Raw genomic sequence first — 72089 nt, forward strand, 5'->3', positions numbered from 1 at the left:
TTGCCTGGTCCAGACTCGATTATTTACAAGCACCGTAATATAGCTGAAATATTGCTGAGTGCAATACAACAAACAAACAACAAACAAACATAGTGTGTGCATCAGATTTTACTGGTGTAACTCCATAAACGCAAAATCATATTGAAGTCAATTCTTAATAACTATGTCAACAATAAGAACTTTACAGAGAGCTTACTTAATCATAAACCAATATTCTACCATGAATTTGTAAAATACTCGATTTTGATTGGTCAGTCAGAGGTTATCACAATAAACCAACTCTAATCTAAACAGCCGATTTGACGGCCGCGGAAACTATTATTTTTAGAAGATAACTTCGTTTATCATGTAATGGGTAGGTTTCTTGGCAGGATAAAGCCAAAGGATAAAAACGATATCCGTTGGGGTCATGTGCGGATAGAGATGCAAATATCAAAGGTCAAGTAGGGACTTCTTTCAGTGTTTATAAACAAACATGTCGTCGCCCTTGTCATTCGGCGATCGAGTCAGAATTAACCATCGGGAATCTGGATAAACTAAAGGGATAATTGCTATCATTATCAAAAGAACAGTCTAATATATTTAAATCAGTGTCTAGCTGTGACGTAGCTAAGGCATTTTATAAGTTTTGGCAACTTTGGAGATATAAATTTCGAAACAATTTTGCGAGGGCACTAGGCCTAGCCAAGCGGGATCAGTAGCCATATCTGTGCTTGAAATCTTTTCCATATTTTAATAATTATATGAACAATTATAGACTAAAAATTGCAAAGTTGCGGTTACTACAATATTCAAAGAATGTGTGGCAGAAAACACGATAGAAATCTACAAGGAGAATGTATTTCAAGTTTAGAGGACAACAGAGAGCTTGCTATTAGGCGCTTTTCTATATGCGACTTTGACATATCACAATGTGCGATGAGACGTCAGAATAGTGGCGCGTGGTGACGAATGAAACCTTTGCATGGATTGCTTTGTTTTCTTTGGGGCGCCCGCCTCATGTTAGCTACGAAGTTGCCTTGCTACATGCTTTAAATAAGTGCCTGCCATAAGTTCGAGTTAAATGTAAACAAACTGTTTATGCATATAGAGCGCCATATTTTGTTTAAAGGCTGTCGGTGATTTCGTTGGAACACTATATGGCAGCCTTTCCGACGTTTGTATTGACAACCTCCCGTGTTAGAGGGAAGCTATATAATTTCCGAGACGGGGTATAGAGCAAAATGAATAACAACACGCATAAGATCAATTGTACAATCGTATCAATTGTATCAATTGGGGGAGGGATTCTTATTTAGGATGACCCAGAGTGGAGAAATAGAATATAAACGCATAATTGAATTCAATAGAAAAACACTGCAGCATGCTTGCTGAAACAGAATAGTGTATATAAATGTTCTTAAATATAGGTGGCGAGAGGGGCTGGTGGTGGGGAAATTAAAGGAAAAATAATTCAGGAGCTCTTAACTGTTTGGAGAATATTTTTAAAAGAGTTCAATTTAACTATAAACACCCACAGTATAGACTTTCTTGGTCCAACTCCTCTGGTATTTATACTTTCGAAACAAAAATATTATATGAATGAACAGGGTGATATATTCTACCTAGTATGCACTAGACAAATAATGTAACATGTGAATAAGTATAATATATGTGAACAAGTAAAATAATAAGACAAAAAAAATTGTCAATGCTTTGGGAAAAGCCTGTGTAAGCCTATGTCTCCTGACCCCCGGTTCTATCAGATAAGGGACAGTCTCGCCACAACACAGCTGTTGCTGAAAGGGGATATATACAATAACAGTGATGTTGGTCAGCTCACTGACACTTTTTACTGGCACATGTGCCGATCAGTGGCATGAGCCTTCCCCATATGGAATGGCATGCTACAACTGATGTTGCCATTGTTGATTTCGCAAGCTTCCCGCAACAGGTCACGTGAGCTTAGTTATGTCACGTGACTTGAGGCCAGCCGCTGAGAAGTGAGACGCCATCAGAGAGCTCCCCGTTGTAAGATCGGTATGTTGAACGTTGCATCCAGACATTAGCATGTAGACTTTACAGTATGTACCAGCATATATCATGGAAGGAAATAGGTTTCACTGTCACACAAAAAGCAGACTTGATGCATTGATTTATCCTACATGAGTCAAACATGCTTACATCTGTATGTGTGTATATATAGTCTATGTGTTTGTGTGTGTGTGTGTGTGTGTGTAATGTCAGATAGCAGCTGAATCTTCATTGATGATAAAAAGGTACAAAGTCTTGAATATTACTGTTACTAGCTAACTGGACAGATTTTCGCCTGCCTTTATCCGTGGTTCTCAAGTCACAGTAACAAGGAAGTCGAAACGAGCTCAACAGTAAGCGACTGGTGTCCGGGATTGCCTAAAAGTCGGATCGGGCGGGGCCTGTTGGTTCTAAAAATGGAATGCAGAATATTAAAACGAAAAATGTGTATCTGGGATAATATGTCCCCACTGTTCACAAATGTTTAGTTTTGCTCAAACAATTGAGTATTTAACTCAACAAATGTATATTTAACTTTAAAAAGTGATAACTATGACTACATATCGAGCGTCCAAGTAGAGGAGTCAGTGTCTTAGCTTATGATGCGCTGGGCAGGAAGTGTTTTGACCACTTTCCTTTCATTGATTAACGTGTTAGGCCTCCCTAAATAATACAAGAAAACATTGATGCAGAGCATCAAAGTTCCCTACCATATGTGATGCCTCACAAACGCATAATTATGATGTTACTGAAAGGCATGATGGAGCATAATTATATTAACCACAAATAACACAACGCTGTTGTGGAATTTAAAAAAAAAATATTTTGAGTATTGGGCAATACAGTTGATACATTTGCATAGGGTAGGTCTATTTAAAAAAAGTTTCTGGTTTAACGCCGCACTCAGCAGTATTCCAGCCATATGAGGGGCGGTCGGGTAGCCTAGTGGTTAAAGCGTTCGCTCGTCACGCCGAAGACCCGGGTTCGATTCCCGACATGGGTACAATATGTGAAGCCCATTTCTGGTGTCCCCCGCCGTGATATTGCTGGAATATTGCTAAAAGCGGCGTAAAACCATACTCACTCACTCACTCCAGCCATATGACGGCGGTCTGTAAATAATCCAGTCTGAACCAGATCATCCAGTGATTGACACCAAGAGCATCGAACTACGCAATTGGAATATGATGTTATGCATCGACCAAATCGGCGAGCCTGACTACCCAATTATGTTCGTCGCCTCGAATTACGGCAAGCATAGGTTGCTGAAGACCTATTCTAACCTGGGTCTTTATTTAAAAAGTAGATGGAAGGAAATGGAAGCAATGTCTGGCACAAATGTAAACATGTGGAAATAGTATCAAAACTGCCAACAACATTGGCAGATGCACATACTCAAATAATAGATCACATTCTTTTTACACTTGGCATTTGGTTATAATAATGTAAATGGAAATACTAAGGGCTCCATATGGCAAAAAAGTCATACTAGATAAGGTCTATTGGTCACAACTCAAAATATTATCACGTAGTTGGAAAACATTTCAATACCGGGACTAATCAATAACGGAGATTCCTCGTCTCTTGTTTTACGTTTTTTGGTCAGTTTCTTTTTTGTATTGCTTTCTTTCAAAGAATAGTAATTGTGATCATGATGAGTTGAGTTACTTGGTTTTTTTCTATGTACTGTTTTTTATCCAGTGTCAGTAACTGTTGTGGAATGTGGTTTACTTGTAACAATGACTGGTTTGAGTTCATATGATGATGATTGATTGGTTTGTCGGTTAACGCCGCACTCAGCAATATCCCAGCTATATGACGGCGTTCTGTAAATAATCGAGTCTGGACCAGACAATCCAGTGCCTAATATCATGAGCATCGATCCACGCAATTGGGATCGATGCCATGCATCAACCAAAGCCTGGCCATCCGATCCCGTTTGTCGCCTCTTACGACAAGCATGCATAGTCGCCTGATATACTGTTAAGATGTAACATAACAATTCATCCATACTACTAAACAGAAGTAAACCCGCTTGTTCATTCGGATCAATCTGACCCAAACCATTCCGCTGATGAGAGTCTAATAATGCATACGAATCAAAATCCGTAAAAATTGCAATGGAGACATCATTAAAAGTTACCAAAAGTGACGGGGATATCAATATTGCTTTTTGAAATGATTCTATGAAATTGTTTTCCCTGCTTCAATATTTGGAGCACCTGTGACGGAGCCATATAACTGATCTGTTATGTAGACAATATCGTTTGGGGGAGTGGCTGCTGGGAACTGATTATGACCTAAATACCCCTCATCGCCTTCGGTGTTAACTATGTGAGCTGTGCCTTCATCCAACAGATTATCGAGGTCAGTGGAACACGGTACAGACGCAAATAGATTTGAGCCATGGGACACAAAATATATGAGTAACCAGAGCTACGGCTGTACATTGAATTCCATTAAACGGTTGAAAAATACTACAGCCTTTATGCAAATTCGCCGACACACTACTCCGATTTTGCTTTGACTTTCCTACCAAACGTTTCACATGTGGCTATGTGCGTGGACTGATTAAAAAAAACACGGGGGACTGGGTTAATTCAAAATACGGAACATAACTATTCCAAATATTTCCAGTGAACATGAGCATCCAAACAATCAAAATTGTGGTATGTAGAATGTGGAATTCAGCCATATTACATTTAAATTGAGATGTCGTCGTTGTTCACGAATAAGAATATTCAGAACATAATTTTTATTATGCTCTTATTTACGATCTCCGGAGCACAGTTCTTCTTTTTCTATACACCGTGAAAATTAGTCCTTGAGGAAAAAAGGACATCGGATAACACATGAATGGTTTAATAATGTCAGCTAATGACCAGAAACGGCCAGATGCATCAATTAACTACATAAAGACGATTTTGAAATATCTCTTATTGCTGGAAAAGCAATAGCATCAACATTCCACGCACATGATTTGTATGTTTTGTTTCCGTAAATGCGTGGCTTGAAATTTCAAATAAACCAACATGTCGACATACATGCTACAAAATTAACGTTTCCCGTATACTTCCCCGCCTTAACACAGGATATTTTTTGGGGGAAATGGATTTTCGCGACTGACACCACACGTGTTTAACTGTTAAAGCACTTCCAACACTGTTAAAGTTACTGAAAATACAGTTTAAATGGCAGCTGCGTTCCTAGAAATGTCAATATCGATAACATGTTCTCCACCATAAAACTAAAGACTCTTCATGTTCAAATTCAAGCGACCCGTGAAGAGCCGGGGTAGGATAGGTCTTCAGCTACACATCCATTCCGTAAAAGTCGACTATGCTTGTCGTAAGAGACGACTAACGGGATCGGGTGGTCAGGCTCGCTGACTTGGTTGATGCATGTCATCGTATCCCAATTGTGTAGATCGATGCTCATGGTGTCAGTCAATGGATTGTCTGGCCTAGTCTGTCTTACAGACCCTGATACATTTATATCAACTACAACCCATGCAAGTCTATACTGTTTGGCAAGTCTAGATTACTGCAGTAAATGAAGAGAATCACTGGGCTCCCTTTTTATTAGATTTTTATTAAGATAACTGAACAACTGTTTTTTTCTGTACGATATGTTCATTTCAGAGACTATATGTTAGTCTATGTCTGGCCTAAACTCGATTATTTACAGACCGCCGTCATATAGCTGGAATATTGCCGAGGGTGGCGTTAATCAACAAACAAACAAACTTTACTTGGGAGGGTGCGCTATGAAAGCTTTCAACTGGGTTTCCCACGTGTTCACTCACCGTCTTGACCTGATAAAGTCACATGACAAAGTTGCAGGGGGGCAAGCAACAAGGAAGTAAACGTATCGAAGTACGTGCCCATGAGGTAGGTGCGATGGGTGTCTCAAACTTGATTTTCACTACACGAAGCTGAAACATCACAGTATGTTTATGGAAATGGGTCCATGGCGTAATTAACTGTTGTTCATGTTTCGGTTTGAAATCAGTTCATTATCAGAAATTTATTGTTCAATTGTTTATTTTCTATCTCCACGTTTTACAACTAAGTTTAGTGTTTAAAACTAATTTCACTGTCCATGTACAATAATCCAGCGTCCTTTGTTTTCAAAACGTGGTCATTTCATCCAGTCACTCCACTTCACGAGGCGTATGTGTTCATTGCTCAGGGAAGATATGAAACTGAACTAGCAAGAGTTACCCCCCTTTACCCACAGTGGCACAAGCTTCTTCCCAGCGCGACACCTGTTACACTCTCGGTAACATCACTGCCACCAGTGTGGGCGCGGCAATTACAAGAATCTTGAAATTTGCACTCTAACCCCAAATGTTGTAACGTTTTGTCCTTTGGAAAAGACATCACAGTTAATTTTCAAAAGGTTTACGACTGACCATTTTAACGGACGTATTTACCTTTTTTGTTTGCTCGATCGGATTGGTTCGAGATTGCAGACAAACGGAAAATCAACCATCTTCGTCCCTTACATTGTTACTAGACCAGTTGCATAATAGTTGTAATGAAACAGAAATTAAAATTGACAAACAAAGAAAATAATTTAGCAGGGGTAAATAGAGAGTATTCGGCGTCACGGCAGTCATCATTTGTTTGTAAACATATAACGGTCAGTCAGTTGCGAGTTCAACTCCAAGCATGGTTGTAGCCACCTATCACAGTAGGGAGCTTTGACTGGTTGCCGCGATAGTGTAGAGAGCTGCGCGAACGGGATATCGGTGATAGTTCAGTTATGCCCATCGCTCCTCCCGAAGCATAGGCCGTCGACAACAGTCCGCCAGAGTCCTCGGTCCTGGGCTGCCCTCTCTAGTTGTTTCCAGGTGTGTCCCATCTTCTTGCTGTCTGCCTCGAGGTCCCTTCGCCAGGTGTTTCTTTGCCGTCCTCTTTTTCGTTTCCCCTGGGGGTTCCATGACAGCGCCTGTCTGGTGATGTTACTGACTGGCTTCCTCAGGGTATGCCCAATCCATCCCAAACTTCTGCGCCGGGTCTCATCTTTGGTTGGTAGCTGCCACAGGTCTGAGTTGCTGATGGTGTTGGGCCAGTGGATCTGGAGGATTCTTCTCAGGCAGCTGTTGATGAAAGTCTGCACTCTCCTGGTGATAGTGGCACCACCGCAAAATGTAACGCGGCCAAACAACATGCAGTTGCACGTCTTGTTGTCACTTATGTCGGGGTTTATGTGTAGATTCTTACTATAACATGTACAGATATATTTCATAAAGCAATCTGTTTTGCTTCAGATGGCGACCGCTAAGAAGCTGACAGAAAACCACCTCTCCTGTGCCATCTGTACAGAGGTATTCACAGACCCAGCCACACTTCAGTGTAATCATACATTCTGCAAGTCCTGTCTGCTGAAATACATCAACACACAGCCGGAAGCAGTACAAGGCAAGTCCATCCGATGTCCCTCCTGTAGACAACAGACGAAAGTGTCCAACCCTGACAGTCCAGTTGAGGAGTGGGTCAGTCAGCTGAAACCAAGCCACGTCATACAGGGGCTGTTGGACGACTTTGGACCAGGCACAAAGGGTAATCTATTTATCATAGTACTGTCTGAAAAACAATCCAGTGACTGACATCATGAGGCTCGATCTACGCAATCGGGATATGATGACATGCATCAACCAAGTCAGCGAGCCTGACCACCCGACCCCGTTTTTTGCCTCTTACGACAAGCATAGTTGCCTGTTTCGACAAGCATGTGTTAATCAAATAAATTCTAACCCGGAATCTTCACGGGACCATTCGCCTAAAGAATGGGCGTGGCCGTGTATGACAACACCAATGTGTTACATGCTATTGTTTCTTTAGATATTGTGTGACTCTCATCCTGTTGCATGAAATTAAAGCTCACTTATCTCTTTTAGCTGTGGAGGAACATGTGTGCAGTGAATGTACAAAACAAGGAAAGACAACTCCTGCCACTTCTAGGTGCTCTATCTGCGATGTTGTGTACTGTGATGGATGTCTGAAGGGGCACAACATGGTGCCAGGGTTGTGTGACCATGAAGTAGCTCACTTGTCTGATCACACCAAGACAAAGGTCAAGCGTCGCTTCATGTGTCAAGTCCACAGAGACAAACCGATAGAGTTGTTCTGTAAGGACTGCAAGAAGGCAATATGCACGCTATGCTGCAGTATAAAACACAGGAGATGTAAGGATGTTGATACAATTGAGAGTATGACCTCTCTTATGACAGAACAACTGACAAACAAACTTGAGCAACTCAGAATCAAAATGACAACTACGAATAATATCATAACCCGGAGAACATCTAAAATTCAAGATGTGAAGAGTAATTCACAAACCCTCAAAGATCAAGTCACAAAGACACAGGAGACAGTGATGCGTGCTATTTTAAGAAAAGAGAAGCAACTCCTTTGGCAGATCGACAAATCTACTGATGAACAATTACATGAGTTACAGGCAGATATACAATCCCATGAGATCGATCTACAGATGTACCAGCAGCAGTATGATGTCACAGCCAATGCTATGACGTCTAACTGTGAGATGGACATGTACGACGTTTATGAGTCGATGAGTGAGACGTCTCCAGGCAACAGAGACACGGGCTACAGACCAGCAGCAGGAAGGGTTGTATTCACACACGACCTGGACAAGCTGAGTAAAGCAGTTGATGAGCTACAGCTTGGGAAGGTTGAAGTCATCCATGATGTGAGTGATCCCGAGTCTTTTCCTATTCTACATCACACCATTGATTGCAAGGAAGCTGGGGACAGAAAGAAGCCTGATTTGTTTGACGTCACAGTGTTGACTGTTGATGACATCAAAGTGACAGTAGTGGCAGATTATGATAACACCAGTCTCAAAACATATTACACATCAAACCTCCAATCCTTTCATAAGCAGCTTCTACTTTCTAATGGTCCTTGGCAAATAGCAAAGTTAAGTGAGAGTCAGATATTTGTCAGTGTTCCAAACAGTAAGGAAATAGTTAAAGTGAAAGTTACCCCCAATCCTGTATTAGTGTCAATTATCAAAACAAGCAAAGTGTATTGCGCTCTTGCCTGTCTGAATCCTTCACAGCTGGTGGTAAGTATATATGAACATCCCCACTTGGTGGATATACTGGACATGACAGGGAAGATACTGAGATCTATCACCAAAGGAGTAGGTAATCCTGACTACATCCATGTCTCCAGTAGCAACAACTTGATAGTCAGTGAAAGAGCAGTGAAATCCCTTGTATGTGTGACCAGTGAAGGAGGCGCTGTTTTCACCTACACTCCCACAGGAGTCAGAGCTCTATCACATCCTTGGGGTATCACAACAAGCAGCTCAGGAGATATTATGCTTGTGGACTATGACTCCCACAAAGTGATTCAGCTGACAGAGTCGGGGCATTTTTATAGGGACGTTGTCACCCAACGGGATGGTCTGGAGTACCCTCGTTGTGTCTGTCTTGATGGTGACGGCCTCATGCATGTTATTTCTGATAGATATATAAAAGTCTTCAAATTCTGGCGACATAGGATGAAAATATGGCAGCTTTGATCTTCATACACAGTTGAATATTTCAACAGATTTAATAGTGAGCATGCTGAATGTTCTTGTGGTTGTTTCATGAAAGTGCTTTATATAGACACTGAGATTAGATCTGAAAGCTATTATCATTTTAATGGATATGACCGTCCACCCGTCCTGTCAGCAAAAAGAAACACTTCTTAATAACATTGATCCTGTATATTATGTCTTCACTATGAGCAAACGATTTGTTTGTTTGATTGTTTGTTGTTTAACGCCGAACTCAGCAATATTCCAGCTATATAACGGCGGTCTGAATAATCGATTCTGGACCAGACAATCCAGTGATTGGCATCATGAACATCGATCCACGCAATTGGGATACGATGACATTCATCAACCAAGTCAACGAGCCTGACAACCAGACCCCGTTAGTCGCCTCTTACGACAAGCATAGTCGCCTCTTACGGCAAGCTTGGGTTGCTGAAGACCACTTCTAACCCGGAATCGGGACCATTCGCCTAAAGAATGGGCATGGCCGTTTATGACAACACCAATGTTTTACATGTTATTGGACCCGTGAAGAATAGGTCTTCAGCAACCCATGCTTGCCGTAAAAGGTGACTGTGCTTGTCGTAAAAGGCGTGGATCGATGCTCATGATGTCAATCACTTGATTGCCTGGTCCAGACTCGATTATGTACAGACCGCCGTCATATAGATGGAATATTGCTTAGTGCGGCGTTAAAAAACAAACTAACAAACAAAAAACAAACAAAACATGTTATTGTTTCTTTAGGTTAGCAAGCATGGGTTGAAGACCTATTCTACCCCGGATCTTCACGGGTTCCCAAACGATTTGCATATACTCCTATATATACTCACCACCTAAAGAAACGCGAATACCATACATGTTGGTTAATATATGAAGACTTACTTATATCTAGGAGAAAGTAGATAGGTTCGATCAACAAACGAACATACTGATATGTTGTGTGAAACGATGTTCATAAACGCATAAGATGTGACGTCATAGATCCATGACTCGAGATGCACCATTTGTCTCGTGCAGGATTAACCTGTAATGTTTGGAAATCACGGAAATCGTGATAGGAATAAGACACTCTGTAGATTACATTAATTGGTACACATTGGAAACATCTCTTCTTAACGTACACACTTGTCTATATGTTTCTATGGTTCGCGTTTCTTTTAGCGGTGAGTATATATATATATATATATTTCACCAGCAACTGTTTACCTTTGATGTACATGTACCTCATGTGACATAATATCAAGTTTATACTATACTGTATATCATATATACTACTGCCGCTTGTTCGAACTTTGATGGGAATAGATATTTATATAGGTGAGTGAGTGAAAATTTAAGTGAGTTAAAATTTTACGTCACATCGGCAATATTTCAGCCATATTGTGACGAGATATTTATAAAGGTGTTAACTGTTTATCAATCACTGTACCAATTCGAAATAAATATTGTTTAAAAAACAACATTTTAAAAAAATGACTGGTTCAGGTCCAAATCATATGTGGGCCATTCCTTACAAATGTAATTAACCACGTCATCGCCATTTGGCGTCCAGAGCGGCGGTGATAATGACGTCTTGTGTTTGTTGATATCGGGACCACAATCTGCTGATGAAAAGATTTGAGAAACAAGCAGCGTTTGGGCAACAATATTCTGACGTGCCCACCTGCAACATGCCTCTGTCGACGCGTGAAGATCCGGTGTAGAAGAGGTCTTCAGCAACCCATGCTTGCCGTAAAAGGCGACTTTGCTTGTCGTAAGAGGCGACTAACGGGATCTGGTGGTCAGACTGGCTAACTTGGTTGATGCATGTCATCGATCCCAATTGCGTGGATCCATGCTCATGGTATTAATCACTGGGTTGTCTGGGTCAGACTTGATTATTTACAGACCGCCGTCATATAGCTGGAATATTGTTCGGCGTTAAACAACAAACCAACCAACCAACATGCCTTTGCTACGTAAACGTTCAACGCGTTGCAAACGGCGCATGATCAATACAGGTGTTCTTTCCTGTAGTTTCCTGTAGTTTCATCTAATTACAAAATATCCCCTATTCGTTTTGCATAATATATTGAGATCCTTGCATAAATATTCAGTGACAAAAGTACTCCACAAGAGGGATGACTTTAATAGTCAAATTTCCTTCTTGTCGAATAATATCCTTTGGTGTCAACATTACACTGAGGTACAATCGGGCTTGGTCTTTCAACCAAGGTTTTAAACAGCGTCATACGACTCTTGTTCAGAAGTTGTTTGATCAAGGTTACAACTTCCAAGACCTCAGTGAAGCTTTCAAAAGGTTTTATGGTAGGCATGTAGAAGACATTTGCAATTTGAGGCATCAGTAACCAGAAAGATGTCCGATGTGGTGTCTCCTTGGGCAAGTGACTTTGTTCGAAATGTGCCTCTGTTCGCCTAGCAGTGAGTGGGTACCCGGTAGGATGAGATGGTAATGTAACTGTCAACTTTCTAGCGCCTCACAGGCAGCTTGGGTTGTATACTCCCCAGGGAGCTGAGAATGAAAATCGAGTGCTCACTGATCCATTGACTGGGGTAATAATGTAAGCGCCATTAGCACACAAGCTGGTATGGAGTTTGGCGCCATACAAATGGACTCATTATTGTTATTAAGATTCTTCCAGGTGAACCATTCCTTGTGGCAAGACAGGAATGGTCTTCTGTCGATGGCGTTAGAGGGCGCTGCTCATTGATGGGAACGAAGGCTTGGTGCGGGTTTCTTCTGGGGCGAAGTTGCTGAGGACGTCATTGTAAAGTATGCACATGGCAGTCACATCTTTGAATATTTTGCTCAGATTGCAGATCGTGTGACTATATTCTGGTGGATGGTTGTGCTCGGTGTTATCTCTCAGCATATTGACAACATTGATGACTTTCCCCCTACTGGTTGCCTTCACACACTTCAAGCGAACGCAGGGTGAAGATATCCCTCGTACATCCAAAACTTAACATGCTATCATGGGTATACACTATAGAAGAAAAAATGGAAAAAAAGTTTCGAAAACTCAGAATGTTTGCCGTTCCGACAACTCCGAAAAGACGACCTTGGGCACGTACATTTTTTGGCTGTCTTGGCCACATTTGTGACGGAAAAGATGAAGTTGTCGGAGGGGGTCTCAGACCTGGCCAAACGAAGTTTCGGTTCGGGGGACGGGGCCTCACCCGTTGCTAAGTGATCCAGCTCACCTCAAACGCAAAAGAAAGTATGCACTTGAAAAAATCACTCTGATTTACGCTGTTCGTTACTGTGTTTTGTATAATGGCGAGCCCGTGTCCTTGAGACGTTATGTGCACGTCAACTGTTTTTAGATGTTGCAATGCAAGGTCCCCGATGTGTGAGTGAGTGTTTGTTGGTTAACGCAGCATTCACCAATATTCCAGCTATATGACGGCGGTAAGTAAATAATCGAGTCTGGACCAGGGATTAACATCCCTTGCCCCGGGAAGATGGTCCTACATTCAGAGAACTATTTTATATGACGTGAAGCAGTGAAATAAATGTGAAACAAATATCCCAGCTCATAAACGAACAAAGAAGATTAACCAGCGCAGATCCGACTGACGCGGCTATTCAGTTTATCTCTTTCGGATCAGATTTTATATACGAACGAAATACACACACAGAATTTCAGTGACACTTCACGGATGCCGACTCACCTTCTATCGCCCTACCCTATGACGGGTCCGATGTCTGCTACAGCGGGCTGTGTTAATGGTACGGGACACAAACGGTTGCTCTCCATGCCGCCCAACAGACATCGTCAACCTTTTTACGTTCCGTAATTTCGTTAAAGATCCGATATTACAGATGCAGCGTGTTCGCGAAGCAAATGGATCCGAATTTAACAGCTGGCACGCCATTTTGCAATCACGCTTATCTGTTTTGTTCGGCGAGCCGTCTGAGGGACACGCTTCTTATTTTACCACAGTTCGGATGAACACTAGGCGCATGAGTCAATGTGCCCGCGGTACACGGTTTCATGAGGCAAAGCAAACCGCCATACACGTTCCTCTATTGCAACAATGCCAACTTGCTTCGTCTCTTTCTTCCGCGGTTTGGGTATGTTCATGAAGTGGCACTCGCAGTTAGCGATTTCGGATTCCGGATTTCTGTTCAGTTTCGGATTCGTGAAAGTTGATTAATCTGAGCGTAATGATTTATTCTTCTCGGATCCTAAAACGCGCAAACGCGTCTGGTGAGGTAGACAGCACTTTAAATACTCTTTGCAGGAAGCCCTGAAGAAAATAAACAGTCTTGTTAATAATTTTACAAATTAAAACTTTTAAGACATGTATCAGCATTTAAAACATCGCCCAAAACTGGCGGCATGTATGAACGAATCCAAACTAGACTGTGAGAGAGTATTGTTTGAAGCCGCTTTGTAGCAATGTTCCAGCAATATCACATCGGGACACCCGAAATGTTCTGCACACAGGCCATGAGTAAAGAACTGTGCATGGACCCATAAACCACAGAGTTGAACTGGACACACTGACTATAATACGTTCTTGAGACTAACATTTGAGTCTTTTGCGAGAAAGGTTGTACGATTCCGATTGTATAATGCGCATGTGTTTATGATCCTGCCCCACGGGTGGCACCCCTCACAAACACATGCAAAGACAAGTAATGTGTTCACCATGTTCCCATGTCTCCAAAGGTCAATTAATAATCTGTGATAGCTACATCGAACTTGTACAAAAGCTGGCCCAGGTTTTGTCAAATATTTCTTCAAAAGGGGAATGTCTGTTGTTCTGAGATTTAGAAAGTTCATAGGAAAATCGTTTTTCGTACCTATCGTACATTGTAAGTATCGTTATCATACGCATTTGTCTTATTGATAGCAAAAGAGAATATACACGATTATTCCATGCATATATAACCATATCCACGCTCATTTAACAGACAAAATTAGATAGACGCGTTGAGGTTATCACACCAGTGTTTTGGGACGATAATGTGTGTTAGGAATAACCATTGTCTCTAGCGAGTCTTGGCTTTTTAATGTGTTTAATATACATTGTTGGTTCGCATCTCCTGGCGTCTAGTATAAACTGAAATCTGGTGTTTAGTGAAGTCTTGTATCTACAGGTGTTTAATATACATTCTACCATGCATTTGAAAACTTCTCGATTCTTATTGGTCGATGTTTGTGGCTAGCATACTATGTTGTTTATTATCTACCGGCATGTCATTGTCGATGTAAAGATGTTTACTCATACCCGTATGACCAGCTTATGTTCAGTGTACAATAAAAGATTAACCAAACAGGTATGCGGTATCTGACATCCTCACCTCTCGTAACCTGTCATTTTTCAGCATGACAGACATTGCTTGAGTCTGTACTGATTTAATGAGCAAACAAAACATAACGTACTGCCCTGGCTGTTGACACAAATTTTGTAAAAGGCGGAATATTAGAATATGAATATTATAATTCGAGTGAGTGATTGAGTTGGGTTTAACACCGCTTTTAACAGTATTCCAGTTATATCACGGCGTGTCAGCTTAATGTGGGAGGAAAGCCCGAAGTGATGCAGGTCTTAGACGTTAAACAATTCGGTGAAACCAACGAACACGGGTATGGTGCTGACAAACTTAGAAACATAATCGGGAGAACAGAGATTCGAACCCACAATCATAGGTGTCTGGCGTGCCCAAAGGACGCATCTCTGTACAGCGCTTTCCTCCCACATTAAGCTGACACGCCGCGATATAACTGGAATACTGTTAAAAGCGGCGTTAAACCCAACTCACTCACTCACTCACTGTACAGCGATTCGCGGCGCCTTAGACGACTGGGCTTTCCGTGCTCCCTACAACTTTGAGACAAATTGTAGAAGATGCTCAAATGGATCCTTGATTGTGGTGCAGTTTGTCTGCACTAGTTGCTATATAGTTAATAATAATGCATCATCGAAAATGATAAATACAAAATTCTTTAGAATAGGCCCGCATACAGCCTCAGACCTATCCAGGCCAACAAACCTGTCCCTTTTGACAATGTGATTGACTAGATTCAGGAAAAACATGTCACCTCGTTCTACAAAAAACATTTATCACACTTCCACCCCAGGTACCAAGTTGTCCGACTCCCCGTTGTTCTCGGTGCCTTAGTTTTGGTACCTACCGATCTGTTGATTGACATCAGAGATTACTCGGGTTTGCTGCCAGGAATACAGCCTTTCTGACAATCTGGGTAATGCAGAAGGCTGCAATGTTGGGGAGTCTTCACATACTCCGAGAAGTTATTGGTGGGTTAGACTGGACAGCGCTTCCAGGGAGAAGTCCAATTCGCTGTCTGGGCTGCGTGTAGAGGGGACAAGGGCTCTGAGCTGAAAATGAGCCTGACAAGCCTGACTATGCCAGGATCACTCAAACACCCTTTTTGCTGCATTTTTTATTTCAGTCTGCTTAATAAGATGGGAAAATTATGTTTCATTAGATTGAAACAGTTTTATGTTTTATGAAATTATTACAAAAATTATAATTATTTTATTTTGTTTCATTCGGCAATTGGTTTTCTCAGAACTGTGCTATCATATCTCTGGTCATGTACGAATTACTATATATTTTTATTTATATTGCAGTGGGAATTAGTATTTCAGATAAATGCCGAAATGAGAAAGCATGTGCTGTAATCAGGATCGTTGCATTGATTGTACATGTTTCAGGGGCGTTTCTATTATTAATATTTAACATCCAAACCAACATGTTATCATGGTAGGCAGTGTGCAGACAGATATCTCTGGCCACCACAATAGAGTCGTAAATAGTTGCTTTGAAACATGTATATACCTGCCGTCAACGGATCACCTGAGCTAGGTTATGTCACGTGACACGAGCCAGCAACCAGGAAGTGAGACGCCTTCAGAGAGCAGACGCGCCCATTGTAATATCGGTACGTCACCTAGTTATATAACATTTCACACACATAAATATAGATGTTTCTTAAGCCAACAGTACATTGCTGCGTTACCTATGTTATAATGTATACCTGCAAGGACCACTGTTTCACTTGAACACAGAAAGCTTGATATCGATGTATCCTATCATTCGTGACCAACTCGTGTTATTCCAGGACAAGCCGCAGGTTACGGAAAGGGGCGAGTGGTGACGAATGATCGAAGTATACTACAGGAGTCAACTATGATTACATCCATATATTTCTGTATCATGTCAGTTAGCAGCTGAATCTGCATCGTTGATTAGGGATCAAATCCTAGAATATTACTGTTATCGACATTTACAAATACCAGCTAGGTAGACAAGGTTTTGACTACATTTACATGAGGTCATAGTGACCTGTTTTAACGAAAGTAGAAAAGAGGTCGACAGTAAACTTCTGCTGGTGTCCCCGACCTAGATACCCACCTCAACCTCCACCCCTCCCCCATTGCACACATCATCATACACGTGTCATTTAAGTTGCTAATGTAAGAGAAGTTTCATGAATGTAATGAAACATGGCATGGACGATAGGTGAGCTTCTCGGGTCGAGCGAGCCGTTGTAGTGATGCGGAAAATTTGATCAGAGTTATGTCCCTTTGAACAACATCAACACATGTATATATGGTATATACTTGTGTGTGTGTATGTAGGAGTGGGGTGGATCTTTAGCAAGTGAGTGAGTGAGGACACATAGTTTTACATACACATACATACATACATACATACATACATACATACATACATACATACATACATACATACAGTTGATATCTTACACAAATACCAAAATATTCAGATCCATGTAACTCACATTTTGTTGTGAAACCTACATTTTTTACTTAATATAACCTGTGATGTTATTGTCAATGTCACAATATAAATAAGCCACATTCAGCAATGTGCAACCCTGGCGATCTGTAAATAGTCATGACTCGGCCCGGAATGAGCAATAATTCCGACACAAAGGGTGACACAAAGCTGACCAGGTCAAAGGGTGTGTGTTCACACCATCCAATCCTCGATTTAGTTGCTTCTTACGAAGCACAGAATACTAGTGCTTAAATGTGTTGTGGAACCTCCATCGATAGAACAAAAATAGCAGATATATTAAATGTTTATGGAAGTTCATATGAAAGTATATAATACTAAATACGATAGTGTAATAAACAGCCACAGTGCTATAACGAAGACGTTAACTTATCCTCAACAGATGGGTCTGTAACAAAGAGTGTAATATTGATATTAATATTGATATTTCACTATGTGTTGATGTCACGGATATGAGATGGTTGTGGATCACTGGCTTGGTTAAATACATGCGACGAAATATTTCCATTATCAAAGAAATAAGTCCACTGTACAATCATGACTACATCATGAGCATGTGTTTATAAATCACCATCACATAGTGATGACACCAGGTGTTCGCGAAAAGGTGTGCGTATCCTGCCCTCCTAGTGGCACCATCACAAACACATGCACAGGCAAGGTACTCTAAATGTTCAACATAAACGATGTTGGCAGCGTCACTGACGCCTTGGTTGTTGTAACTTTTATCAAACAACTTTTGAGGAAGATTAGTACGAAGCTCTTTGAAATATTCTTTGAAAGAGCATGCTCAATCTGAAAAGTTGTGAAATCAAATGTAGACACCGAAGGCTGGATCCCCTGGACTGTTGCCCGACATAAAGGGAAGGATGACTACTGGAGAGTCATCCCTCTTGTCATACAGTCTTGTGGAGATTTTGTGTCACTGAGAACAACTACAATATTATCATATAAGTAGTAAATACATGTATTCTTGGCATTTCTTAAATCAAACAGTTTTACTTTACAGAGGACGGTGCGCATATAAAAAACGCCAATTTTTGACAACTTGATGTGACAAAGTTGCGTGGTGACAGGCAGCAAGGAAGTCAAGGTATTGAAGAACGTGTGGTGTTCGAGGTAGGTGCGATTGGTGTCTCAAACTTGATTTACTTTTCACTTCAAGACGCTGAAACATCACCGTGTTTGTTGAAATTGGCCCATAACGGAAACGACAGTTGATCATGTTTTCAAAACATGGTATTCATTCCTCATATTCACTCAGGGTAGAGTATGACAACAAGAGTTACCCCCCTTTACACACAGCCGCACCACAGATATACAATGCAGTGGGGCGTCTTCTTTTCTCTCCCGTCTCACTGCCTTGTAAAGATGTTACTTATTGGGCATCGGGGTTGATGCAGTCATCTAATGTTTTATGATTATGTCTACAACACATGCATCTATACTTCATTTACCTGTTCGATTTGCTTCAGATGGCGACCGCTAAGAAGCTGACCGAAAACCACCTCACCTGCGTCATCTGTACAGAGGTGTTCACAGACCCAGCCACACTTCACTGTCATCATACATTCTGCAAGTCCTGTCTGCTAAAATACACCAACACACAGCCGGAAGCACTACAAGCCAAGTCCATCCGATGTCCCTCCTGTAGACAACTGACGACGGTGACCAACCCTGACAGTCCAGTAGAGGAGTGGGTCAGTCAGCTGAAACCAAGCCACGTCATACAGGGGCTGATGGACGACTTTGGACCCGGCACAAGGAGTAATCAGCTTATTATTGTACTGCCTGACTAATAAACCTTGGTTTGAGATATATAAACACAACCATACGCGAACTAAACAAGCATTCGCTCATAGAATGGCTTATTATGTCTTCATGTTAATAGATGCAGGATAAGTATTCATTTCCCACAAAGACAAACACATTACAGCCTGACCCACCAATGAAATCTAATGTAACTCAAATATATAGTGTCATTACTTAATAGAATTACATAATTTATTTTTACCAACCCCTTCCAACTCGTCATTCCTTTTAGATGTTGTTTACAAGCTAGTAAATAATTGTTTTGATATTTATCTGTGGACTTGATCTCAGTTGCATCTTACTGCCAAGGCTGTGCCACGATTTGAACACCTGGCCCTCCATTGTGACAAATCATGGATAACGATTTATAAACAACTTATGGTTAAAATTTATGTCATTATGGAATCCCAACTGAAATGATGCTTTTTCATCTGTAGTGTGTAATGTACGTCTGTATTTTGTTCAAGGCAGCAAATAATACTCTTCTGGTTACGATTTACAGCAGTAGCTCAGGAAAATACATACAACTTGTTAACACGCTCCTTCCAAATGGTCATTCCTTTCAGATGTTGTTTACAAGCTAGAAAATAGTTGTTAAAATATTAACTTTATCTGTGGAGTTGATCTTAGTTGCACATACACCAGAAGCAAAATTAGTTTTTTCAATAATTTTCTTGGACAATTTATTTTTTCAATACGATCTCAGGTGTTGAGCCTTATAATTATATTAAGGTGTTGTTTGCAGAAAACAAGGACATTCGTGGTCTAATGATATAGTGTCTGCCCGGAGAGCGGTAGATCGGTGTTCTGTTGAATCCTACAAGGCACATTGTCGCATTGTCGCCCTTACAAAAACAAGCAAAAAGTGTCAAAATTATATAAAGCGCGACAATGCGACAAGAAGACATTTTTGCCATTTGTCGAATTGTTGTGCCTTCAATCATATTTTTTATTTAACCTAACGACGACAACGTGAGATTTTTCTAGGTCAAAATATGTCGCGTTGTCGCCCCATCAATAATGTGTATATAAGACGTTAATGTACGCGACAGCGTGACAATGCGACACACGACATATTGATAATGTCTCATTGTCGCCCTTTTCGAATAATGGTGCGCATATGTTGTAATCGAATTGATCTCCATATGCACCAAACTGGTTATACTCTTTTTTTAAACTCCATGTATAGGTTGTTTTTCTCAAATTAAAACAAATCCTTATAAATTAGTTCATATCGTTATTGTCCGTGTCGGTTTTCATAAACCAAACGTGTTTTCACAGCAAGAAACAAACACCTTGTATTTCTATTTAATTAAATCCGGTCTCTGACATCTTTTCAAATAGATGACGGTTGGCACTGTTGTTTTAGACGGCGCACTTCGCTGTGCAGAGTTGAACACTTGACCGCCAGAGTGACAAAGCACATCTGTTGAGCGTTCTGTCATTGAGGACTCCCAGCATAAATGGCGATATAACACCTCTTCTGCTTATCATTTACAGAAGCTCATTTTTGACCAGGGATTCCTACATTGTGTTCAACAGCAATATTGTTTCTTTCCAACCTGTAATAAATAATATATTCACCTACAAAATGGATGTGTACATTTATGACAAAACTAACGTGTTAATTATATTGTTAGATAGTGTCCGATTCTTATCATGTTTAATGACATTTGAAATTAAGCCCATTTGCCTTTTCAGCTGTGGAGGAACACTTGTGCAGTGTTTGTACAAAACAAGGAAAGACAACTCCTGCCACTTCTTGGTGCTCTGTCTGCGATGTTGTGTTCTGTGAAGGATGTCTCCAGATGCACAACATGATGCCAGGGTTGTGTGACCATGAAGTAGCTCACTTGTCTGATCACATCAAAACAAAAGTCAAGCGTCGCTTCATGTGTAAAGTCCACAGAGACGAAAAGGTGAAGTTGTTCTGTAAGGACTGCAAGAAGGCAATATGCACGATATGCTGCAGCATAAAACACAGGACATGTAAGGATGTTGACACAATAGAGAGTATGACTCCTCTTGTGAAGGAACAACTTACAAACAAAATAGAGCATCTCAGAATCAACATGGCGGCTACTAATAATAACATAACCTGGAGAAAATCTACAATTCAAGATGTGAAGAGTAATTCACAAACCCTCAGAGATAAAGTCATAAAGACACGGGAAACAGTGATGCGTACTATTTTAAGAAAAGAGAAGCAACTCCTTGGTGACATTGACAAGGCTACTGATGAACAATTACATGAGTTACACGCAGGTATAAAATCCAAGGAGATCGAGCTACAGATGTACCAGCAGCAGTATGAGTTCACAGCCAATGCTGTGACGTCCAACTGTGAGATGGACATGTATGCCGTCTATGAGTCGGTGGGTGAGACGTCTACAGACAACAGAGACACGGACAACAGACCAGCAGCAGGAAGCGTTGTATTCACACACGACCTGGACAAGCTGAGTAAAGCAGTTGATGAGCTACAACTGGGGGAGGTTCAAGTCGTCCATGGAGTGAGTGACCCTGGGCCTTCTCCTGTTCTACATCACACCATTGACTACAAGGAAGCTGGGGACGGGAGGGATCCTTGCTTGTTTGACGTCACAGTGTTGACTGTTGATGGCATCAAAGTGGTGGTAGTTGCAGATTACAATAACAAGAGACTCCTAACATACTACACATCAAACTTCAAATCCTTTGATAATCAGCTTCTGCTTTCTTGTTGTCCTTATCAAATAGCCAAGTTAAGTGAGAGTCAGATAGCGGTCTGTGTTCCAGGCAGTAAGGAAATAGTTACAGTGAATGTTACCCCAGGTCCTGTATTACTGTCAACTATCAAAACAAGCGAGCAGTACTGGGCTCTAGCCTGTCTGAGTCCTTCACAGCTGGCGGCAGGTGGATATGGACAGTCTCACTCTGTGGACATACTGGACATGACAGGGAGGATACTGAGGTCTATCAACACGGGGCTGATAGATGATCCAGCCTTCATCCATGTCACCAGAAACAACAACTTGATAGTCAGTGAAAGAGAAGTAAAATCCCTTGTGTGTGTGACCAGTGAAGGGGACGCTGTTTTCACCTACACTCCCACAGTAGACAGGGCTCTGTCATTTCCTCAGGGTGTCACAACAACCAGCACGGGAGATATCCTGCTTGTAGACACAGACTCCCACAAGGTGATTCAGCTGACAGAGTCGGGGCAGTTTGTCAGAGATGTCCTCACAAAACTGGATGGCCTGATACACCCTAGTGGTGTCTGTCTTGATGGTGACGGCCTGCTGTATGTTACATCTGACAGATATGTAAAAGTATTCAAATTCTACTGGCGCTGAATTTTAAAATAGAGATAATTTTCATCTCAATGCACAGTTGAAGATATTCAAAATTGACAGCTGCTTAAAGTCCAGATCGGCTCTTGTTAATTCCCTGCAAACGTAATTCCCCATGTCAGTGATTAAACATAGGGCGATCTTTCACGTATGGAAATCTGACCTGATTTGTGATGTCCGTTTGTATGAAACGCACAGTGACAGGGTTCGTCCCGATTATGTTTCTAGGTTTTCCACACCATACCCGTGCTCCTGGGTTTCACCAATAACGGGTAAAAGTCTGAGACCTGCATCACTTCGGGCTTTCCTTCCATATTAAGCTGCCACGCCGTCATATAACTTGAATACTGTTTAAAGCGGCGCTATTTGACCTCGCGTATTGTGACGTGGATGACGTCACGAGAATCAAATGTTGTGGCAGTATAACGGATACACCTGCTTTCAGTTCCTAAATAACAATATTCTCTTTGAACTAACTAGAAGGTATATCTTGTGCATCACGATTGGAAAATTTCTACGGCGACCGACGAGTGAATGAGACCGCTTATCACTTGACTTACACTGTTAGAATATTTGGCGCGGTTTTCTAATTTTGGTATGTTGACTTACGCGCATATCTTTTGAAGGCTTGATATTCCAAGAAATTAATGTGCATGTAGTTGAGTAAGGGAGTTGAATTTTCACAGTGAGAAAGCCGTCAAAATGGATCCAATATTAAAGAACCTAGCTGTTTAATATTGTAGTTTCATCTATCCGAATATTGACTGGCTCAATTTATAACATCAACAGTAATGGTAATAGATCTCCACGCAATATATAGATAATCGATTTCTGAAGGACAAAATGTTTTCAGTGTAATTGTGATTTCGTCTTGATGTTTTAGATAGTTTTATTTATGTTTTATTTCACTCTGCATTGTCTAAATTACCAAATACTTCGATCAATGACATAGCAGTAATTACTTTGTTTTGTTTCCTTAGTAAGAAATTTATTATTTTTTAAATATTTGTCTAAGAGCACAATGAATGCATTCTTGTTCTTTCTTACAATTTTAAATTGTATATCGTCACTCCAAGCTGTAGTTTAGGTAGGCCAAAAGACAAAAAGAGAAAAACATAATAACTGAAAACCGTTTATATTAAAGAATTTGCTGGTTATATTTTGAAAGTTCAATACCAAGAATATATTTTTCCTTTCATGACAAATAATTCCATTTTTTTCATTGACCTATGACCATTATCTATTTCAAACTGTTCCTTCAGTAGAATGGGATGAAATGGGAAAGGTACTGGAAATAATCTATCACGTACCGTATGCCCTTGAATGTGTAAATACACTTCTAAGGTCGAATTTATAAAACAATATGATAGAAAAAATTGTATTTCATGGACTGGCCATACAAGTATATTTTGCGCAAAGGTCTAAGTAATGCAGCCAAGTGCGAAATACAAGCTGAGACGAGGGTGTATGTTTTCTTGTGGTTATAGTGAAACAAATTTGTTCAGAGTTTTGAGCAAATGAACTGTATACACATTGAACACTACTTTAATCGAAGTAATTCATATATTCGTAATTTTCCCTTTCACTTAATCTGGACATTATTTATAATTATACCACAAAACAATAATATTGCCTTCTTTCACTTGAGCAAGTTATCGTTTCCTTGTATTGAATATAGACTACTCTTATGTCTATCAGCGTTATCATATGTACTTTCCAAAAAGGGTGACTATTGGTCTGGAAATCACTATTGTGATAACTATTGATATTGCAAGCAACTTCGATCTTTTCTTCCATATTAAGCTGCCACGCCGTGATATAACTGGAATACTGTTTAAAGCGGCGCTATTTGACCTGGCGTGTTGTGACGTGGATGACGCGTCACGAGAAACAGCAGATCTAATGTTGTGGCAGTACGGCGACCGACGAGTGATGAGACCGCTTATCACTTGACTTACACTGTTAAAATATTTGGCGCGGTTTTCTAATTTGGGATGTTGCTTTTCAAATCTGTTTGAAGGCTTAACTATTGGTCTGGAAATCACTAGTGCGATAACTATTGATATTGCAGCAACAATTGCGATAAATATCGATAATTTTCAGTGTATTATTTTAGATGGACTTTAGAGTTAAATTAAACCTTGGAACTGAAGTTTCCTTTGAATGTTCTAACCATAACAACAAATAAAAAATAAAGTTTGAGATATGACTGATTTGTTTTTTCTTTACCCTAATAATGTAAGAAAAAGAAAAACAAATTTGAACAGCATTGCATGTATTTTATTGATATTGTAAATACGATCGAAGCTATCTCTATTCTTAACAGAAATCAATACTATTGATCGGAAACTGATTTAACAATCGATTTATTGACCTTAAGTGCTTACCAAGAGCCATATATCAATATTTCGATTAATTGTGACACCCCTACTTTCCAATGATATGAATTATTGGACATCTAGATTTCAAACCATGACGCTTACTTGACTTCATGTGTCGTATTCGGGTGCTTCCATATTACGATTGATGTAGAAAAGTAGGAAACTTACAACACCAGCACTTTTATCCATTGCTAGGCAGTGACTAGATCTTTTGGATTTGTTGACTTCAGATGGTGATGGAAAGACAATCAACTCGAGTTGCATGTTATACAATTTGGTTACACTTTGTGAAGAAATAAGAACGTTGTAATACTTTTGATACAATGTATACGTCTTTGAAACCGTGACGTTATCACAGTGCGGCATTGAGCGGTATGCAAAGCCGGCGGACAGCAAGGCCGTCGGGTTAATAAACCCAATTCACTCACTCACAAAACTAAATAAGAGATCACGTGATGAAAGACTTACAACATATCTGACGTGCGTTGAGAAACCTGTTCACGTATTCAGGTATGGTGCAAGCCTTTAGATTATCAGTTAAACAACAGAGTTCGTCAAGGCTTCAACGTGTGCTGAACACATATATAACACAACGAGCGTGCAGCTATTTATGGAGGCTATAACAGTGTGTGGATGCTTTGAGAATTGGTTTAGATGTGTCTTCATTGGTATCAGTTGTTTGTACTGATGTATAGTATTTCTTTAAACTGTAGCATTGATTGAAGTCACCCTAAATATCACTTTAACATTACACAACTATATCCGGACAATACACTCGCTACCTCTCATATCCAAGATACAAATGAGGATATAATAATTTTTTTGACTTTTAAAAACTGCTTTAGTTCTACACCTGTCCTCGATGGCATCAGTTGTGTCTACTGTCAATTCTGGTATTTCTACAAGCTGTCACTGCAGTTTAATTCAGGGTATATGCGATAAATAATTTTCCTCAGGTTTTACCGACAACTAATATAAAGGCGGCGCAACTCCCTCACTAGTCCGGACGAAATGCTCCTGTAACCATTGGTCAAAAGCCCATCAATTCGCGGGTATGGTGAAAAATAATATTGTGATGAAAAGAATGTGGATATTACTGAGAAAAAACCTGGGTTCTCAATACCCTCATAATGCATAGTTGGAAGTTTCCGTGTCTCGGTATATTTTGTTTGAGCAATTATTTGTTTAATAACTCAACATATTACATAAGTAATCCAGCTAAATCAAGGATAAAATTTAATATGCGTGGTTCTTGGTCGAAATGTTTAGGGTCGTGATGGTTCCTGAACAGTTGTTTAACTCGTCGCAATCCTCGGTGAAGTGTCGTGTGCGTCCCTCACTTTACCTGATGTTCTCGTATTCGAAGATTTACAAACTGATCTTTTCCACTCTATATGTAGCGAAATGATTGTCCTTTATATCAAAGCGTCTTGAGAACGTAACAAGTCTGTGTGTGGTTCCTGAATAGTCAGTCTGATCCGTTACAGCCTTGCGTACTGCCTTTCTTTAGTAACTAAACGGTTTGTCGGACTTCCAGTGTTGATGCGGGTATAGTGCGAAAGGTTCTACTGTGTATCGTCGGATGTAGGGTCGCATGTCAGATAGCGGCCAACGTGCTGGTACCCGAGTGCAGGATTGCTTTCTGCAGTTCTGAGGTTCTGCTGTTGAAGTGGATGGGCTCATTATCTGTCGGGTATCGGTCAAAATAGGGAATTGCAACAAGTAAATGTATAATGCACATAAATTTTAATTCCTTCAATGGTGATGATATTGTTTTAAATATAAGGATGATGGCTCATCAGTTTTTAAAATGTTGCATATTGAAGAAGATATTTGAGTTTCAAAGCATATTATTTAATATCATAAACAGTCAAAGGTTTGGATTATAACAAAGTACTCACCGTTCTACAAGGATATTCATTATACCAAAATATTGCTTGAAAATCATTGGAAGTTATATTGTACTGACCCAGGAAGACTTGTCTCTCAGTATCCCCACCAATGGTGCCTTAGTTTTGGTACCTACCGATCTGTTGATTGACATAAGAGATTACCCGGATTTGCTGCCAGGAATACAGCCTCTCTGACAATCTGGGTAATGCAGAAGGCTGCAGAGTTGGGGAGTCTTCACATACTCCGAGAAGTTAAAGGTGAGTTCGACTGGGCAGCGCTTCCTGGGAGAAGTCCAATTCGCTGTCTGGGCTGCGTGTAGAGGGTGCGAGGGCACTGAGCAGATGATGAGCCTAACAAGCCTGACTATGCCAGGATCACTCAAACACCCTTTTTGCTGCATTTTTTATTTCAATCTGCTTAATAAGGAGGGAAAATTACTTTTAATTAGATTTGAACAGTTTTATGTTTTATGAAATGATTTAAAAAAATTATTACTATTATATTTTGTTTCATTCGGCAGTTGGTTTTCTCAGAACTGTGGTATCATATCTCTCGTCATGTACGAATTACTGTTCATATTTACATTCAAATTACAGTGGGAATTAGTATTTGAGATAAATGCCGGAATCAGAAAGCATGTACTATAACCGGGATCGTTGCATTGATTGTACATGTTTCAGGGGCGTTTCTATTATTAATATTTAACATCCAAACCAACATGTTATCATGGTAGGCAATGACCAGACAGATGTCACTGGCCACCACAATAGTGTCGTAAATAGTTGCTTTGAAACATGTTTATACCTGACGTCAACGGATCACGTGAGCTAAGTTATGTCACGTGACACGAGCCAGCAAGCAGGAAGTGGGACGCCTTCAGAGAGCAGGCGCCCCCATCGTAATATCGGTATGTCACGTATTTTGAAAACATTTCACGTACAAATATAGATTTTGAGTTGGCCAACAGTGCATTGCTGCGTTATCTATGTTATAATGTAAACCTGCTATTGACCACTGTTTCACTTGAAGATAGAAAGCTTGATATCGATGTATACCACAGGAGTCAACTGTGATTGCATCCATAAATTTCTGTATCGTTGATTAAGGATCAAATTCTAGAATACTACTGTTATCGACATAAACTAATAGCAGATAGGTAGACAAGGTTTTGCCTACATTTATCTGAGGTCATAGTGACCTGTTAAAACGAAAGTAGAAATGAGGTCGTCAGTAAACTTCTGTATGTGTCCCCAACCTAGATACATCCACCCCTTCCCCACTGCGCATATTAGCATACACGTGTCATCTAAGCTGCTTATGTAAGAGAACTGTTATGAATGGACGATAGGCTATCGTCCATGCCTATCGTACATTCATGACACTCAAAGGTGAGCTTCTCGGGTCAAGCGAGGCGTTGTAGTGATGGCCAAGTTTTGATCAGAGTTATGTCCCTTTGAACAACATCCACACATGCGTATGATATATCCTTATGTGTGTATGTGTAGAGAGGAGTACGCTGGATTATTAGCAAGTGAGCGAGTAATTAAGTAAGTGAGTGAGTGAGTGAGTGAGTGAGTGAGTGAGTAAAGACACACATATTTGATATAGGAGCAAAAAAAACCATACAATTACTTACCTTGCAGAGTTAGCTGTGGAATGGACCAGTGTTTATGACACATGTCAAGGAGTTAAATGAAGACAATTCGATGTTCATGTTTTCACGTGGATTTTAGAAAATAAATACATTCCATACAAAATAATCCAAACACTGCCAGAGTGGCCAGTGACGCTGAAAGACAAAGAGTTAATATCTTACACAAATACCAATATATTCAGATCCATGCAACTCACATTTTGTTGTGATACGTACATTCTCTACTTAATATAACCTGTGATGTGTTTGTCAATGTCAGAATATAAATAAGCCACATTCAGCAATGCTCAAGCCTGGCGATCTGTAAATAGTCATGTCTCGGCCTAGAATGAGCAATAATTCCGACACAAATGGTGATACAAAGACAGAACAAAAATGAAAGATATATTTAATGAATATGGAAGTTCATATGAAAGAATATAATATTAAAAACGATAGTGTAATAAACAGCCACAGTGCGATAACGAAGACATTAACTTAACAAATGGTTCTGTAACAAAGAGTGTAATATTGATATTAATATTGATATTTCACAATGTGTTGATGTCACAGATATGAGATGGTTGTGGATCACTGGCTTGGTTAAATACATCCGACCAAATATTTCCATTATCAAAGAAATAAGTCCACTGTACAATCATGACTACATCATGAACATGCGTTTATAAATCACTGTCAAATAGTGATGACACCACGTGTTCGCTAAAATGTATGCGCATCCTAGTCCACCGGTGGCACCCATCACAAACACATGCACAGGCAATGTCCTCCAAATGTTTTAACATAAACGATGTTGAAAGCTTTACTGACGCCTTGGTTGTTGTAACTTGTATCAAACAACTTTTGAGGAAGATTAGTACGAAGCTCTTTGAAATATTCTTTGAAAGAGCATGTTCGATCTGAAAAAGTTGTGAAATCAAATGTAGACACCGAAGGCTGGATCCGGTTGACTGTTGCACAACATAAAGGGAAGGATGACTACTGGAGAGTCATCCCTCTTGTCATACAGTCTTGTGGAGATTTTGTGTCACTGGGAACAACTACAATATTATCATATAAGTAGTTAATACATGTATTCTTGGCATTTCTTAAATCAAACAGTTTTACTTTACAGAGGACGGTGCGCATATAATTAACGCCAATTTTTGACAACTTGATGTGACAAAGTTGCGGAGTGACAGGCAACAAGGAAGTCAAGGTATTGAAGAACGTGTGGTGTTCGAGGTAGGTGCGAGGGGTCTCTCAAACTTGATTTGCCTTTCACTTCAAGACGCTGAAACATCACTGTGTTTGTTGAAATTGTCCCAAAACGGAAACGACAGCTGATCATGATTTCAAAACATGGTATTCATTCCTCATATTGCTCAGGGTAGAGTATGGTAACAAGAGTTACCCCCCTTTACACACAGCAGCACCACATATATACAATGCAGTGGGGCGTCTTCTTTTCTCTCCCGTCTCACTGCCTTGTAAAGATGTTACTTACTGGATGTCGGGGTTGATGCAGTCATCTAATGTTTTATGATTATGTCAACAGCACATGCATCTATACTTCATTTAGCTTCAGATGGCGACCGCTAAGAAGCTGACAGAGAACCACCTCTCCTGTGCCATCTGTACAGAGGTGTTCACAGACCCTGCCACGCTTCACTGTCATCATACATTCTGCAAGTCCTGTCTGCTGAAATACACCTATACACAGCCGGAAGCAGTACAAGCCAAGTCCATCCGATGTCCCTCCTGTAGACAACAGACGAAAGTGACCAACCCTGACAGTCCAGTTGAGGAGTGGGTCAGTCAGCTGAAACCAAGCCACGTCATACAGGGCCTGATGGACGACTTTGGACCCGACACAAGGGGTAATCAGCTTATTATTGTACTGCCTGACTAATAAACCTTGGTTTGGGATATATAAACACAACCATACGCGAACTTAAACAAGCATTCGCTAATAAGAATGGCTTATTATGTCTTCATGTTAATAGATTTTGATGCAGGATAAGTATTCATTTCCCACAAAGACAAACACATTACAGCCTGACCCACCAATGAAATCTAATGTAACTCAAATATATAGTGCCATAACTAAATAGAATTACATAAAAGTATTTACCAACCCCTTCCAACTCGTCATTCCTTTTAGATGTTGTTTACAAGCTAGTAAATAATTGTTATGATATTTATCTGTGGACTTGATCTCAGTTGCATCTTACTGCCAAGGCTGTGCCACGAATTGAACACCTGACCCTCCATTGTGACAAATCATGGATAACGATTATAAATAACTTATGGTTAAAATTTATGTCATTATGGAATCCCAACTGAAATTATGCTATTTCATCTGTAGTGTGTAATGTACATCTGTATTTTGTTCAAGGCAGCAAATAATACTCTTCTGGTTCTGATTTACAGCAGTAGCTCAGGAAAATACATACAACTTGTTAACACGCTCCTTCCAAATGGTCATTCCTTTCAGATGTTGTTTACAAGCTAGAAAATAATTGTTAAAATATTAACTTTATCTGTGGAGTTGATCTTACTTGCACGTACACCAGAAGCAAAATTAGTTTTTTCAATAATTTTCTTGGACAATGTATTTTTTCAATACGATCCCAGGTGTTGAGCCTTATAATTATATTAAGGTGTTGGTTGCAGAAAACAAGGACATTCTTGGTCTAATGATATAGTGTCTGCCCGGAGAGCGGTAGATCGGTGTTCTGTTGAATCCTGCAAGGGACATTGTCGCATTGTCGCATTACAAAAACAAGCAAAAAGTGTCAAAATTATATAAAGCGCGACAATGCGACATTTTGCCATTTGTCGCATTGCGACAACGTGAGATTTTTCTGGGTCAAAATATGTCGTATTGTCGCCCCATGACAAATGTGTATATAAGTCGTAAATGTACGCGACAGCGTGACAATGCGACATACGACATATTGATAATGTCTCATTGTCGCCCTTTTCGAATAATGGTGCGCATATGTTGTAATCGAATTGATCTCCATATGCACCAAACTGGTTATACTCTTTTTTAAACTCCATGTATAGGTTGTTTTTCTCGAATTAAAACAAATCCTTATAAATTAGTTCATATATCGTTATTGTCCCTGTCGGTTTTCATAAACCAAACGTGTTTTCACAGCAAGAAACAAACACCTTGTATTTCTATTTAATTAAATCCGGTCTCTGACATCTTTTCAAAAAGATGACGGTTGGCACTGTTGTTTTAGACGGCACACTGCGCTGTGCAGAGTTGAACACTTGACCCGCCAGAGTGACAAAGCACATCTGTTGAGCGTTCTGTCATTGAGGACTCCCAGCATAAATGGCGTTATAACACCTCTTCTGCTTATCATTTACATAAGCTCATTTTTTACCAGGGATTCCTACATTGTGTTCAACAGCAAAATTGTTTCTTTACAACATGTGATATATAATATATTAACCTACAAAATGGATGTGTACATTCTGAAAAAAATAACGTGTTTATTATATTGTTAGATAGTGTCCGATCCTTATCATGTTTAATGACATTTGAAATAAAGCCCATTTGCCTTTTCAGCTGTGGAGGAACACTTGTGCAGTGTTTGTACAAAACAAGGAAAGACAACTCCTGCCACAATTTGGTGCTCTGTCTGCGATGTTGTGTTCTGTGAAGGATGTCTTCAGCTGCACAACATGATGCCAGGGTTGTGTGACCATGAAGTCGCTCACTTGTCTGATCACACCAAAACAAAGGTCAAGCGTCGCTTCATGTGTAAAGTCCACAGAGACGAAAAGGTGAAATTGTTCTGTAAGGACTGCAAGCAGGCAATATGCACGATATGCTGCAGTATAAAACACAGGACATGTAAGGATGTTGATACAATAGAGAGCACCATCCCTCTTGTGAAGGAACAACTGACATGCAAAATAGAGAAACTCGGAATCAACATTGCAGCTACGAATAATATCATAACCCAGAGAAAATCTACAATTCAGGATGTGAAGAATAATTCACAAACCCTCAAAGATCAAGTCATAAAGACACGGGAGACAGTGATGCGTGCTATTTTAAGAAAAGAGAAGCAACTCCTTGGAGACATCGACAAAGCTACTGATGAACAATTACATGAGTTACAAGCAGATATAAAATCCCAGAAGATCGAGCTACAGATGTACCAGCAGCAGTATGAGTTCACATCCAATGCTGTGACGTCCAACTGTGAGGTGGACATGTACGCCATTTATGAGTCGATGGGTGCAACGTCTACAGACAACAGAGACACGGGCTACAGACCAGCAGCAGGAAGGGTTGTATTCACACACGACCTGGACAAGCTGAGTAAAGCAGTTGATGAGCTACAGCTGGGGGAGGTTGAAGTCATCCATGATGTGAGTGACCCCGAGTCTTCTCCTGTTCTATATCACACCATTGATTGCAAGGAAGATGGGGACGGGGAGGATCCTTGGTTGGTTGACGTCACAGTGTTGACTGTTGGTGACATCAAAGTGACGGTAGTGGCAGATTATTATAACACCAGTCTCGAAACATATTACACATCAAACCTCCAATCCTTTCATAATCAGCTACTGCTTTCTGATAGTCCTTTTCAAATAGCCAAGTTATGTGAGAGTCAGATATTTGTCAGTGTTCCAGACAGTAAGGAAATAGTCACAGTGAATGTAACCCCAAGTCCTGTATTACTGTCAACTATCAAAACAAGCAAGGATTACTACGCTCTGGCCTTTCTGAGTCCTTCACAGCTGGCGGCAGGTACATATAGACAGTCTCACTCTGTTGACATACTGGACATGACAGGGAGGATACTGAGGTCTATCAACACGGGGGTGATAGGGAGTCCAGACTACATCCATGTCACCAGAAACAACAACTTGATAGTCAGTGAAAGAGAAGTAAAATCCCTTGTGTGTGTGACCAGTGAAGGGGACGCTGTTTTCACACACACTCCCACGGGAGACAGAGCTCTGACACACCCTCGGGGTATCACAACAACCAGCACAGGAGATATCCTGCTTGTAGACTATGACTCCGACAAGGTGATTCAGCTGACAGAGTCGGGGCAGTTTGTCAGAGATGTCCTCACACAACAGGATGGCCTGATAGACCCTTGTGGTGTCTCTCTTGATGGTGACGGCCTGCTGTATGTTACATCTGACAGATATGTAAAAGTATTCAAATTTTACCGGCGCTGAATTTTAAAATAGAGATAATTTTCATCTCCATACACAGTTGAAGATATTCAAAATTGACAACAGCTTAAAGTCCAGATCGGCTCTTGTTCATTCCCTGCAAACGTAATTCCCCATGTCAGTGATTAAACATAGGGCGATCTTTCACGTATGGACCTGATTTGTGATGTACGTTTGTATGAAACGCACAGTGACAGGGTTCGTCCCGATTATGTTTCTAGGTTTGTCAGCACCATACCCGTGCTTCTGGGTTTCACCAATAAGGGTTAAAAGTCTGAGACCTGCATCACTTCGGGCTTTCCTTCCATATTAAGCTGCCACGCCGTGATATAACTGGAATACTGTTTGAAGCGGCACTGTTTGACCTCGCGTGTTGTGACGTGGATGACGTCACGAGAAACAGCTGATCTTATGTTGTAGCAGTATAACGGATACACGTGGTTTCAGTTCCGAAATAACAATATTCTCTTTGACTGAACTAGCAGGTATATCTTGTGCATCACGATTGGAACTTTTCTATGGCGACCGACGAGTGAATGAGACCGCTTATCACTTGACTTACACTGTTAGAATATTTGGCGCGGTTTTCTAATTTTGGTGTGTTGACTTACGTGCTTTTCTGATCTGTTTGAAGGCTTGATATTCAAATTAAATAATGTGCATATAGTTGAGTAAGGGAATGGAATTTTCACAGTGAGAAAGCCGTCAAAATGGATCCAATATTAAAGAACCTAGCTTTTTAATATTGTAGCTTCATCTATTAGAATATTGAATGGTTCAGTTTATGACACCAACAGTAGTGGTAATAGATCTACACGCAATATATAGATAATCGATTTCTGAAGGACAAAATGCTTTCAGTCGTAATGTGATTTCGTTTTGATGTTTTAAATAGTTTTATTTATGTTTTTTTCACTCTGCATTATCAAAATTATCAAATACTTCGATCAGTGACATAGCAGTCAATACTTTGTTTTGTATCCTTAGTAAGAATTGTTTTTTTAAATATTTGTCTAAGAGCAAAATGAATGCATTCTTGTTCTTTCTTACAATTTTAAGTTGTATATCGTCACTCCAAGCTTTAGTTTAGGTAGGCCAAAAGAAAAAAGAGGAAACCATAATAACTGAAAACCGATTATATGAAAGATTTTGCTGGTTATATTTTGAAAGTTCAATACCAAGAATATATTTTTCCTTTCATGGCAAATAATTCCATTTCTTTCATTGACCTACGACCAATATCTATTTCAAACTTTTCCTTCAGTAGAATGGGATGAAATGGGAATTAATCTATCACGCATGCCCTTGAATGTGTAAATACACTTCTAAGGTCTAAACAATATGAAAGAAAAAATTGTATTTCATGGACTGGCCATACAAGTTTATTTTGAGCAAAGGTCTAAGTAAGGCAGCCAAGTGCGAAGTACAAGCTGAGACGAGGGTGTATGTTTTCTTGTGGTCATAGTGAAACAAATTTGTTCAGAGTTTTGAGCAAATCAACTGTATGAACATTGAACACTACTTTAATCGAAGTAATTCATATATTCGTAATTTTCTCTTTCACTTAATCTAGACATTATTTATAATTATACCGTAAAACAATAATATTGCCATCTTTCACTTGAGCAAGTTATCGTTTCCTTGTATTAAATATAGACTCTTAGTGAATGTGTATTTCGCCATGAATGTCATGTGTCTATCAGCGTTATCATGTACTTTCCAAAAAGGGTGACTATTGGTCTGGAAATCACTATTGCGATAACTATTGATATTGCAAGCAACAATTGCGATAAGTATCGAGAATTTTTCGTGTATTATTTTAGATGGACTTTAGAGTTGAATTAAACCTTGGAACTTAAGTTTCCTTTGAATGTTATAACCATAACAACAAATAAAAAGTTAAGTTTGAGATATGACTGATTTGTTTTTTCTTTACCCTAATAATGTAAGAAAAAGAAAAACAAATTTGAACAGCATTGCATGTATTTTATTGATATGGTAAATACGATCGAAACTATCTCTATTCCTAACAGAAATCAATACTATTGATCGGAAACTGATTTAACAATCGATTTATTGACCTTAAGTGCTTACCAAGAGCCATATATCAATATTTCGACTAATTGTGACACCCCTACTTTCCAATGATATGAATTATTGGACATCTAGATTTCAAACCATGACGCTTACTTGACTTGAGTTGCATGTTATACAATTTGGTTACACTTTGTGAAGAAATAAGAACGTTGTAACACTTTTGATACAATGTATACGTCTTTGAAACCGCGACGTTATCACAGTGCGGCATTGAGCGGTATGCAAAGCCGGCGGACAGCAAGGCCGTCGGGTTAATAAACCCAATTCACTCACTCACAAAACTAAATAAGAGATCACGTGATGAAAGACTTACAACATATCTGACGTGCGTTGAGAAACCTGTTCACGTATTCAGGTATGGTGCAAGCCTTTAGATTATCAGTTAAACAACAGAGCTCGTCAAGGCTTCAACGTGTGCTGAACACATATATAACACAACGAGCGTGCAGCTATTTATGGAGGCTATAACAGTGTGTGGATGCTTTGAGAATTGGTTTAGATGTGTCTTCATTGGTATCAGTTGTTTGTACTGATGTATAGTATTTCTTTAAACTGTAGCATTGATTGAAGTCACCCTAAATATCACTTTAACATTACACAACTCTATCCGGACAATACACTCGCTACTTCTCATATCCAAGATACAAATGAGGATATAATAAAACTGCTTTAGTTCTACACCTGTCCTCGATGGCATCAGTTGTGTCTACTGTCAATTCTGGTATTTCTACAAGCTGTCACCGCAGTTTAAATCAGGGTATATGCGATAAATAATTTTCCTCAGGTTTTACCGACAACTAATATAAAGGCGGCGCAACTCCCTCACTAGTCCGGACGAAGTGCTCCTGTAGCCATTGGTCAAAAGCCCATCAATTCGCGGGTATGGTGAAAAATAATATTGTGATGAAAAGAATGTGGATATTACTGAGAAAAAAACTGGGTTCTCAATACCCTCATAATGCATAGTCGGAAGTTTCCGTGTCTCGGTATATTTTGTTTGAGCAATTATTTGTTTAATAACTCAACATATTACATAAGTAATCCAGCTAAATCAAGAATAAAATTCAATATGCGTGGTTCTTGGTCGAAATGTTTAGGGTCGTGATGGTTCCTGAACAGTTGTTTAACTCGTCGCAATCCTCGGTGAAGTGTCGCGTGCGTCCCTCACTTTACCTGATGTTCTCGTATTCGAAGATTTACAAACTCATCTTTTCCACTCTATATGTAGCGAAATGAATGTCCTTTATATCAAAGCGTCTTGAGAACGTAACAAGTCTGTGTGTGGTTACTGATAGTCAGTCTGATCCGTTACAGACTTGCGTACTGCCTTTCTTTAGTAACTAAACGGTTTGTCGGACTTCCAGTGTTGATGCGGGTGCAGTGCAAAAGGTTCTACAGTGTATCGTCGGATGTAGGGTCGCATGTCTGATAGCGGCCAACGAGCTGGTAACCGAGTGCAGGCTTGCTTTCTGCAGTTCTGAGGTTCTGCTGTTGACGTGGATGGGCTCATTATCTGTCGGGTATCGGTCAAAATAGGGAATTGCAACAAGTAAATGTATAATGCACATAAATTTTAATTCCTTCAATGGTGATGATATTGTTTAAATATAAGGATGATGGTTCATCAGTTTCAAAATGTTGCATATTTAAGAAGATTTTTGAGTTTCAAAGCATATCATTTAATATCATAAACAGTCAAAGGTTCGGAAGAATGTCATTTGATTACAACAAACTACTCACCGTTCTACAAGGATATTCATTATACCAAAAGATTGCTTCAAAATCATTGTAAGTCATATTGTATTGACCAGGAAGGCGTGTCTCTCAGTATCCCCACTATGATATAAGTAGTAGCCTGCAACCTCGGGGTATCGCGGTACTTGTCATGTACGCTAAACGGAACAAAATGCACTCACTAACCTTTATGTTTATTCGTGTTCTCTGTATCAGATATCATTCATGTTATCAAACAATGCATATTTTACTTATAAAAGTTCATTATTTACATCAGTAGCTCCGAGTAAAAGCCGGGCCTCGCGCTCAGTTTGACAAGGGAGAGAACTCCATCGTATCGCGGTACAGAGAAAAGTTGTGTATGGAGATCCGAATTGGACAAAAAGAGGACATAATTCTACCAACCACTTGGTATGATCATGCCAGACATCAGTGATTTGTACAGACAAGTGCAAAGAAAGCACAAGTAAAATTCTAAATGTGTTATCAGCAATAGGTATTCAATGCATATTTACCGAAATGTAAGAGAAAAATATTTTTATAAGTCAACATCAAAATATCAGAAATGATATTTTAAGATTGTTTAAAAAAAATTGGATGACAATAATTTGTCACAAAATTGAAAAATGTTAAAAGTCAACAATAAATATATAAAGAGCACTCCTAGTATGCCCAAAGTATGTATTTATCTTTTGGTTACTAGTGAAGAACGTATTTCTAAGTTTGGCATTATGGCCCTTATGATCTCCCAATAGATTCTGGGCACAGAGCGGGAAAAAATGTGCGGACTACGTAACTTCCGTTACCTCATTAGTCGTCATGAATATGCAGATGATCTAGTTCAGGTTGATAGAGAAAGTTTACTTGGGGAACTGCGGGTTATATCGTTGGCCATTGATAGATGAGGGTAAGGCATTATTACAACAGATGCCAGAAATATGTATCAACGGATTAATAACTCCTTACTTACAGCAAAATGTCACATTCCGAGGAAATTGAAATTGTTTACGAAGTGAGCACTTCCTGGTTACTGATTAGCATTAATAGACAGCCGCTAAGAGGCGTGTCCCGCGTGAACTACCGGAAATCACAAATGCCGCGATACGATGAATGCCGCGGTACCATGGGGTCCGAGTATATATATTGGTGAATACCGTCCTTGATCAGGACAATCGTCATCATCAATTACCTGTAGCATTCAGTCAGTCTATATTGATAACAAGCCATAATACGGATTGGCAGCATTTATTCCAAAAGGGATGGCAGACATGTAAATAGGCCAACATGATTTTGTTTCATTTGTTTGTATTTTGCTTGAGATTAAGAGAAACCGAGGTCCATAACCGCCAGGAAACAATCAACAAGGTCACCAGCATGATCGCCCAATCCATTCAGTCCTTTATGATAAGCATAGGTTGCTGAGGACCAATTCTAGCGCGGAATCCCGACGTGGTAGTAACTAACAGTGAATGTGAATATGATATTCTGAGTGAGTGAGTGAGTGAGTGAGTGAGTATGGTTTTACGCCGCTTTTAGCAATATTCCAGCAATATCACGGCGGGGGACACCAGAAAAGGGCTTCACACATTGTACCCATGTCGGGAATCGAACCCGGGTCTTCGGCGTGACGAGCGAACGCTTTAACCACTAGGCTACCCGACCGCCCCTTATGATATTCTGAATCATTGCTGGATTGTATCGTAATCTTGTGAAGGTGTGAAGGTAATGATACATGTATATCTTAATAGGTTCAACATAAATAACTTCACTTGACCAAAGCTCATAAAACTAATATTGGGGCTGTTTTGGAAAGGTTCACTTCACTACCCAACTTAGAATTATTCAGTAAAAAGGGTTTGAAAACAAATCTGTATGTGAATTCTTTTGTATGTGTATCAATCTTGAATTTTACCTTCAAGGCTTCACTTAGAAAGCTATACATTTTCTTTCTTGTACTTATATATGTACAAATATTTAATAAACAATAACTAAACAGCACATTGTTCGTTTTGAGACGTGACACTTCTGAATGAATTGTTGATCGTTGACATGATTTGCAAATAGTAATTACATACACATTTGACTTGAAAAAATATTATGTAAAACACGGGGGAAAAGCTGAAGACTAATCTATAAACATCTGATGGCGAAGGTGAATTTCATCAGTTACCCCATGGTACCCGGTACCACCTTGTCAAGTGACAGCAGAAGCAGCGCAATTACCGTCTTGAGTGAAAGACGCGAAGCTGAAAAAAATCCAAAACATTGTTATTCTAACCATCTGATAGTCGGCGTTGAAATAAATACTTTATACCAACCGTTTCATTGTCAATGAGCGTAACAAGAAATGTTGTTTTTCAAACCAATTGAATGTTCGCGTGCGAGAGCACTGGCATAACTTATTTTAACCAATATCCGCTTCCGAAGACTATACAGACAAGAGGGTGGCTCCGTGGTCGAGTAGATAAAGTGTCTGTCCGGAAGAAACAAGATCGGTGTCCGTTTCCCGGCCTGACGTTAAAAGATACTAGCCTTCCTGGCTTTAAATATTTGCTGCGGGGAACCTTGAAAGATTTGATTTCTAAATGTTTGTCGAAGGATTTTGAAGACATGTACCCCAAAGAAAGTGAAAATTTTGAATCTAATACGGCCGCCATGCCAAGTTAGTTTGGACATGCAACCACGAACCAAACATATGAAACATATGGCATCAAAACTTCATGTAAATGGTCAAAAGTTTCTAAATTGAGCCTAACAAGATATGATTTTAAAGTAAAGTTTATGAGAAAAAGTCAATCGTAAGTGAAATCTAATATGGTTGCAACAAAATATTATCTTTAAAAAACGACTGACTAGTTTGATGTATTAAGTATGGAGACAATTCTTAGTCAGTTTGAAAGCATTTGTCTTGAATGTCAGAAGTATGGTTTTGAAAAAAATACCCAAAATGAAGTTAAATGCCCTCTGAAATTCTTGAAACAAATCATTTCCATATTCATAAGAAATCTCTGCAGAGTCGTTTGCAAGATCCTGACTATATGATGAACATGTGTTTGTGAATCCCTCTCAAATTGTAATGATACCAGATGTTCACGAAAACGTTTAGGGCGAAACCTTAATTATGAAAGAGCATACGTCTTAACTACAAAGCCTATAGCACATTGCACTATTGCCCCGACAAACGGATGAGTGTGAATTTCAATTTCAATCCCATCTCCGTGACTCGTCACTATATGGCTGAACTATTGCCGATGTAACGTTAAATCTTAACTCACTCACCCATCTCCGTGGGTGGTATACAACCCAAGATGTCGATGAGAGGTCCTAGGTTACCCATCCCAGGAGACCAGAGCCAAGTATCCAACACGTGCCAAAGAAGACACCACATGTAGCAAGATGAATCATTGTGCACCGAAGCCCTAGAAAAGCTCCGGTTGAAAATGAACTCCAAATATCCTGTGTTGTTACTGCAGTTCAATCAAGCGGTCATACACCGTACACTGGTTGTCTTGTTGGTTCACAACGGGTTTCACTGAGACATTAAACACATCAACAGAAGCCGACTGTGACACCAAATCGTAGGTTACGTCAATGTGCGAATGCCAGGAATAAAACTTGGTGTCATGTAGTATTATCTTGGGCATTCTGCTATTGATGAGTAATTATGAATGATGTCTTTACAAAGTCTATTCTGATGTGAATTATATATTTTTTGATTTGTTAAATGATGTTAAACATCGGTGCATATTCTGTAAAATGTGCTACATTAACAAAAAGCAGACACACCCTGAAATATAGCGCAATAAATTGTAATTGAAACATACCAAAGATTGGTCAATTGTAGCATCATTATTTTTCGTAAGTAACATGAAAAACGCAGCATCGCACCAAATCACCCAATTTGCAACATACCAACATTAAGACATCAAACAACAAGGAAAAGACTTATATCGTGTCCAGTTGAGCAGATAATGGACTGTGCCAAATTTACAACTGCTCTGAATCTAATTTTAGCATATAATTATGTCATTACAGATACTGATCCGACTGATTATTAATACATATATATATATATATATATATATATATATATATGTGTATGTGTGTGTATGTATGTGTGTGTGTATGTGTGTGTATGTATGTGTGTGTATATGTGTGTGTGCATGTATGTGTGTGTATGTATGTGCGTGTATGTATGTGTGTGTATATGTGTGTATGTATGTTTGTGTGCATATGTGTGTGTATATGTGTGTGTGTGTGTGTGTGTGTGTGTGTGTGTGTGTGTGTGTGTGTGTGTGTGTGTGTGTGTGTGTGTGTGTGTGTGTGTGTGTGCACAAAAGGACGAAACTAAAATGGGACAAACCCATCCTGTCCCAGCCAGCTGTGATCCAAAGTCTGACTGACCTACATGAGAGGTTTGTAGTTGTTTCCACCGACAAGGCCTCAAATAACATAACCGTTATATGTAAGCATCACTACATTGATGGTTTGATCGAACAACTTTGCATAAGATGACCATAGATACAGTCGCATATCTATCTTCATAGATTCAGGTCAAATTGTCAAATTTGTGAGCAAATGCCATTTGAAGTTCAGAAAAGCTGGACTTCCTCATTGATAACATCAATGTCACATTTGGGAGTAAGATATTTGGGCAATAAGTAGGTGTACCAATGGGCACCAGTTGCGCTCCTTCTTTTACTGATCTGTTTCTTTATGCAAATGAATAAGAATTTCAGCTCGGATTGGCAAAATCAAAACAAGGGAACTTGGCCAAGAAATTTATCTTAAGCCTTAGATATATCGATGATCTGATATCGTTAAATAACCATCAACTAGCCTATTCCCTTTCACTCATTGACCTATCTGAACTAGAAATAAAAGCGACCACTGAGGCCGCCTCATCTGTTTCATATCTGGATCTATGCATGAAGATTCAGAGTGACAAAACACTTCCCTCAAGACTGTATGGCAAGTGGGATGACTTCAACTTTCCAATAGTCAACTTTCCCTTTATGTCTAGCAATATCCATGCAGCTCAAGCCCTTGGTGTCGACATTTCGCAACTTTTGTGGGTACGATCCAGAATGTTCCTTCTACAACACTTGCTCAGAAGATGTTTGATCAGGGTAACAACAATCAAGGCCTCAGTAAATCTTTCAAAACGTTTTATGGAAGACATGTGGAGGACAAATTTGACGCATCAGTGACAAAAATTAAGTCCGATGCAATTCCCTATTTTGACTTGTACCATACATTCCCGTGCTTTTTCAGGTGAACCACTGACTTGCCTTTGTATGTGTTAATAACGGTAGCCACCGATCGGGTAGGATATGCTCACCTTTTCGCGAACACCTATAGTATCATCACTATTTGATTGTGATTCGTAAACACTTGTTCATGATATCGTACAATCGACTCTGTTTTGGGCAAAGATTTCACATGAATATGGATAGGATTTTGTCTTTTTTAGACAAAATCCATACCTGGCCACAGGAGACAGAGAGATACGCCCTAAAACAGTGTTGGAGTAACAACTCAAATAACAATGTCAATATCTGGTGTGGCAACAGGCGAGGCAACAGTGGCACTTTGATAACACCAGATAAGTGAAAACAGCATGATTGAACCAACTGAGCTAGCGTAAGCGTAGCATATCAAATTAGACATGTTCTGTGGGAGAGAGGTCTGGAGAAACTGCCGGCCATGACAGTACAGCAATGTCATGCTGCCTCTAAAAGTCTTTAACAACATGTGCGACGTGTAGGCGGATATTATCCTGCTGTAACCTGACGTTACGTCCAAGCATTTGCACAAAGGGTACAGCAAGATCTCGAACGATGTCGTCCCGAAAGTGTACGGACTTCCACTTGCCACATGCCATTAACAATGTGTTTTCTCATGAGCTGTGATCCAACCCCATACTATTACACTTTCCGAAAAAAACTGACGGCGTTGAGTAACAAAAGCGATGCTTAAATGTTCTCCTGGACGCCAGGACCCTTGCACGACCCTCTTCTGAACCTCAGTTGCTGTCTACACCAAGATAGGCGTTCCAGACGCGGACAAGGAAGCAAATCAGTGGACGTCGGAGCTTCCATGTTATGCTCACTCAACCCGTTGTGTATGGTTCTGCCAATTGGTCTCAGGTTATTGTCCGAGTTCTTAATGTGGCAGTTTGGTATCGATCCCGTACATCAACAATCGAATATGGTTGTCTTATTCACGTGACGTCACACGTGGACAACCGGCCAGTGGCAAGTCATTGGTGTTGCCCTTCTGTAGATAACATCTCGGAAGAGATGATATTGTGTTTCGATGAACATGAACATGTTTTGCGCAATTCCTGTTTGCAGCATACCCACAACGCCTAGAGGTTGATTTTCAACAAGCCGTGGCATTGTGTCATCGTTTTTCACGGATAAGCTAAAGCTGACAGCTGTTCACATTCAGAACCCACGTGAATTCGTATCATGCTCCCAAGAAACACGCAAACATCCAAATTATGCGCTGTGCTTTAACATGCATGTTGCAAACAACATTAAAGTCGATCTTAAAGTTGTGTTTGTTCTTTATCGCCGCACTCAGCAATAATCCAGCTGTATGAAGGCGGTCTGTAAATAATCGAGTCTGGACCAGACAAGCCAGTGATTGACATCATGAGGATCGATCACCGAATTGTGATCGATGACATGCATCAACCAATTCAGCGAGCCTTATCACCCGATCCCGTTATAGTCGCCTTTTACGACAAGCATAGTCCCCTTTTACAGCAAGCATGGGTTGCTGAAGATATATTCCACCCTGGATCTTCCAGGGTCGACCATAAAGTCATGTCTTCAAGAATGTGTATTTGATAGATGTATTATTTCATTTTTAGAATATATATATTTTTATAGAACCCTATTTATTGATTATGCTTACATATTTTTTGGTGTGTACGTGTATATTTAATTTGAAGTATATGTTGCAGAGTTTTTGTTGTGACGGTCTACAATGTATCCTCTGTGGATATGCCGATCCATCTTAAATTCGAACACCCCAGGTAACATATATGTGAAGCACAGTTATATTTTCGATTTGTATGTTTAACATTTTTTTAGAAGGAGGTGGGATAATATTTACCTTTGGCTCCAGACACTGGTGGCAGTTTGAAATCTGTGTAATCACCACAGACAGGGAATCCTTGAGGAGGCTTGGGATGTTTGGAGAAGGATTCATTGACAGCCATGGCCATTCCGTTAGTGTTATGGAGGTCAATGTGGCAGTGGAGAAACCAGACACCAGGGTTGTCAGCCTTGAATCGTGTAATGACGTAGCCTCCACTTGGGACAATCATTGTGTCCTTCAGGGGAGGGATACGCTTTGTTGAGGACTGTTGAGAGTATATTTGTCTCTTCTGTCTCCCTCTCCATTTAGCAACATTGCAGTAGTCGTCCTCACACTCAACATTGTCATTGTCCGCCAGATACTTTCCAGTGGTTGTATCATACTGAGGGAACCCGTACGCCAAGACGTAGACTGAATGACCATGAATGTGAATCGGATGAGACCAACCTCTGCCCTTACCCATGTTAAAGAAGATCAGCTCCACGATATCACCTTCACTGATATCTATAGTATACATGCAGCTACATATTTTGTCAGCCCCACATTTGTCTCCAAGGTCTGAACACGCAGAATGGACTCTGGAAGGTTGAGTTAACGCTGATACTTTAGGGGATACAAACTGTCGCCCATTTACAGACCCAGGAGTGTTTCCTGGTTCTCCGGGAAAGGCGAAGTTCAGGAAGAACTGTTTGACCTGTTTCGCCTTCAGGATTTCATCTCTATCCTTGTCGTCTTCCGTCCCAGAAGCGTAGTTGTATGTGGTGCAGTTGCGATATTGCCCTGCAGGGTAGTATCTATATGGACAGTTAAATATTAGACATGGCTGAATCGCACTGCATGTTCTCTCATTTGATATCAGTGCATTGTTACTTGAGTCATTTACATCACGTACATAGCTAAGAATAGCCTCTGCAATATGCATGCTGGTTTTGTTGACCTCCAAAGACTCTGCCACAATCATGTAATCTCCTATTTCTTGATTAGTTTCCAAGTAGAAGTCATACCGCTCACCAGTCTGAATAACAAAGGAGTCCACGGGCATAGGTTTCAGACCTCTTCCATCAGAAGCAATTATAGTGATGGGATGACCAGCCACATAGACTCGGAAGGGATAGAGAGTTGCTGCACTGATCACTCTAAAGCGATATGTCTCATTTGCAACTACTTCAAATCTTGTAAGAGGTGCCCCATTATGTTCCTGTGGACCAGATCCATAATGGTATCGACCTCTCCCATTGATCAGTCCACTATGCAATTCAAATCGGCTAAACAGCGCTCCATCAAGAGTTTGTGTTTCTTTATACCTTTCACAAATTGTCGACTTTTCATCACAATTATAAATACCATGTATCATTTTCTGGTAGGCTGTTTCTGGATCCATGTCATGGTTCCAGTCCTGGATAATGATGATGTGTTTGTCGATAATATTTGGTTGCAACTCTCGCTTCTTGACAATCAGAGGACCATAGAGCCCCATGCTTCTTTGATCCCCAATATGAGCGTGATACCAGTGTGTACCAGCTGGTGAAGCCTTGAACTTGTAAGTGAATGTTGACCCAGGCAGAATAGGGCACTGGGTAATGTAGGCCACCCCGTCCATCCAGGGAGTTTTCCTCTGATGTATGCCATGCAAGTGGACCGTGATACTATCTGTGTGGAGCTCGTTGGTTACCGACAACTCAACATTCTGATCTTCCATGATGAGCTCTGGACCAGGGAATGTTCCGTTGACGCTGATGACAAGTCTGGCGTAGACTCCATCAGTTGTAAGAACACTGTTCAGTACCGCTGGGTCACGAATAGGTTTTGTTTCATCATAGTAACGAAGACCTCCATTTGTAGGCATGACTCGCCTGGACCCATCCATCATGGTAAGTCGGGGTTCAACTGGCAGCTGGATCTTGCAGGGGTCATCATTTTCACCACACTCAAATGTTCTTGCTCCAAATGCCATCATAAGAAGGATGAATACACTGACAATGTTGGCCATTCTGATAGACGTAGAAACCTGAAATAAAGAGTTGAGGTATGAATAATGTGTAATGTCATTGCAACTTTACAATACAAAGGACAATTAGGATCTTTCGATTGTTTCAGGAACAAACAATTTTACAGTAAAGAGTGCTGTTATCATTGCAGGATATTCACAGGTTACACATTCAGAGAACAAATTATATAATGACTATCTCAAAGTAACTTCAAATTTGTTCCAAAACCTCTCTGTCTTCCTCTTTCACTGACGTTTCAACCTACTGGTTATTATTGTAAATATCAATATTGGAGATATTTTCCTGTGTAAATAAAGCAACAAAACCCTTTACATATATAATAGAAATCTCTGCATAAAGCAGAGTCGATGGTACGATTCCGACTATTTCATGAGCATGTGTTTATGAATCACTATGACATAGTGATGATACCAGGTGTTCGCGAATAGGTGAGTGTATCCTGCCCTACCTGTTGCACCAATCATAAACACATGCAAAGGAATTCAGTTGTTCGCCTGAAAGAACACGGGAACATTTGACACAAGTAAAAATAGGGAATTGTATCAGACATCATTTTTGTTATTGATGCGTCGAATTTGGAAATGTCCTCCACATGTCTACAAAAAACGTTTTGAAAGCTTTACTGAGGCCTTGAATGTTGTAACCTTGATCAAGCAACAAGAGTCGTATGACGCTCTTAGATATCTTGGTAGAAGGAGCACGCTCGATTGTGTCTCAAAAGTTGTGAAATGTAAACACCAAAGGCTGGAGCTGCTGGAATATTACACGACATAAGGGAAAATTGACTTTTGGAAAGTTGAAGTCATCCCTCTTGTCATTAAGTCTTGTGGAGAGTGTTTTGTCACTCTGAATCTTTATGCATCGATCTACATATGAAACAGATGAGGCGGTCTCGTTGGTCTCCTTTATTTGTAGTTCAGGTGGGTAAATCAGTGGAGGGAACTGGCTATTTGGTTGTTATTGACCGATATCAGATCATCGATATACCTGAAGCTTAAGTTGAACTTTTTGGCCATATTACCTTGTTTTGACTCTGCCAAACAAATTGGTATATAAGCTATAGTGTTTTGTTGACAGTTGATAAATAAGTTTTGAAATGTATTGTTTGTGATGAAAATACATACATTTTAGCTCTCACGTGCTTATGAAATTAAGGCATTTACCCTTGCCAATTCACTGGTTATATGTAATGAAATACGATCGATATCTATGAATAAAGAACAGGCGAATACATATACATATATATATATATAATCTGACAGGCGTAAATGCATGCTCAGGAATCATGCATATTGTTTCAATAAAGTTCGGGGATAACACAATCCAAGGATTAAGATGCAACGTTCATTTTAAAACAGGATAATCATAATCAGGTTGAGATTTTTAACATATCAAGGGGCGCCAAATGCACAATGAAGCGACAACACCCTTTCCATAATCATAAGAAATCTAAAATGAGAGTCAATTGTACAATTCCGATTACATGTATATCATCGATAATCCAACACTTTGCAAGGATTTAAAACGACGCCTCCAGCTGTTATATAATATGACAAATATCGCAGATGTTTTAAAGGTAAGTCAGTGAGTGAGTTGGGTTTAGCGCCGCTTTTAACAGTATTCCAGTAATATCACGGCGTGTCAGCCTAATGTAGGAGGAAAGCCCGAAGTGATGCAGGTCTTGGACGTTTACCAGTTATGTGAAACCCACGAGCACGGGTATGGTGCTGACAAACCTAGACACATAATCGGGGCGAACCGGGATTCGAACCCACAATCATAGGTTTCTGGTGTGCCCAAGGGACGCAACTCTGCATAGCGAATCGCGGCGCCTTGGACGACTGGGCCACCCGTGCCCCCACGTTGTATAGGACCTAATCAGGATATTAAAATATCGCACGCCCGCATTTATAGGTGTCTTTGATTTGTTCAAAGATTTAAAGTTTTTTTTCGAAAACTAAAGATGTAAGAAGTCATGTTCATACCTAGAGTAGAGAAGATGTCAGCTGTTGAAAAAGCCCTTACATAGTTATAGGTAAACGATGGACTGTTTACATGGGAATACATAAGGACCAACCTTCAATAACACGTAGTTACATTACAATGATGTTTAATTTGCAGTTTACACGATATACGGCTTTGCCATTGGACGAGAGGTCGGTCACATGACCGCGAAAGTGACGTTCATAAGTGTGTGAACGACACAATTTGACGTTCATACGTTTTTCACGAGACCGTGTTCTTGAAATGACGTAAACACTGACGGACTACTTCCACATCCTGGTGGAATCCCTTGGAATTCCCAAGCACGAATACACACAACAGCGTTGTTTCTGATCATTTAGACCCTTTAAGCTTGAACTCAGCGTTTTAGTATACATTGAGAAACGTCAGAGACTTTGACAGCATGATCTTTTACGAATATCCTCGCTACGACCCATCCTAGTGAACAAAACGAAGAAATGCACATCCAAACAATGATAGTATCGACTCGATCCATGTCTAGGCTAACAGTGACAGTCTAAAGCAATCTATGAGTTTTTCCTTAGTGTCTATTTGACAAATCTTTAATCACCTTTCAATGATCGGCCAATAGATCAATGATGACCAAAACATTCACAGGTTCATTCACAACTTTCGAAATCTCTCCCGTCACGTTTATCGTGTCGGCCATTTTGACGTCTTGTACTTGGTGTAAATATACAGAACCGCAAAGAAACATCACCCCAAGTTACATTGCATTAAAAGTTGTCATGTAAATATCTGGGTAAAATTTTGTCAAAGTTTCTAAACATTTAACATCACCTTATCCGGAAAAATGAAATTTGATGATAAAAAAACATGGATCTCGGCAACGTCCATGGTAACCCGATGCACGTGAGTTCCGTGCAAATTGAAATGCACATGCGTTCCCCCATTTCTTGCCCATAAAAATCCACCCAGATCGGATAACATTCATTCGTTATTGAATTGCTGCCACCTGCCAAGATTGACAAGAAATCAGCTACACCAAGCCCGTTGACGATTGCAAGCTGGACAAATCACCCGGCAAGTAGCCAATGCATTTCAAGTCCACGTAAGGACCATATGCAGGCTCCACCAACACTACAGATGACCGAACACGTAGTGGAAGACCAAGGGTCACCAGCCGACGTCAGGATTGTCAGATTGTGCGACAGCATCTTCAAGATCGCTTTGTTACTGCTGCGGAAACTGCTCAACAGACCATGGGGACACACAAGCGACACATCAGTGCGGACACCGTGCGTCGACGATTGACGAGCAGACACCTCCTCTGTCACAGGCCACACCGAAGACCCATTCTGACACCACGTCATCGCCGGGACCGTCTTCAGTGGGCAACACAGCACCAGCAGTGGCACCACCAGCAGTGGAGAAGAGTCCTCTTCTCAGACGAGAGCCGTTACTGTATCTCAACAGCAGATGGAAGAGAGAAAGAGAGACTGGCGACGCCGTGTGGAACGTTATTTTAATGCTTGTGTTGTTGAGTGAGACCATCATGGTGCGGGGTGGAATTGGTCTTGCACAGAGGGCGGCCCTGTGGTCTTTCAGAGAGGCAATGGTGTCACAGCAGATCGGTACATTGATCAAGTCTTGAGACCACACGCCATACCTCATTTGTCACGTCATTAGCACAATGGCATCAGAACCACATGCAGTGGCCTGCCTATAGTCCCTATTTAAATCCCATTAAGCACCTGTGGGACGAGATTCAAAGACGGCTGAATGACGTCTGACCAAGGCCAACAACTGCAGCTGAACTGCGTCAGGCGTTCCTCAGAGAATGGGCTAAAGTGCCTATGGCCTTCATCAACCGCCTCATCCATTCCCTGTATCGACGTTGCACGGCAGTCATCAATGCACAAGGCGGACACACGAGATACTGACTTGTGATGCCATTTTCTCAGAGAATAGTGTTGTGTTTCACTTTAAGACCATTTGACAAAGCAATATGTGTATGAATTCCCCTCCAATATAAATTCCTCGAAAATCGCTAGTATCCTTTACTTCTAGTTTGGGTTGGTAAATCAGTGAAAGAGAATTTGGTATTTGACCATTATTGGACAAATCAGAGCATCAATATACCTGAGTGAGTGAACATGGCTTTACGCCGCTTTTAGCAATATTCCAGGAATATCGCGGCGGGGGACACCAGAAATGGGCTTCACACATTGTACCCATGTCGGGAATTGAACCCGGGTTTTCGGCGTGACGAGCGAACGCTTTAACCACCAGGCTACCCGACCGCCCCTTCTACGGGTATATACCTGAGCATAAGTTACACATTTTGATTCATATGCATAAAGGAACAGATCAGGAAGAAGGGGAGCGCAATTAATGCCCAAGGGGATGCCTACTTCTTGCCTTCTTGCAAATCTCCAAATTTCCCATAGATGTTATCAAAGAGGAAATACAAGTACATAGAATTCAATCATTGTCTTTGTACTTTTTCAGTTATTTGCTTTCATTTTGACTTCTTGCCTAAATGTCTTACCCCCAAATTTTACATATACACTCTCTCAAAAAAGAAACGCAACCCCTATATTTTCAAGATGTTTATCTCAATATTCAAATTATTATAACACATTTATTATTGAAGACAACAATATGAAATTTGGCATGGTAGCAGTACAGTTATGCAAGTTTAAGTCCAGACTTCGACAGTTCTCTCACTAAGATTGACTTGACTGCAAAGGGGGCGTCTTTCTCAGTACCTCGTATGAGCGCCACGAGCTGCGATCACAGCATTACACCTCCTAGGAACAGAACGGATTAGACGCCGGATTCTTTCCTGAGGGATTGCTCTCCACTCCTCCTGCAGTGCAACGGCTAGTGCATCCAACGTCTGCGGCGGCGGTGTACGTGCACGTACTCGTCAGTCCAGATAATCCCAAAGATGTTCGATTGGGTTGATGTCTAGTGATCGGGAGGGCCATGGTAACACGTTGACGTTAGAATTCTGGAGAAAATTCACCGTTGCATGTGAAGTGTGCGGCTGGGCGTTGTCGTGTTGATAGAGCTCCCTCTGTTGGTCGATAATCGGCAGAAGATGAGGCTGTAAGACGTCATTGATATAGCGCTGGGCTGTCAAATTGCCACGAATGATCACCAAGTCTGATCTTTCGTTGTAAGACATGGCTCCCCACACCATGACGCTCCCTCCTCCAAATCTGTCGACCTGCCGAACACAGTTCGGGGCAAAACGTTCCTTTCCTCTTCTATAGACACGCTGTCTTACGTCACGGCGTTGTAAGAGAAAACGTGATTCGTCACTAAACAAGACGCGCCTCCAGTTTCTGAGGGTCCATATCTGAACGTTGGTGCACCACCTGAGTCGTCGGCGTCGATGTTCGTGGCGTAAAACAGGTCCAATAAGTTGTCTTCTTGCACGTAGACCGGCCTCTCGTAGACGGTTCCTAATTGTTTGTGCGGACACTCTTCTCAAACCTGGCACCTGTGTTGCAGTGACGGTAGGTGTGGCTAGCCCATTACGTAGGTGGGTGACCCGGATGAATCGATCCTGAGGTGGTGTGGTAACCCTTGGCCTACCACTTCTGGGGCGATCTTCAGTTGCATGAAACTGGATGTATCGGCTCCAAAGTCGGGAAATCGTTGTTTTATGAACATTGACGTGTCGGGGGACGTTTCCAAAGCTTTGTCCGGCCTCAATACGACCAATGGCGATATTTCGATATGCAGCACTCAATCGTGGCATATTCGACCTTGTCGTTCGGTGAAAATGATAGAGTGAATCGCTTATCAACACGTGCTTTTATTAACCCATACTTCTACTGCTCTTTCCATGAATTGCACGTGCATGAGGCTTTTGGCATGGGCCACGTGAAAATTTTGCTCACTATGATAAAAGTAACAATAAAATGCCCTTGTGCATGAAAATTGGTGTGTTTGGGCGCTTACGTTAATAAACAGTGTACATGGTATAAATGCATATCAGAAAAATTGTATTTACAATCAATATTTTTCTTCTTGGGGTTTTCTCACATTTTCAGACTGGGGTTGCGTTTCTTTTTTGAGGAAGTGTATGGTAACCATGAGGAGAACCAATATTTCACATACAGAGAATCTCACCCGAGTGTCTTTTAATATAAAATATATCAACACGAGTCGATAAAAGTGGGAAAACTCCGAGGCTTGCCAAGAATTATTTCCACTTTTATCAACGAAAAGCCATTGAAATACAAACATTCAGGAAAATTCTCTGAGTTTTTGAGAATCCGCATGACATTCATTTCACTTGTCTTAAATAATTTCTTTGAATATAAAGAAAGTCCTTTCGTGATTGTATTAAGGATTATTAATCTTTGTGACAGGGAATTACAGGTACATTTGCTGGACCCAGCAATATCTCTCTATGTTTGGATTTGTATAGAGCTTTGGAATCCCATACAAATGAGAAATGGATATGTCTTTAGGTTTAAGGTTAAAGTCAAATGCCGATAGAACTGATGCGTGGTTTAATGTGTTTGTAAATGTTAAATACAGTAAAGGCGGAATAATGCATAGGTACGATATTGCGGTTAAAGAGTACGTACCTGCTGTAATCAAGCCTAATGTCCTCTCTCTGTCTTTGTTATGTCATGTGACTGTGTTTTCCCTTTTAATAATCAATGTCAATTGTTTCTTATCTCCAAGGTCATGTCATGATAGCCAGCAGTTCTCGGAAATCGTGACTTCTCAGATAAACTCTCGCTCGAAGGAGGAAGTGTGACCTAAATATATACATTGAGTGTAATGTGTTCGTGTAATGAATTATCAATGTATTGAAAGAGTCCATTGATAAATAGAGGTTATCACGCCTCATGTGTTTGGGGATGGTAAATATCCTGTATTAGGAATAAACATCGTTCTTAGCGAGCCTTGGCGAGAAAACATATTGTTTATTCCTAACACAGGATATTTACCATCCCCAAACACACATGCGTGATAACCTCTTCCTCATATAATGTCATTCTTCAATTCTGTGCTTGAAAATCGCTTTCCTTCTCTCACAATCATTACCGAAGCATTGAAAGTTTTCCTGGAATGTGCGCATTAGTATACATTACGTCACAGGGTACATGTAAGTGATGTGTTAGTCGGTCAGTGACAGTAGTCTATATAGTTCCAACTGAAACATGTTTCTTATACAGTGGCGAAACAACATGCACGCAAAACAGCAATTGCCTATACAAATTGATTTACTTGCCTTTCGCGGCAATCCATCGGTCCGACCGCTAGAGTAACTGCCCTTTGTCACTTTGTAAACAGTGAAAGTAGTCCCTACTTGACCTTTAATATTTGCATCTCTATCCGCATATGACCCCAACGGATATCGTTTTTATCCGGTGGCTTTACCCTGCGGAGTCAACATTGTAGTTGGCAGATGTTCGTGTGACAAAATAGTCAAGATTAAACTTTACGCATATGTGGGATTGCCTTATTTTCATGCTTCAGAAAGGTCGAACCCAAATACCGTACTTTTGTGCCAGAGAACAATATTTTCCACATTCTCCAATACAGGCATAACATTATTTGAAGCGCTTGTAGAGTATTAGGTGAATGACAGTAACAGGTTATTGAGGTTACCGGTAGAATTGGGTTCAGTGACTATGTAACGTTGTCGATATAATTAGGTTGATGGCTTATGTTGGGTTGCGGAATATAGCGACTAAATTCCATCATTTACCTGTTTTCAGAGGCCTTTGGAAGGATCTGCAGTTGAAATGAAATAGACTAGTTGAGGACATAGTTGAGCTTTTGTTAATTATTTGACTGATAATGCTGACGTTTTCAACATTCTTCGGAATGATTCTCAGCTCTCAGCACATTCGAGTTCCTGTGGAATATCATTCCACATTGCAGGGGCAGAGATTGAGAATGACCTGTTACCTGATCGTGATTTTTATTTTGGTATTACTAGCCGGTGTTTTTCTTTAAACTGCCGACTCCTAGGTGGTATGTTAGGATGAATCAAGTCCCCCAGGTAGACTGGATCACTCTCTCAAACAACCCTGTACGTAACGACTAGAGTTTAAAACTTTATTTGTTCGAATTGACAGACAGTGCAGTTGAGGATATGATTTCATAATTTGGTCCTTGTGATGATTCGTGGTGCTCTGGTTTGTACACTCTGGGGATGGCTAATTGAACAGGAAGCATTCTGCAATGAATTACAGTAATTGCTTATATTATTATTGTGATCGCTGTGGTCAGTATCATATACAAATAGAGTGGTGATAGCAAAAGTCAGTGGGATAGTGGTCAAGCTTCCGAGATGGGCCAAGGCGGGGAATCAGGGATGATGAGTGACCTTCACAAGAAAGCTGGACTTGATGTAATGTCAGATGTAATATACGGTATATTATGTGTGGACCTACAAGCACTACTGTCGAGTTGGATACAATTTCACACAAGATTATTGCCAGTAACGCTAATATGAATACATACGTACAATGAATACAGTGGTTACATAGATGCATTGCTATCAATACAGGTGAGGTGGTGAGGTGAAATTGGGTTTAACGTCGCGTCCAAGATTATTGCACTTATATAGCGACGTGCGTGTGTGCGTGCAGTTTAACACGAATACCCCACTCAGACACAGTATACTGACTCCGCGCCGACCAGTCCTTGTTTTAGCCCCTTAATACCGAGAGCCAGACAGGATGACAACAAGTACCATCTTTTACCGTCTTTTGGTATGACGCAGCCGGGGATCGAACACCGGACCTTCCGCTCGCCGGGCGGACGCTCTACCTCTAATACAGACAATGGTGATACGGTAAGACGGTTATACAGTCAATGAAGATACAACGTTACAAATCGGAATCTGTAGTTGATTCAATCATGCTGTTGTAAAGGATACTCAAAAACATAACAGTTTAGACGGAGTAAATTAACAACACATTGCTTTGGTCAACAGCAGATTGTGTCATTCCAGTGTCTGCATTGATGTTTAAATACAGAACGACTCTTATACGTTAATGATGATTAAATGATGTATGTATGTAAACAGGGCGTGGAGTCATCCCACAGATGACATCCTTACCTTGTCAGATTGCTGACAGGGTTAACCTCTTTGATCATGTGGACAAGGCGTCCGATCATTAACATAGCCTCTGGATGCTCTCTCTCTTTTCTCCCTGTCCTTGGTTTCCTGTGGCAGCACCTTGAATTCGAGGAGTCACGTCTCCACCCACGCCAGCACGGAGAAGATGATGATCAAACACTAACTAAGGGGGTTCTTACTACTGTGGGTGGCCGAAAATCATGCTGACAAGGTAAGGATGTCATCTGTGGGATGACTACACGCGCCTCTACATATGAATGAAAAAAGTGTTGTGTATTTAAACCAGGTGGGGGATGGAGAGAAGAAGGTACAAGCTGACAAACAATAACAATAGGAATCATTTGTTTATAAGGGGGAATCTTGCAGTCAAACCAACTGACCCTGGCATTTGATACGCTGTATTTGTGCCACGGCCCAATTAGTACTTATTTAGTTGTTTGAATATTTACATATATTGTATATTAACTGCATTTATTAAAGATCTGATGTCGAAAAAACAGGTTTTTCTTTTCCGTAAGTACTTTGATCGTTAATTTACCATTGATCGCTTTCATCGCTTTCAGAAGACATGATTAACATTCTCCTTTATTTCTAGTATTTAAATATAAGAGAGAGTAAATAATTGGAAGGATGGATTAAACCCAATCATTATAAAGCTTTTGGTTTGGTTTGGTTTGTTGTTTTACGCCGCACTCAGCAATATTCCAGCTATATGACGGCGGTCTGTAAATAATCGAGTCTGGACCAGACAAGCCAGTGATTGACAACATGAGCATCGATCCACGCAATTGGGACCGATGACATGCATCAATCAAGTCACCGAGCCTGACCACCCGATCCCGTTAGTCGCCTTTTACGACAAGCATAGTCGCCTTTTACGGCAAGCATGGATTGCTGAAGACCTATTCTACCCTGGATCTTCACGGGCCCATTATAAAGCAGATGGAATTATAAGCATTATTCATTAATGACTCCATGTAGGCATGATGTAATACAAACTTAATCGTCGTAGAAGATTCATTTTCAGTTGTTTGTTTGTTGTTTAAAGCTGCACTCAGCAATATTCCACCTACATGACGTCGGTGTGTAAGTACTCGAGTCTGGACCATACAATCCAGTGATTGACATCATGAGCATCGATCTACGCAATTGGGAAACGATGACTTGCATCATCCAAGTCAGCGAGTCCGACCGCCCAATTGTTCAAAATAGCCTCTCAGGACAATTATTGGTTGCTTAATATTAACCCGAATCTTAGTATTTAACAGAAAGCGAAATAGCTGAATAGAAGATTAGTCCATTTATTAAAAAGAAAGTATTGTTCTCGTAAGTTATTATACAACGGACAAATTATTACAACATTACATTAATTTCCAATTCCATTGTTACAATATACTGCAGCATTGTCTTCAGAAGCCAAGTAAACCCTACCGAATCCTTCTGACCATTCTGGGCCGTTTCGACGGCGCCAGGTTGATGACGTCATTGACTTCAGAAGCCCAGTAATTCTGCCGAATCCTTCTGTCCATTCTGGGCCGTTTCGACGGCGCCAGTTTGATCACGTCATTGACTTCAGAAGCCCTGAAAACCCTAGCGAATCCTTCTGTCCTTTCTGGGCCGTTTCGCTGGCGCCAAGTTGATGACGTCATTGACTTCAGAAGCCCAGTAATTCTGCCGAATCCTTCTGTCCATTCTGGGCCGTTTCGACGGCGCCAGTTTGATCACGTCATTGACTTCAGAAGCCCTGAAAACCCTAGCGAATCCTTCTGTCCTTTCTGGGCCGTTTCGCTGGCGCCAAGTTGATGACGTCATTGACTTCAGAAGCCTAGTAACCCTACCGAATCCTCCTGTCCATTCTGGGCCGTTTCGACGGCGTCAGGTTGATGACGTCATGGCAAAGCACTGGCAGGTCTATGGCTATCAGGATACAAACAGCAGAGATGATAATCACAACACCGAAGGTCCCCAGAGCTCGTGCTGACACGCGCGGATCAGGGGCACTGGTGTGCTTTCTCTTGTAGGTCGACAGATTCTTCTGGTTGAGAAGCAGATTAAGTCGGATGTGATCAATCATGTCCTTTAGTTGATCTTGAGTGAGATTTGTTATGAGTGATTTCATACTGACAAAGCCCTCGCTGTGAAAATATGAATGGTGAACACTGTGGGTTTCTTCAACTATTGCTGTGTCGAAACTAGCTATTTCTGAAGTTGTTGTTTTGTCAGACGCAGGTGGGGTAATTAAAAGCCAGAGGTCTTGACTTGAAGACAACAAAGAAGTAGGGGTCGTATACGTCCTACTTTCAGATGAAAAAGATGGTTGTATGGTCGAAAGCCCGTGGTCCATGGTTGGGGTTGCTGGAAACATACTGGAAGTAAGTTCCTGTAAGTAATAGGAAGTGCACAGCCTGCTTGTTACTTCATCGACCTGAGGCGCCAGATATGTCCAGTCCTGAAACACAAGATATAATACCAGTAAACCGCTTCCCAAAGTACACCTTTAACACAAGTACAAACACACACGCATTCACGCGCAATCAAAGACTCTCAGGTCTCTCAATGGTCTCTTTGGTACCAGGTGGTACTAAATTCAGAATGCCCTGATATGCAATCGACATTCTAATATAGAAGAAGGTCGGATTGTTGGCCAAGTCGTCTAAAGCGCGGCAGAATTTCGTCGCTTAAGCGTGGACATGATCATTCGCGAAGTACATCCAAACTCAAACACTTACATTATTTATGTTATTCAAAGCCACACCCGCTGGATAGCAATATGCGGCTAAACCATTCCCAGCACCTGACAGATAGACGGCGTATTTGTCAGACCCATCCAGATAGTGGGTTCCTTCAGATACTTCTCTCACTCCAACTGAAATGTTGGTTCCTGGAACAGAGGACCATTGGAACTCGACCTGTACGGGGTTTGTGTCCAATGTTATTGATTGTGCTTGATCTGTGTGAGTGACGATAGTGACCCAGTGTTTATTGAAGTTTAAAGGTGTAATAAACGTGTATCGAGAGCGCCACTGTTCCTCGGGAACAAGAACTGCCATGCATGTCGGAGTCCCGCTGCTTCTGCTACTGCTGAATTTCATCACCATCACAGGTTTGTCTGACACGATTCCCACAAGCCTGTCAATGTTTACATCAAGCCATGCCCCAGATACTTCTATATTATAACTTCCGTTTCCAACAAGTATGTTTGTATCAGACATACTGGAGATGATCCTATAGGTATCAACCGGACCCCAGTGACTGTCGGAATTCGGTGCAGACACAAAATTCCTCCCCCATGTCCTCATTGGCAGAATCACTTCAACCAGATGCCTTCTCTCCGCAATAAATCTATTCCCACTGACCACGCCAACAGATTTATCTGCTTGAATGAGGGTTCCAGTGAGGTCTGTATCAGCTTCGAGAAGAAGGTTTTCAAATCGGTTCAACGTGACATTTACGTATTGTGGAGCAGTAACATGTACTTCATCCACGACCAATACACATCCAGGTGGTAAAGTGACCAACACACTGGTCATGGCTGAAGATGCAGTGATGGCCACTTGACTACGACCCTCGCCGTGAGTGATGACATAGTACTCCTTGCGCCAAGCTTTATCGTCCAGGACCAGGTAACCGTCTGTTGGTCCAAGTGACGAGCTGACAGCCATGACCGTAACAAAACCTTCTGTTGTAACAGAGAGGCTTTTAGTCGAACGTGCATGTCTAAACAGTGGATTTTCTTGAGTTACAGTCCATCCGTAACCACGTTGTCTGGTGACGTTAAATGGCGTTGATGTATTTCCTGCAGGATGGTGTATGGTGCCAGCCACTTCTTTTCTACTGAAGATTGAGATGAGAAGTTCGCCAGGAAATGGTCCCTCTTCCCCGGGCAGTATCGGTACGGTGAACGAGTCTCCTACGTGTGAGGCTACAAGACAAAAGGTTACAGCACTAGTTACTATTCTAACGTTTCGCACAGGCTTCAGGGCGACAGGTCAGAATGTGAAAATACTGCTTCATCGGTTGACGTGCACATACCAAGGTAACCACAGTTTTTTAACCCCTTTTTTCACGTGTCAGCGAGTAATCTTAATTGTAATAGTTATTGGGTTACTTTTCAAATATACACAACTTTTGCAATATGGTCTTCATAACAGGAAAATACACTGAACCAAATTAAAAACTTCACAATCCTAACATTTTAACATTTTGACCAGTATCATTGTAGGCCCTTAATGTGTATTTAAACAGTAATGGCCACGTATTGTATTCAGATAACACCCGTTTTTGTGCAGGTGAATCGATCAAAATCATGTGCACAGCACTATAGTGGCAAAAGTGTTTTTTCACGTGCAACTGGTCACGTGGCCATAATACCGCACGTGTTTTCAGCCATACTTGTTAGCAGTTATTAAAAAACAAGAAAACAAAAGTCTTTACGGCCATTTGTCATGCCACGCCTTTCAAATGTGCAACGTGAACGTGCCATCGGCATGTTGCAGTCGAGAACGTCCGTAGCTGAAGTCGCAAGGACGATGGGTTGTAGTCGACGGACTCTTTATGATTTACAGACGCGTCTACAGCAAACGGGTACCGCCGCTGATCGCCCTCGGCCAGGTCGACCACATCTGACGTCACATGCAGAAGATCGTCACCTCCGAAACCGATTTTTGATGGCTACATCAACCAGAAATGAACTGTTTAGGGGTAGACTGAGTGCGCAAACTGTTCGAAACCGTCTGAGAACTGCTCACCTTCAAGCACGACGGCCATACTGCGGGCCGATTCTGACTCAATTACACAGAAGTCATCGTCAATTGTGGGCACAGCGACACTTACGATGGACTCAAGTCGTCTTCAGTGATGAATCCCGATTTAATCTTCGATTTGCTGATCGCAGGGCGAGGATGTGGAGGCGCCCAGTGTTGTGTACAGGAAGTTAACAGATTTCGAGGCGGAAGTGTCATGGTGTGGGGTGCTTTCTGTGGCAATGCACGTTCCAGGCTTCTTGTCATCAGTGGCAACCTCAACGCTGCTGCTTACCGCGACCAGGTACTGGCACCAGAACTTCTGCCTTTTATGGCAGCACATGGACCCGGTTTGATCTTCCAACACGGCAATGCCAGACCCCACACAGCACTTTTGACAAGGAATATCCTTCAGAATGCGGGAGTGAAAGTCATGGACTGGCCGTCAAGGTCTCCCGACCTCAATCCCATCGAACACGTCTGGGATGCTCTTGGCAGAAGTCTGCGCACTCTCCAGAACCAACCACAGAATTTGAAAGATCTTGGCACTATTTTGAAGCAACAATGGCGTCGTCTTCCAAATCATGTGTTCAAAGCATCACAAGGTCCATGCGGAGGACGCACATGGTGGTCATACAGGCTACTGAACTTGTGTGATTCTCGTGCTTGGGACTTATGATTTAAACTGTTGATGTTATTACCGAATACCGTAGGTGCTTGGAACAAATTATGGTTACCACCGTTAAATAAAATCCTTCTTTGGACATTAATGATTAAAAATTACCTTCTCTGATACATTTGTCCGTTGTATATCATATATGGGATTACTTTTAAAAATGTGAAGTTTTTAATTTGACTCACATAATAATCTCACATCTCAAATGATTGTTTTTTTCTTTGTTTTGATGTTTATGTTACTGTTTTTTGTTTAGATGTTCAGGTAAGGTATCACGCAATCCTACAATTTACAAGTAATGTGACACAATAATTTAATTTTACAAGCTTTGTTTGTTTGTTTGTTGTTTAACGCCGCACACAGCAATATTCCAGCTATATGACGGCGGTCTCTAAGTAATCGAGCCTTGATCAGACAATCCAGTGATGGACAACATGGACATCGATCCACGCAATTGAGATTGATGACATGCTTCAACCATGTCAGCGAGCCTGACCACCCGATCCTGTTAGTCGCCTCTTACGAAAAGCATATTCGCCTTTTACGGCAAGCATGGGTTGCTGTAGGCCTATTCTACCCCAGATCTTCAGAGGCCTCATTTTACAAGCGTGAGCAAATATAATCGTCTAATTCGTCATAAAAAACAGCAGGAATGAACTCAATTTAACCAAACATTTATTCAAAATTTATTTTTTAGTATATATTAAGTATTCATATCTTGTTTATTCTTAATGTCTTAGGGGCCGACGATTTAATATTCCTGTGTGGCGTGTGTGCTGTTCTATAAGTCCAAAATACAATATTGACACACGTCAGTCTCCTTTGTAACCTTATCTTTAATTTTCGTTAACAGATAAACACACTTGTGTCTGTGCCAACGATGATCAGTTTCACATTGAAGTAGCTCCACCCGAATATTGTGTAAGTATCGTGAAAACATTTTCCTTGAGTGAGTGGGAGGCAGGAGGAGAAAGACAGGGGGAGAGAGAGAGAGAGCTCTTTGGGGGTCATGTTTTTGTTGTAGTTTTTTACCTTCACCCACATACCAAAGAGTGGAGCCAAATACTTTGAAGGCAACCTCCACACATGCAACATTGAACATCGATATCACATAGTCGGTCCCTAAAAACACCATAACGTATCTAAAACTCATGCAACTGTTCTCACCTGTCTGTACGGAAGCTGGGGAATATGCCACAAGAATTGTCCAAAACAGTACGTGACCGTCTCCCTCCATTTCTGCTGCCTCCACTGATCACAAGCCAACACATGATTGAGATATTTATTCAGTTCTGGTTAATAAATAATTAATTCCGATCTTGTTAGCATCCGGACGTGTTTGAAAAGATGCCAAATAGGTGTGCATTATAGTCCGTGGTAGGAATCTCTCGTGATCCGCCCAAGCAGCTCTGATGTTTTTGTTTTGCTACGTTTGAAGGGCTCAGTAGTTCATGTGCTCCATCCCTCCCCTCCCTTACATGTTATTGAAAATACAGCGAGAAGCTGCTCCACGACTGTCATAGTTTGAAGAATATTTTTCCAGTACATTGTTCCTATAACTCAACGTCAATCGTCCAGGAATACGATGTATTTGGACAAGGATATGGATTTGATTGATGTCGAAATCAAAGGCTTGGTAACAAACGGCAATATACCATGTCAATTAAGAGAATCTTAAATTGTTGTTAAATTATTGAGTACGATAACATAAGTTTTATATTTTGAAAATAAAACTGTTTTTCAACTCACGATATTATTGAGCCCGTGAAAACGCACCAGCTTATCTCCATTGATCCTTCAAGTAATTCTGGAAAATGATGTTAACGTTAACTGTGGTAGCAGCATTGGTAGATGTTGTTGTGAACACAACAGTCATGTCAATATGTATTACAAATATTTCCACTGTGCTTCCATTCGTATTCAAATAAATGTTTCTATTTCTTGACATTAGCTTTCCAGGGGACCACGTTCTTGCCTTCTGTTCTGGTTGGACCACGAGACTTGAACCTAGGACCAGTAGACTCCAGTTGCCAAGAGACACGAACCTAGCACCAGTGGACTCAAGCTGCCAAGAGTCGTACTCTGGGCACTAATGCCTTGTCTGTGTATTGCAAAGTGTTAAGTTTTAGTTGTGAACAGTCAAGACTGAATGTAAACGTGCTCATAACAGCATGTTGGTATAAAATAATAACTGCTGAGCAAAATAATATTGTTTGTTGTTTAACGCCACATTCAGCAATATTCCAGATGTATGAAGGCGGTCTCTAAATAATCGTGTCTGGACAGTGATTGACATCATAAGCATCAATCCAAGCAATTGGGATACGATGACATGCATCAACCAAATTAGCGAGCCTGACCACCCGATCCCGTTAGTCGCCTCTTACGACAAGCATAGTCACCTTTTACGGCAAGCATGGGTTGATGAAGACCTTTTATAACCCGGACCTTCACGGGTCCCGTTTGGTTGTGTGTATATCACGACGGTTGTATTCTGTAGGGCAGTAGAAAGTATGTATTAAGTGATATTCATTTCTTTATATGTATAATGCCGATTTTAGCATCATTGCCAATACATGCTGTGCAACAGTATCGTGAATTAGATATTGGTATAGAATTCCTTTTTGATTTAAGATTACATTCATAATATTTTCTTCGCATAATTTCCTATTTTTCTTATCTCAGTTTTCAAACACCTGTATTTTTCACATTGCTTGCTGAAGAGGATTCAGTGAATAAGTTTTACGCCGCATTTACCAATATTCAACCTTTTACACGAAACGTATATAATATATAATTTCTGGGACCCCCAACGGACCCCAACGGAAGTATAACACATTGCACCTATGTAGGGAGACGAACCCGATTTTTCGGCGGGAAGAGCAAATGCTTCAACCACCAGACTAGAATATTAAATTAGAAATAAAATATATTTGTGGATATGCCGTCGTAGGTTCAGAAAAGGGTGGGGTTGGGGATTAGTTTAGAGGGGTATGTGGGGGAGTGTGTATGTGTGTGTGTCTGTGCGTGCGTGCGTGCGTGCGTGCGTGCGTGCGTGCGTGCGTGCGTGTATGTGTGTGTCTGTCTGTCTGTCCAGCCACACCCTTTTTTCAGACACCTTCCATGTTAACTGCTCCCAATGTGCACACCCCTTTTTCAAAATCCTAGATCCTCCTCTGGATATAGATCTGCGTTTCAGACGGACATTGTATACACGTTTGCTGAACGAGAATAAAACAATATTACATTGGATTATGGTAAAATATATTTACAGGACACAATGTTGATCATGAAGATGATGTATCAATTGCAGGTCGAATCCATTGCGTTAAAGGGTGTTATTAATATTTCTGTTATACATGACGTATTCACGAACTCATAGCCCACTTCTTGTCTCGTTGCCATGGTATCTGTAGTTGTAACTTAGTGTGTATTGGCAGATACACATTATAATTTCATTTTGCGATTAAGTACGCAATTGTTTTATTTTCTCGCAATTCCATACGTGATACAAAATCAGGAGAAGTTGGGAGAAAGTCGGAAAAGTCAACTATACTAACTAACTAAATATGCAGAATAGATCAAGTTTAACAGTAACGGGATACAGCTCACTGGTGGATCCAGAGGATGGGAAGGTGGATGCGCACACCAATTTTTTAGATAACTTACATGCTCCCCCTCCCCAACACACACACACACACACACACACACACACACACACACACACACACACACACACACACACACACACACACACACACACACACACACACACACACACACACACACACACACACACACACACACACACACACACACACACACACACAAAACAATGATAATAATAATCCCGAATTCGCCTCAGCCGCGGTATATTTGTATAATTACTATATACCATTAGGTTTTGTCACCCGAGCAGGTTAGTTTAAGGAAACAACGTTGTCGGTGTGCGGATAAAGAATATGATCAACCTACTGATGCAGTGGAGGAAAACACTCTGAATATTAAAAGATGAAGTCGTCATTTCCATCTCTGACCTCACTAATCCGCGTTTCACGTGACTGATTATCCTTGTTCGTGTGAGGCTGATGTTTCCCTTTCCTCGTTATTTACTGTGTCGTCGGTGGCTACGGTGCTGACGTACTAACTGATGCCAGTCCAGGACACATCAGTACGTTATTGTATTGCGAAGGTATGTGCTTTCAATTTGTTGCCTTAAATATTGATATAAGGGATTCAAACAGTAGATTTTATAGAGCCCCGTATAGAGTTGCGTCGACCGCCTCTGGGTCTAATGGTAATGCGTCTGCCGGAGAACGCAGGTGGGGGTTTCGGTTCCCGGCCACGTCATAGCAAAAGACGTTAAAAGATGGTACTTGTTGTTACCCTACCTGAAGGGGCTAAAATAAGGACTAGTCGGCTCGGAGTGAGTATATTTTGTGGGTTGGGTATTCATGTTAAACTGCAACATTGTATCACAGTGGGCTAGCAGTATAAAATCGGTGCGGACAAGTCCGGACTAGTACAAGCACTCACACACGCTGCTAAGTGCAATAATCTTGAACGCAACGTTAAACTCCATTTCACCTCACCCGAGTTGCGTCCCTTAGGCCTGGCAGAATCCGAGTATCGATACCCGTGTCCGACCTGTATCATTTTGGGCTTTTATAACTCATATATTTTTCATTATAATCCCCACATTGATACACTCTTGCCAACAATATTGGAGGGATTTTATCCCAGTTTTATAGAAGTCTTTCTCTTGGCTGTCCAAAAAGTTCATCACACCTACGATGGCGGGTGTGGGGTATGGGTTGTGCTGTGTGGGTTGTGGGTTGTGCGGTGTTGGGTATGCGGTGTGATGTGACGGGTGTGCGGTTTTGGATGTGTTGTCTGGGGTGTTTGGTATTGGGTGTGGGGTGTGGGATGTACGGTGTTGGGTGTGCGGTGTGATGTGACGGGTGTGCGGTTTTGGATGTGTTGTCTGGGGTGTTTGGTATTGGGTGTGGGGTGTGGGATGTACGGTGTTGGGTGTGGGGAGTGCGTTGTGCTTTGTTCGGTGTGCGGTGTTGGGTGTTGGGTGTTGGGTGTGCTGTGTGGTGTGTGCACTGTGGGGTGTTAGGTGTACGGTGTGGGATGTGGAGTGTTGGGTATGCGGTATTGGGTATGTGGTATTGAATGTAGGGTGTGGGGTGTGTTGTATTGGGTATGGCGTGTGGGGTTGGGGATGTACGGTGTTGGGCGTGGGGAGTGCGTTGTGCTTTGTTTGGTGTGCGGTGTGGTGTGTTGGGTTTAGGAAGTGGATTGTGCTTTGTTGGGTGTGGGGTGTTGGGTGTGCTGTGACGAGTGTTGGGTGTCGGTTGTGCGTAGAGGGGTGTTAGGCGTCTGTGAGGGACGTGGAGCGTTGTGTGTACGGTGAGGGGTGTTAGGTATCTGTGAGGGATGTGAAGTGTCGGGTGTGTGGAGCGTTGGGTGTGTGGAGTGTTGGGTGTGTGGAGTGTTGGGTGTGTGGAGTGTTGGGTGTGTGGAGCGTTGGGTGTGTGGAGAGTTGGGTGTGTGGAGTGTTGGGTGTGTGGAGTGTTGGGTGTGTGGAGCGTTGGGTGTGTGGAGCGTTGGGTGTGTGGAGTGTTGGGTGTGTGGAGCGTTGGGTGTGTGGAGTGTTGGGTGTGTGGAGTGTTGGGTGTGTGGAGTGTTGGGTGTGTGGAGCGTTGGGTGTGTGGGGAGTTGGGTGTGTGGAGCGTTGGATGTGTGGACTGTTGGGTGTGTGGAGTGTTGGGTGTGTGGAGTGTTGGGTGTGTGGAGTGTTGGGTGTGTGGAGTGTTGGGTGTGTGGAGCGTTGGGTGTGTGGAGTGTTGGGTGTGGAGTGTTGGGTGTGTGGAGTGTTGGGTGTGTGGAGTGTTGGGTGTGTGGGGAGTTGGGTGTGTGGAGTGTTGGATGTGTGGACTGTTGGGTGTGTGGAGTGTTGGGTGTGTGGAGTGTTGGGTGTGTGGAGCGTTGGGTGTGTGGAGTGTTGGGTGTGTAGAGCGTTGGGTGTGTGGAGTGTTGGGTGTGTGGAGTGTTGGGTGTGTGGAGTGTTGGGTGTGTGGAGTGTTGGGTGTGTGGAGAGTTGGGTGTGTGGAGTGTTGGATGTGTGGAGTGTTGGGTGTGTGGAGTGTTGGGTGTGTGGAGTGTTGGGTGTGTGGAATGTTAGATGTGTGGAGTGTTGGGTGTGTGGAGTGTTGGGTGTGTGGAGCGTTGGGTGTGTGGAGTGTTGGGTGTGTGGAGTGTTGGGTGTGTGGAGTGTTGGGTGTGTGGAGGGTTGGGTGTGTGGGGAGTTGGGTGTGTGGAGGGTTGGATGTGTGGACTGTTGGGTGTGTGGAGTGTTGGGTGTGCGGAGTGTTAGTGTGTGGAGTGTTGGGTGTGTGGAGCGTTGGGTGTGTGGAGTGTTGGGTGTGTGGGGAGTTGGGTGTGTGGAGTGTTGGGTGTGTGGAGTGTTGGGTGTGCGGTGTGGGGTGTGGGGTGTGCTGTGAGGGGTGTTAGGTATCTGTGAGGGATGTGAAGTGTTGGGTGTGTGGAGTGTTGGGTGTGTGGGGAGTTGGGTGTGTGGAGTGTTGGATGTGTGGACTGTTGGGTGTGTGGAGTGTTGGGTGTGTGGAGAGTTGGGTGTGTGGAGTGTTGGGTGTTTGGAGCGTTGGGTGTGTGGAGTGTTGGGTGTGTGGAGTGTTGGGTGTGTGGGGAGTTGGGTGTTTGGAGTGTTGGGTGTGTGGAGAGTTGGGTGTGTGGAGTGTTGGATGTGTGGAGTGTTGGATGTGTGGACTGTTGGGTGTGTGGAGCGTTGGGTGTGTGGAGTGTTGGGTGTGTGGAGTGTTGGGTGTTTGGAGCGTTGGGTGTGTGGAGTGTTGGGTGTGTTGAGTGTTGGGTGTGTGGAGTGTTGGGTGTGTGGAGTGTTGGGTGTGTGGAGTGTTGAGTATGTGGGGAGTTGGGTGTGTGGAGTGTTGGGTGTGTGGAGTGTTGGGTGTGTGGAGTGTTGGATGTGTGGAGTGTTGGGTGTGTGGGGAGTTGGGTGTGTGGAGTGTTGGGTGTGTGGAGAGTTGGGTGTGTGGAGTGTTGGGTGTGCGGAGTGTTAGTATGTGGAGTGTTGGGTGTGTGGAGCGTTGGGTGTGTGGAGTTTTGGGTGTGTGGAGCGTTGGGTGTGTGGAGTTTTGGGTGTGTGGAGTGTTGGGTGTGCGGTGAGGGGTGTGGGGTGTGCTGTGAGGGGTGTGCTGTGAGGGGTGTTAGGTATCTGTGAGGGATGTGAAGTGTTGGGTGTGTGGAGTGTTGGGTGTGTGGAGTTTTGGGTGTGTGGAGTGTTGGGTGTGTGGAGCGTTGGGTGTGCGGTGAGGGGTGTGGGGTGTGCTGTGAGGGGTGTGCTGTGAGGGGTGTTAGGTATCTGTGAGGGATGTGAAGTGTTGGGTGTGTGGAGTGTTGGGTGTGTGGAGTGTTGGGTGTGTGGAGTGTTTGGTGTGTGGAGAGTTGGGTGTGCGGTGAGGGGTGTTGGGTGTCTGTGAGGGATGTGGGGTGTGGGGTGTGCTATGTAGAGTGTCGGTTGTGCGTAGAAGTGTGTTTGGTGTCTGTGTGGGATGTGGAGTGTTGTGTGTACGGTGAGGGGTGTTGGGTGTCTGTGAGGGATGTTGGGTGTGGGGTGTGCGGTGTTGGTTGTTGTTTGTGGGGTGTGGGATGTTTTGTTAAATTCAGGTTTTCGAACACCTTCCAGTATCATCAGCAAGGATGCTGATAAAAGCACTGTTCTATGTACTGCTGAGCTTGTCCCTCCTGGGAGTTGGCCAGACAGACTTCATCCCGAACACGGAACTTTCACGTAAGTCAACACTTTATGGCAATTCAAATTTTACATTTACTAATATAAATTCAACGGTATATTCCCTTAGCAAATACATATAACGCTGGTATATCTGGATGACTCATTAGCTGAGAGAATGTATGGAATACCCATATCACAGAGATGTCACAATATGACAGAGACACTTAATTCTTTTAACTCACTCATTGTACAGACGGGAACCAAGTCAAGACATACGTATGCTTTAGGTTTCGTAAGTGGAATCATGTATAATTTAGTCATTAGAAAACTATTCGTAATGGGATTCATAAACAATAGGTCAACATTATATTGCGCTATTAGCCAGAACTTTTTAATCAGATCTTGAGGTGAGATTCATTTTAACAACTTAAGTAGGCTATTGTTAAAGACATAGTCAGTCATCACATTTGAGGTTTTTTTCTGTATGAAATTTCTGAATATTCTGCAGCCTGCTATGGTCACATCTGCAAGAATGGCGGCCATCTTGACCCCTCAACCTGTCTGTGCATCTGTCCGGGAGGATTCATGGGATCAGATTGTGGACAAGGTAGATATCCGTCTCGAACTTCAAATTAATCATCAGACTCTCTGCTCCAGGTCAGCCATGATGTCTGAACTCATTTGTCAACAAAGTCCTACACCTTCCTCGCACCCACCTTAGTACAGTGCCCTTCATCTCAACACTGGAATAACTCCCATATAGACTGTTTTTTTGTTGTTTTTCATTATTCATTATTTACTTCCATACTTTATGATGTGTTTGATGTGTCTTCATTTATTTTTATTATCCAAAGTCCAAAGTCTTCCCCTTTCTGGTATCGTTCAATGATTTCATTCAACGTTTTCTTCTTTCCTCTGACTGCGTGAGTAATTATTGCTTCTTGTTGTTGTTGTTGTTGTTGTTGTTTTGTTGTTGTTGTTGTTGTTGTTGTTGCCGCACTCATGAATATTCCAGCTATATGACGGCGGCGTGTAAATAATCTAGTCTTGACCAGACAATTCAGTGATTGACATCATGGGTATCGATCTACGCAACCGGGTACGATGACATGCATCAACCAAATCAGCTAGTCGCCCCTATCATGGGATGCTTGAGACCAATTCGAACCTGGATCTTCATGGGGTATTAACCCAGTAGAGAATATTGCAATAGTTGCATGTGTAGTACAGTGACAATGTATTTTCAAATCAGCTTATTTCCCCTGCAGGAACCAAGGAGACTTCGTGGCCCAGAGGACGCTATGGTCTTCTCTCACCATTCTACGGGTGTCCAGAACCACCCGAGTATGGCTGGCAGCCCGGGTACATCAACCTGACCTACTCCCCCACCCAGTGGAAGACGGACTACCAGGTGTGGCCAGAACACCTCCATATGCTTGGGCCATACAACTGGTTTCAGTTGCAGCTAAACTTCTGCATGAGGCAAGACGCTCCGAAGGTCGAGGGCACTGTCCATGGAAACAGCTCAGATTTTGAACCAGCATCCAATCAGACTGACATCAGCTCTTGGCCTCCTGGCACCTACTGTATATTTCAAGGTCATGGCGAATGTCCTCAAGGTGATCTGCTTTAAGTTCTATTTCTGTGTATTTGCTTATGAAATGACCTTAGTGTCGATATCCTAAGACTTATGCCCTAACTTACGACAGTTATTCAGTAATCAGGAGTGGGGCTGGGATTTGGTATCGAATTTGGTAATTACTACTATTTCATTCGGCTACAGCTACAAAACAAGGTATTTTTAACTAAAACCTGGAGCCTTAATTCTTTTGAAGAAAACCACCTTGCAACAGTGTCATTTTGGTGGCACAAAATGGCACACTCTGAAGCACCATTTTTTTTCAAGAATTTTGGGGGACAATTTATTTTTTTCGAATATCAAATGGTCGGTCCCTAAGTTGCTTTGACCTTCATCATTAACAGCAAGACCTTCTTAAATCAGACCACTGCAATCCTACTATCCGGGCAAGGTGAATACCTTTGAGCCATGAAATACCCCAAGTTACCATTTATATACCAGAACGTGCTGGCCTTATACACATTCAGTATGCAATATTGTTGACGTTTCACAGGGTTCGTCATGTCAGATTTTACCATCTCGCCATACCGACTGGACGACTCTGAAGGTCATTTACCAAATGTGACCATCAGCAACCTGACCTTAGAAGTTAAGATTGGCACCTGCTGTCGGTCAGATGAGAATGTCTCCAAGGAGATAGATCTACCATTTACATTTCCTTTCTACCTTCTCAAGGTGAGTCACGTGGTGCAATTGTTTCTTGACTGTGATGGGAGCATGATACCAGATGAGAATAAAACATTAAAGCAGTGGCAGCAATTTGAATGGGGAATATCCGGAGACTTGTGCTGCCTTTTAATTGTTCCTTGTGAACGGATTAGTTTCTCAAATCATAACGTAGGGGTAATGAAACCAAAATCAAATTACAATACATATTCATTATGATCGAAGGCGAGCGTTTACTGTCTAGTGGTGATTCATGAAACTGTTGGAATCCGTCGGAATGGGCTCTGCTTTTGGCCGAGATTACTTGGGAATATTGGAATGGTTTTGTCACTTTTATTTAAATGCCAAGACTCGGGGTTACTACATGGGTCGGGATAATGGGAGCACGGGCGGCAACTGGCACTGCTCTTCGAAATGCCATGATCTTTGCCCGTGGGTTCGAATACAAGATTCGCCCTGATGATCTGACTCACTAACTAGCTGATTTATTTACTTGAATCACTGGGTTTGTCAGCTCGATAGTTTCAGCAGAGTGATATCACTCACTTACTCACACGCTCATACGCCCACCCAACCACTCACTCACTCACCCAACCACCCACCAACCCACTCACTCACTCACTCACTCACACGCTCATACGCCCACCCACCCACTCACTCACTCCTTCACCCATCCAACCACCCAACACACCCACCCACTCACTCACTCACTCACTCCTTCACCCATCCAACCACCCAACACACCCACCCACTCACTCACTCACTCACTCCTTCACCCATCCAACCACCCAACACACCCACCCACCCACTCACTCACTCACCCATCCAACCACCCAACACACCCACCCACTCACTCACTCACTCACTCCTTCACCCATCCAACCA

At 41.5% G+C, this 72089-nt stretch overlaps 3 protein-coding genes across 4 annotated transcripts; 2 read left to right on the forward strand and 1 right to left on the reverse strand.

Moving 5' to 3' along the window:
* Positions 1-1896: 1896 nt before the first annotated feature.
* LOC124136019 (tripartite motif-containing protein 2-like) lies at positions 1897-9907 on the forward strand. The gene is made up of 3 exons (XM_046501757.2): positions 1897-2019; positions 7289-7580; positions 7919-9907. Exons 2-3 carry the CDS (start codon positions 7289-7291, stop codon positions 9568-9570), a joined length of 1944 nt encoding a protein of 647 aa, XP_046357713.2. The 5' UTR covers positions 1897-2019; the 3' UTR covers positions 9571-9907.
* Positions 9908-16233: 6326 nt separating this feature from the next.
* On the forward strand, positions 16234-35569 carry LOC124136015. The gene is made up of 7 exons (XM_046501754.2): positions 16234-16514; positions 18402-18511; positions 18868-19159; positions 20906-22537; positions 27638-27717; positions 30032-30323; positions 32030-35569. Exons 3-7 carry the CDS (start codon positions 18868-18870, stop codon positions 33661-33663), a joined length of 3930 nt encoding a protein of 1309 aa, XP_046357710.2. The 5' UTR covers positions 16234-16514; positions 18402-18511; the 3' UTR covers positions 33664-35569.
* A 3151-nt stretch (positions 35570-38720) lies between these two features.
* Positions 38721-53892, reverse strand: LOC124136014 (laccase-2-like). 2 transcript variants are annotated; one of them, XM_046501751.2, is made up of 3 exons: positions 53839-53892; positions 44617-46609; positions 38721-39737 (listed from the first exon to the last, which is right to left on the reverse strand). In XM_046501751.2, exons 2-3 carry the CDS (start codon positions 46589-46591, stop codon positions 39658-39660), a joined length of 2055 nt encoding a protein of 684 aa, XP_046357707.2. In that variant the 5' UTR covers positions 46592-46609; positions 53839-53892; the 3' UTR covers positions 38721-39657. The 2 variants fall into 2 exon arrangements, with proteins under 2 accessions (XP_046357707.2, XP_046357706.2); XM_046501750.2 differs by lacking the exon at positions 53839-53892 and adding an exon at positions 53186-53248.
* Positions 53893-72089: the final 18197 nt, after the last annotated feature.

This window comes from Haliotis rufescens, unplaced genomic scaffold (assembly GCF_023055435.1).
Source record: "Haliotis rufescens isolate VD_foot unplaced genomic scaffold, xgHalRufe1.0.p SCAF_76, whole genome shotgun sequence".
Taxonomy (NCBI): domain Eukaryota; kingdom Metazoa; phylum Mollusca; class Gastropoda; order Lepetellida; family Haliotidae; genus Haliotis; species Haliotis rufescens.

Excerpts from the sequence above, each read along its gene's own strand:
- LOC124136015 (XM_046501754.2), top strand. The coding sequence starts at position 18,868 with ATGGCGACCGCTAAGAAGCTGACCGAAAACCACCTCACCTGCGTCATC. Across the intron at positions 19,160-20,905 it reads CTTTGGACCCGGCACAAGGA|CTGTGGAGGAACACTTGTGC; the intron begins GTAATCAGCTTA and ends TTGCCTTTTCAG. Across the intron at positions 30,324-32,029 it reads CTTTGGACCCGACACAAGGG|CTGTGGAGGAACACTTGTGC; the intron begins GTAATCAGCTTA and ends TTGCCTTTTCAG.
- LOC124136019 (XM_046501757.2), top strand. The coding sequence starts at position 7,289 with ATGGCGACCGCTAAGAAGCTGACAGAAAACCACCTCTCCTGTGCCATC. Across the intron at positions 7,581-7,918 it reads CTTTGGACCAGGCACAAAGG|CTGTGGAGGAACATGTGTGC; the intron begins GTAATCTATTTA and ends TATCTCTTTTAG.
- LOC124136014 (XM_046501751.2), bottom strand. The coding sequence starts at position 46,591 with ATGGCCAACATTGTCAGTGTATTCATCCTTCTTATGATGGCATTTGGA. Across the intron at positions 39,738-44,616 it reads ACCAGTGTCTGGAGCCAAAG|CTTCGCGTCTTTCACTCAAG; the intron begins GTAAATATTATC and ends GATTTTTTTCAG.